The sequence below is a fragment of the Xiphophorus maculatus genome, chromosome 8 (assembly GCF_002775205.1).
Source record: "Xiphophorus maculatus strain JP 163 A chromosome 8, X_maculatus-5.0-male, whole genome shotgun sequence".
NCBI lineage: Eukaryota > Metazoa > Chordata > Actinopteri > Cyprinodontiformes > Poeciliidae > Xiphophorus > Xiphophorus maculatus.
This window is the reverse complement of record NC_036450.1, coordinates 26,822,188-26,890,679: the sequence shown is the minus strand read 5'-3', so window position 1 is coordinate 26,890,679 and position 68,492 is coordinate 26,822,188. Positions and strand designations below refer to the sequence as shown.

The 68,492-nt window shown below is 43.3% G+C and overlaps 7 protein-coding genes across 11 annotated transcripts in view; 4 read left to right on the top strand and 3 right to left on the bottom strand.

Moving 5' to 3' along the window:
* Positions 1–6,051, bottom strand: part of gpat3 (glycerol-3-phosphate acyltransferase 3) — an 11,469-nt gene extending 5,418 nt beyond the window's left edge. Inside the window, exons 1-6 of the mRNA XM_005814922.2 lie at positions 5,919–6,051; positions 4,848–5,019; positions 4,665–4,731; positions 1,545–1,833; positions 1,158–1,232; positions 297–386 (exon numbers count right to left, since the gene is read on the bottom strand). Coding sequence (XP_005814979.1) covers positions 297–386; positions 1,158–1,232; positions 1,545–1,833; positions 4,665–4,731; positions 4,848–4,991 — 665 coding nt within the window. The 5' untranslated portion in view covers positions 4,992–5,019; positions 5,919–6,051. The remainder of the gene's footprint in view (positions 1–296; positions 387–1,157; positions 1,233–1,544; positions 1,834–4,664; positions 4,732–4,847; positions 5,020–5,918) is intronic.
* Positions 6,052–6,123: 72 nt separating this feature from the next.
* On the top strand, positions 6,124–10,896 carry abraxas1 (abraxas 1, BRCA1 A complex subunit). Its single transcript, XM_023338490.1, has 9 exons — positions 6,124–6,285; positions 7,162–7,252; positions 7,442–7,478; positions 7,562–7,628; positions 8,748–8,944; positions 9,018–9,137; positions 9,213–9,297; positions 10,155–10,272; positions 10,340–10,896. The coding sequence occupies exons 1-9, from the start codon at positions 6,205–6,207 to the stop codon at positions 10,591–10,593; spliced, it is 1,050 nt and encodes a 349-aa protein (XP_023194258.1). The 5' UTR covers positions 6,124–6,204; the 3' UTR covers positions 10,594–10,896.
* Positions 10,897–11,021: 125 nt separating this feature from the next.
* mrps18c (mitochondrial ribosomal protein S18C) lies at positions 11,022–13,089 on the bottom strand. The gene is made up of 6 exons (XM_005814923.3): positions 12,927–13,089; positions 12,771–12,817; positions 12,615–12,698; positions 11,641–11,698; positions 11,509–11,568; positions 11,022–11,179 (listed from the first exon to the last, which is right to left on the bottom strand). The coding sequence occupies exons 1-6, from the start codon at positions 13,066–13,068 to the stop codon at positions 11,103–11,105; spliced, it is 468 nt and encodes a 155-aa protein (XP_005814980.2). The 5' UTR covers positions 13,069–13,089; the 3' UTR covers positions 11,022–11,102.
* A 548-nt stretch (positions 13,090–13,637) lies between these two features.
* Positions 13,638–24,614, top strand: helq (helicase, POLQ like). Of its 4 annotated transcripts, XM_023338486.1 has the most exons (20): positions 13,639–13,768; positions 13,898–14,162; positions 14,341–14,953; positions 15,056–15,234; positions 15,475–15,675; positions 15,766–15,838; positions 16,063–16,160; positions 16,739–16,837; positions 17,045–17,190; positions 17,273–17,512; positions 18,240–18,381; positions 18,572–18,676; positions 19,073–19,277; positions 19,381–19,538; positions 19,618–19,716; positions 20,757–20,930; positions 21,066–21,179; positions 21,269–21,403; positions 21,569–21,712; positions 24,546–24,614. In XM_023338486.1, the coding sequence occupies exons 2-19, from the start codon at positions 13,974–13,976 to the stop codon at positions 21,674–21,676; spliced, it is 3,078 nt and encodes a 1,025-aa protein (XP_023194254.1). In that variant the 5' UTR covers positions 13,639–13,768; positions 13,898–13,973; the 3' UTR covers positions 21,677–21,712; positions 24,546–24,614. The 4 variants fall into 4 exon arrangements, with proteins under 4 accessions (XP_023194255.1, XP_023194254.1, XP_023194253.1 ...); XM_023338485.1 differs by having other exon boundaries at positions 13,639–14,162; XM_005814925.3 differs by lacking the exon at positions 24,546–24,614 and having other exon boundaries at positions 13,639–14,162; positions 21,569–21,764.
* A 4,234-nt stretch (positions 24,615–28,848) lies between these two features.
* LOC102218641 (transcription factor 7-like 1-A) lies at positions 28,849–52,474 on the top strand. Of its 2 annotated transcripts, XM_023338488.1 has the most exons (13): positions 28,849–29,347; positions 29,446–29,692; positions 29,769–29,838; positions 33,175–33,311; positions 43,642–43,719; positions 45,474–45,591; positions 45,815–45,899; positions 46,893–46,967; positions 48,908–49,030; positions 49,798–49,963; positions 50,118–50,225; positions 50,331–50,379; positions 51,287–52,474. In XM_023338488.1, exons 2-13 carry the CDS (start codon positions 29,519–29,521, stop codon positions 51,703–51,705), a joined length of 1,602 nt encoding a protein of 533 aa, XP_023194256.1. In that variant the 5' UTR covers positions 28,849–29,347; positions 29,446–29,518; the 3' UTR covers positions 51,706–52,474. The 2 variants fall into 2 exon arrangements, with proteins under 2 accessions (XP_023194256.1, XP_023194257.1); XM_023338489.1 differs by having other exon boundaries at positions 28,850–29,692; positions 45,818–45,899.
* Positions 52,475–56,866: 4,392 nt separating this feature from the next.
* Positions 56,867–59,542, bottom strand: LOC102218392 (caspase-3-like). Its single transcript, XM_005811626.3, has 4 exons — positions 59,133–59,542; positions 57,806–57,969; positions 57,553–57,667; positions 56,867–57,416 (listed from the first exon to the last, which is right to left on the bottom strand). The coding sequence occupies exons 1-4, from the start codon at positions 59,428–59,430 to the stop codon at positions 57,103–57,105; spliced, it is 891 nt and encodes a 296-aa protein (XP_005811683.2). The 5' UTR covers positions 59,431–59,542; the 3' UTR covers positions 56,867–57,102.
* A 2,105-nt stretch (positions 59,543–61,647) lies between these two features.
* LOC102218130 (RNA/RNP complex-1-interacting phosphatase-like) lies at positions 61,648–66,419 on the top strand. The gene is made up of 9 exons (XM_005811625.2): positions 61,648–61,940; positions 63,483–63,558; positions 63,639–63,770; positions 64,030–64,153; positions 64,328–64,388; positions 64,462–64,508; positions 64,581–64,656; positions 65,162–65,266; positions 65,979–66,419. The coding sequence occupies exons 1-9, from the start codon at positions 61,888–61,890 to the stop codon at positions 66,391–66,393; spliced, it is 1,089 nt and encodes a 362-aa protein (XP_005811682.1). The 5' UTR covers positions 61,648–61,887; the 3' UTR covers positions 66,394–66,419.
* The last annotated feature ends 2,073 nt before the right edge of the window (positions 66,420–68,492 follow it).

Genomic DNA, 68,492 nt, shown 5'->3' with positions numbered 1-68,492 from the left:
CATTTCCATCACATCAACAATAAAACATGGGAAAAGAATATGAGTCTATATGCCTGAATACTATTATCTAGCATCTGATTTCATTTAATTTTAATGAGAGCATAATAATTTTTTATTATTAGGCTGTTTTTCTACCAATCATTTCATTTCACAAAATAAGAGAAGAAACTACACGGTTTGAAAATCATTTATTTAATGTCTAAGGTTAAACTTTGTTCTTTAAACTCTACATTTAGCAAACTAATAACTTTAAATGAAAAGTACAGTAAAGTGTTGGAAGTTGGAGTGTGACTGACTTGTTGTGGTAGTGGATGGTAGCGGACAGTCCTCTGGCACAGATCCTGTAGCAGGTCAGGTGGACCAGCTCACTCAGCCAGTTCTTTGCACTGATACACAGAAAAACACAGGAGAATTGGGACGGCTTCAAAATACGCTTTAAAAATAGAGCAACGCTATTTAAAGCACTCTGCCAAAATACTCATCACACTTCTGATTTATTGTACATTTTACAGCCCTAAACCTCATTGTATTTTACATGAGAGACCAACACAAAGCAGATATTTTTACAAATATAAATCTTAGATGAATTGCCAGCCGTCATTTTCAGCACACATTCCTCTGATACTAGTAAATAAAATGTGAAACCAAATGTGAGTTACGTAGTAAGTAAAAAGAGTGTATATGTTTGTGTGTGGGTGTGTACCAGGTGTTTATATCCTTGTGGGGACCTATTTCTGTCTACAATGTGGGAACTATTGCTCCTTGTGGGGACATTTTCTTGGTCCCCATGAGGGAAAATGTTGTTTTTGGGTTTTTGGCCCTCGCCCTAAATAGTGTTAGGGGTTAGGTTTAGGCTGTAGAAAATAAATCCTTAGATGCACCAACCTGATAGAGATTTGCCCCTATATTGGACCTGCAGCTCTATGACAGCAAAAGGTGTTTCTACAAAGTATTGAGTCAGTGGGACTCAATTCAAAGGAACACCACATTTTTCAAGAATTTATCTGAAAAGAATTTGCTCTTTAGAAATTTGTTTTTAATCACACTTCTATGGTACTTTGTGTTGGTCAATTGCATAAAATCCAAATAAAATATATTAAAAGTATTTTATCATTTTACAAGACACTGAACTGATGTGTTTATTTCTTGTATCTTACCTGCTCTCAGGCAGAAATCCAACCACAGATGTTCCAATCACCAGCCAGGAGAGACCGGTAGAGGCCAGAGCAATCCTGCAGAAAGTCACATAGTCTTCTAACAGATTCATGTTAAACTCCTCACAGAATGAAATTTGTGTTGAAATACTTCTTCTTTCTGATTTATAACAGAGAAACCCCTGTGAGAGGAGCTCCAGCACTACTCTGTGTTTCAGATCATTTGATCTGACATTAAGCTCCATACCAAATAATAAAACAGAATATATTCCTGTCATGACTCAGTCTTTGTGTTTGGTCACTGTCAGCCAGAGGAAGATGATCTTAGCAGCTTCTAGTCTCATGTCTGTCCCAGCCTCCGGGAGGCTGATCTGTGTCACACTGACTGACCTGAAGGGTAAGAGGATGCAGTATCGCACAAAGACTCCGAGGCCCCAGATGATGGTGAGGCGGAGACTGATGTAGTAGAAGTTTTGGTTGGTGCGGGTCAGAAGGTTCCAGGAAGCCAACTCCTCTGAGGAAAATCTCTGCGTCACCTGGTCCTCCACAATGCTCTCCAGACCCTTCTTACAGAAATACACACCATCGCTCAAACAGAAGGCCCCCGCCGCCTCGGGCCGAGAGCACCGGAGCTGCCACATCTCCTCCTCCATGGACCCCCCCGCTCGCTCTATGATCCCTGCAAGACAACCAGCAGAACCAGAGGTAGTTCTACCATCATGACACAGCAGGAAAAAGGCCATGGGCTAGAGTTTTGACTTTAAGTTATTAGATTTTTATGGGAAAGCATACTGTTGGACATTGTGGGTCATCAGATTAGACCCACAATGGGGGTTTTTGCACCTGATATGGCATCCAGTCATTTACATTAATGCAGAATCTCAACAGCACTTCAAGAGTCGACAGACCGCACGGTCCAGTTACCTTCCAGTTCATGCATGGCGACACTTGTGGTCAGTTTGTGAAGATAAGGTAGTACTTAGCATACAGTTGTAAATAACTTAAAGGGTTGGCTTAGTGACTTTATTTCCTATCACTTACTTTCCATAGTCTACCCACAGTCTATTGTAAGGAATTGTATTTATGGGAAACCAACTAATAATACTGGCATGCAGAGTGCCTTGTAGTTTACTCAGTAACTGCAAGCTGCCCAGGTTCTGTGCCTGCAACCCAAACCCAGATCATTACAGTTTGGACTGATGATGCATATCAGTCCAAACTCTGACACCAACTGGCAGCTGTTGTGATGTGAGCTTATTTTGCAAAGACAGGACCTGCTGTCAAGTTGACCAGAAGTTCCATTGTCGGTGTTTGGTGGTTAAATAAAGTTTAAATAACACTAAAAAAAGTATTTTTTATAAATTTCTTAGGCTTATTTGTTGTTTTTATGTTGACTTTTGATCACAGAGTGAACCACCAAATACAACGATCTTCACAGCATAGATGTCTGCAGCTTCAGCTCCCTGAATAGTTAAACTCAGAAAGCTCAATATGAAAACAATAGTTGGTAATTCCTCACACAGCTGTTTGTGTGCTGGGAAAATGAAGATGAAATGAGATTCAGGCAAGAGCTGAACAATGTGTGTAATGTTGACAGCATGTGGAGGATCACGGGGCTGCTGACCTCATGTTTAACCCCACAGGCACAGCCGAGTCTCCCTCAGCTTCCTGTTTTCTTTTTCATACCAGTTTTGCTGAGAACTAATTAAATGAATGGGATGGATGGACCTGAAGTTTGCAAGTTGAACTGAACAGCTCCAGTCTGGGCATTATGGTGACTTCTCCACACTTACACACCAAGTCCAGCAAAGGATTGGCTATCACAATAAGCTCTGTGTACTAATAATATGGTTTTATTCCAGAAGCCAGAAGAGTAAATACTTTTCTGTTGTTTAAGTGCAGCAATGTCGTACAGTGGATATTCTCACAAACAGATGAGTGTCCAAAGCTGCAGGTAAGATACTACCTACTCTTAATGATTCCTATAATTATCATCTCTCTGTTTGTTTGTTTTCTCAGACTTATTTCCAAAAATAAGTGATCGCCTCTGGCCAGGAGGCAAATGTGAAAATTTTTCACATTTGCTTTTTTCACATTTGCTTACTCAGAAGGAGTGCTTCACTGTGTTTCTGTGTTTCTTGGCGTGTGGGGGTGTGCATGTATGTGCACACACACACACACACACACACACACACACACACACACACAAATTCAACTTAAACAAACACATGTGTGTTTAAACTGAATTTGATCCCAGTCTGCTCTTTGGCTACCGTTACACAACCTGCTGTTGCATCATCAACATGAGACGAGCCAGGAGTTTTCCCACACAGAGCGACAACCCCAACATCAGATGGTTCAGCCGACCAATGGGCAGTCCCGATTCTCTCTCACAGCGTCACATGATCGCCATGTGTTAGAAAAACAAATCCTTCCTGCAGCAGAACATTGTGTACTAAAGCCCAAACACGAATCTGCCAAAGACCGCCTCATGTAAGATCAGCAGCAGCGTGGCAGAACTTCTCCACATGTTGCAACCAGAGTTTAAGAGTCCCACTACAAGGGGAACCTTTTAACCCAGAGCTGAGTTCCTCCTCTAGCTGAGTGATATTAGAACACAGTGAAGAACGTAACTGAGGACCTCAAACATTCTGTTTTAATAAAGTTCAATCTTATGTTATTCATTTGTGATATTCATGTAGTGTTATTGTTATTTTAGAACTTTTTATTTGCTCCCTGTATGTTTTACTTTGTTTCATTTTCAATGTCATTTATTTCATCAACAGAAATTATAGGTTATTCCTACTGCTTAGAATTGATGAAATGATTAAGTTTTAATTGTATGACCTATAATATGTAATAAACTGCTTTTTTTATCTGTTATAATTTTTATTGTATTATTGTTATTTGTGCATTTTTCCAATTAACTTGATGTGTTTGGTTATTTTTTAGTGTTTTATTGATATTAATTCTTCACTGGTTCTGTCCTCTTCCCAAAATTATTTTTCTATTGTTTTTTGTCACTAAAGTGAGGTAACTCCTGATTTCTGCACCAGTTATTTGGTTATTTCATCAAAGTCCATTATTATGTGTCACCTGCAGACAGGTGACAGATGTATTGTCAACCATACAGAGGAGAAAATAAAGGCTAACCTCAGGGAAAAGCTTTTGGAGTTTAGCTCCAGCTCCACCATCAAGACATCAGTAAACTCCCTGGACTCTGAGCTAATTTAATAGATCTGTAGAAACTCTGACATCCCCCATGGATCGTTGACCTTCATTTCAGTTTTACTTAAATTAAAGTCCAACTTTCATTTAAGTGGACTGGGATGGACTGGCCTGTCCCCAGTCTGATGTTCCTGTTCCAGCAGGAACAGGAACATTTGTGATCCATGTTAGAATCACAAATCAGTCTAACATGGATTTTTTATGACTGAGGTAGAGAATCTGAATATCTCCATAAAAACCTGGAATGCTACTATTCCAGGTTTTTATGCATACAGGACTGACCCTTATGCAGAGGGACTGAGGCGCTGGGCTGTTCCTGTCGGCCCCTCTGGATGCGTAATGTGGCCCACTGCAACACATTAAGGTTGTTTCAGATTATTTTGAACAACACACTGCTGCATGCTTAAACAAACTCACACAACTTTCTAGTGAGGACTCAAACAGAACTGAGAATAAGAATATTACCTCGAGTATTTTGACCAGAACCTGGATGTAGACTTCGGTGACCCCCAGAGAAAGGCCGAACATGGCGGGAAGCATGATGAAGAACACCACCACGAACATCCACAGCTGGAAAATGGTCCCAGCCACACACCAAAGGTTCTCCATCACCGCGGCTCTCAGGTCACCTCATCATCTGCAAACCAGTAACCATCCTTCTCAGTCAAACAAGCTAACTGCTGTGACTCACTAATAATCTTTTCTCTCCTCCAGGAGTAATTGGTGCAAACTAGAAATGGTTCTATTTGAAAAGAGCTGGCACATCTTAAATGGGAACGATAAGTTCCCATTTAAGATGGGGGAATTACGTAAGTGGGGGAATTACAAGAGGAGTGTTTTCACAATCAGGTGCTTTATAATATTAATCATGATCCAGTCCATAGCTAACAATGCTGCAGAATGCAACTAGTGAGGTTAGAGGTTAGAGTGTCTGCTGACCTGAAGCAGCTGTCCAACGCTGAGGTTACTGCCTGCCTGATAACACATGAGGACCTGAGGACTCTAACTGGTCCATTCCTTCTTAAAGCTTAACTTGATGAGCAACTGTTCCTGTAAGTGAGTGTGAAAATATCTAAACATACATACGCGCACGCATACGCATAACACACACAGAACCGCTGATGTTATTCCTGGTTACTGAGACAGAATTCTGTATTACACCCCATTTGACTTTAAACTATTAAGCGTCATTTTAAAGTCATTTTACTAATAATTTAATAAACACGACCAAAGGACGGTAGGATACAGCGCAAGTATGAACTATTATTATTTCTTGGAATTCAGAAACTTTTGAGGTCTTGACTTTTGCGTCAACTGTGCACGTGCATTTACTGCACATTAGTCAATAAACCACAAGAAATAATAAGTTATATATAGTTAGGTAAATGAAAATCTGACAGCGCAAAAAGTTTAATAAATGACCTGCAGTGACCGGAGAGGACTTCCTGTGGAAACGTTACCAGCAGTGACCGCTCTGTTTAAAACATCCGAACTAACACTGACAGAAATGTCATGGGTGGATGTAGCAGAACAGACCTGACAGTGGAGGGTCCCTCAGCGTCCAGCTGATCTCAGCAGAACCTCTGGATGTGTTTGGTCCACGGAGAGAAGAACGAGGACACGCTCCCTGTGGGCGTTATGAAATCTGCAGCACGTCAAGATCATCAAGAAACCCGGAGTGAGAAAAATCCTTGTCTTACATACTCCGGTACGGTAGGTGGCGGCAAGTACCCAGATATGGGTGGCATATCGTTATGTGCATAGAAGTAGAAGAAGAAGTAGAAGAAGGCGGCTGTTTGGATTTGGTAAATGTAGAGGCATCATGTCGGAGCCTAGTGTCCGGATTTCGGGGACAGTTTTAGCTTCTCTCATGTTCCAGCATGTTAACAGCGACTCAGACGTGGTGAGAAAGTCTTTTAGAACTTTTACAGTCGTGCTTTCCGAATCTTGCTGACGATGCGATGCTGTTTCTAGTTATGGCAGTTGGCAAAGAAGTTACAAAGTTAATTTATAGTCAGCTGCATTTAAACTGCCCTATTTGTAACTTAACGTCCTGCGGGGAATGAAATGCACGAGAGCATTCAAAGCTGCTCCAGTGACACTAAAACCAAGCTAACACACCAGACTCTGCTCAAGTATTTTTGAAGTGTTGAGGAGTAATGCATTTACAAGTAGAAAATACATAATGAGAAACTGATTAAGTGCATCAGCAGAACTACTGTGCACTGTAGATATATTCGGCATACATTTAGTTTCACAGTGAAATTCAGAGAGCCATTTTTAACTTGAATCTTAGCTCTGTTGTGATGGCAGGACTGGATACAGTAATACTCGTAGTTTGGGCTTTTAAATATTAATTGAGAGTTTTTTTTTCAGGGTGAAATTATATAACTGTAATTATTTTTTTAAAGGGCATAATGAGAGAGACACGTTATAATTTATAGTGATTTTCCTTAATCCACACAGGGTCAAATATACAGTACATTTAACTGTATGTTCCATGTTGCTGAAGGCTTTGGAACATTAACAGTATAAGACGTCTGTACACTAATTTAGTGGGCAGAAAAAGAAAGAACTCTTCCACTTCTGCGGACAACAGTGATCACATTAAGAGGAGCAGTTCACATAAACCAGTAGGAGAAATAAGTCTTCCTGCTGTTGCAGCACATCTCTCTATTATGAGTCTGACTGTTCATAACACCTTGAGGAGCTACTTCCTGCAGCAGAGAGCAATGCATGCTGGACTGCAGCCTGATGTCTGCTCTCTCCTCTCTGCCAGGAAGGCTTGGTGCTGGGAGAAAGCAGCTTCCATGAACAGGTCACCATCAGCGACTCCCAGTCTGACCACATTCACATTGAGGAAATATACAGTGAGTACCCACTAGTGCAGTACCATTATTGAGTCATGTAGGACTGTTATTAGTCTTGGTGTGTTATATTCACATTTTCTGTATACAGAAAAATTCTGAAAATGTGATTTAAACTCCAAGAAATGTTCAGCTGTATGTAGAGCTCAACAGTTGTGTGTCATCAGTGTGTGTAATGTGTTTGTCTGACAGACATCCAGAAGCACATTGCCTGCCTCAAGCTGAACACGTGAGTCCTGCAGATCAGTCATCAGCACAGTTTAGCTGTTACTGTATGTGTGTATGTGCTGTTTGACAGTGTGTGTGTGTCAGTCTGTACAGCAGCTCTGGGGAGGTGAACCTGGATGTGCTGCAGGAGATGCTTGCAGATAACAAGCAGGTAGGTGAGGGATGGGTTCAGCTCTCTGTGGAAGGTTTGGTGACATTTCTGTTTTGTTTTTTATATATATATTTTATGTAGCATGATGTGTTTAATGTGTGAGGTTTTGGGTTCAAATCTTTCTGCATGGAGTTTGAATGTTCTCCCTGTGGATGTATGGGTTCTCTCTGAGTACTTCGGTTTCCTCCCAAAGTCCAAAAACATGACTGTGAGGTTAATTTGGGTGTTTAATATATATGGGCTTATCATTTAACGTGTAGCATACATTGGGATTGTATTCTAACCTGTATGACTTACCTTATTATCACAGTCTTGCAAAAGTATTTCTACCCTTCTCTGTGTAATTGGCTCATAACGTCCACAACACAAGGCTGATCTCCCTCCTCTCTCAAAATCAATTTTGCCACATGTTCTCAGTTGAAGGTCTGACCTTTGACTAGGCCATTCTGCCATTTTATTTTTTATTTTATGTCTGTCCACATTCGCTCCACGTTCACATGAATCAGAGTTCTGTGAGGAGTCTAAAGCTTGGAATCTAGTTTGTTATCCTAACCTCCTCCCAGGTCCGTCTGCTGGGTTTCTTGGTCTTCATGATGCTGACTGAGCAGAAACAGAACAGCTGCGTTTATACTGAGATAAAACTGGACACAGCTGGAGTTAATATCTGAAGGTGATTTTATTTTATTTTAGGGCATTAAAATAAAGTGGGTGACATACACATGCATGCTGCACCTTTCAGATTTTTTCTTTACCAATCATCTAAAACCCTACGTTTGCCTTCATTGTTTTTCAATTTTGTTGGTCTTTCACATTTTGTCCAAATTCTCAGTGTTTAAGAGACAAATATGTCTTATATCATTTTAAAGCAAGAGTTGCCTGTGGGCCTAATGACATTAGTAATGGTGGATGTTTTTCATGTGTATAGACTCAGCAGGATTGATCAGGCACATTGTCACCAATACCTGATCTGAAATTTTTTCCAATATCAGGACTAGTATAGATATGAATATCACATCCGTTCATCTCTACCAGTGTAGAGTGAACACTCCTTGTGTGATGTAGTGTGATGACAAGTGAGGTGTGAGTGTGTCTCAGTGAAGTTTAGTGTTTGTGGTGCAGGACAGTGTTATCGGCTGGTACCGGCAGCGCCGGCACTCAGAGCAGCACATGACGTTCAGGGAGAAGCTGGTCCATGACAAGCTGAAGAGCGTTCTGAAGAACCCCCACATGATCTTCCTGCTGCTGACGTCCAGCAGGGTGACCCCCACAGACTCCACCCACCGCATGGAGTACTCCGCCTTCACGTCCCGCAGCAGGTGACGCCCGCTCCAGTGGGACAGGTCGGCTCGGTGTGTTTACTGAGGGAATGCTGTCCTCTGCTCTCTACAGGCGCTTCGTGAACATCCCGGTGCTGGTGACCAACCTGGGTCTCCTGGAGCAGCAGGGCTACTGGAAGGTGTCTGCTCCCTGCTCCGCTTCAGGCTACAGCCTCACCATGAACAAACACAGGTAACTTTGCTTTCATGCCGGCCCAGACGGGTAGCAGCTGGGCTCCTGCTCACAAAGCTCCGCCGTCTGTTCCAGGTCCAGGTTCTTCTCCCCCAGTGGGCTGCTGAAGGAGGTGGATGAGATGAACAAGATGAACGACTCTCTGCAGGTGGAGCTGCAGGTGAGGGAGGAGTGAAAGAGCGTCGCAATGTTCTCATCATCAGGGTTCCTGCACGGTCTGGAAGTTGATTTATTTTCCAGAGTGTGATTCCATCCACACTTCCTTCATTCATTTCTTTCTTTACCCCATTTTCTTTTTACTCTTTTTTTTTCATTCCTTACTTCCTAGCTTGTCTCTCCTCTCCATTCCATCTGTCCCATTTGTCCTTTTTCCCATCCATTTTGTACTTTTTTTCTACCCCTTTATTCTATTCAGTTTATTAATATAGCACAAAATCACAACAAATGTCATCTCAAGGTATTTCACAAAAATTCATTTCAATTAAATCCCACATACATTCCAATTGATAGTAGTTATCAAACAGTTAACAGTTGTACATTGAAGTAGCTTAAAAAGTTTCTAAAGAATCCCATCAGTTTGCATCAAATTGACTTGCAGCGTTCACTTCTCCTGGATGAACATCTAGGGGCAATCGTTTACATCAGAGGTGGGCAACTCGGGTTTATTTTAAAGAAATTCCTCATACTGAGCATGCATGTAGTGACAGTGGAGAGGAAAAACTCCCATTAACAGGAAGAAACCTCCAGCAGAACCAGATAAACCACACTTTATTCTCCTTTCTTCCCTTCCATCTCTTCCTTTCCTCCCTCTTTCTTCTCTCTACTTTTCTCCTTTCCTTCCTCTCCTCACTGTTGTATTTAGAGTTTGAGTTCCTATGCTAATCTGACTGTGGAAGTTTTATGTTTTGACATGGTGGATGTATGGGAGCCCTGTGTCTTCAGACTGTCTTGCTGTGTGTGTGTGTGTGTGTGTGTGTGTGTGTGTGTGTGTGTGTGTGTGTGTGTGTGTGTGGACAGAAAGCGTGCAGAGAGGTGGAGGAGAGCGAGCGTGCAGTAGAAGCACTGCAGCTGGAGGTTTCAGCCCTGAGGAAGAGCCTCAGAGAGAAGCAGCAAAGCTCAGCAGGAAAAGTTGCAGGTAAGATCCAGATCCACCTACAGGTGCTCCAACTCCAGTCAAGTCCTCACGCTGTCTGTTTCCATAGAAACCAGCAGCCCAGTTGAGCCCAGGAACAACCAGCTGCTGCTAAAGGCCGTTAGAGCGCTGCTGGGCTCCTGCCCTCTCTTGCTCTCTCAGAGGCTGTCCCTGCAGGCCTTCCCTGTTCCCAGCAGAGACACGATGGCAGCAGACTCAGACAGGGAGCAGGAGCAGCCTGCCCTGCAGCAGGACGACCATGGGACGAAGCAGAGGGGGGCGCTGCAGGGCAGGGGCAGGAAACGAAGGAGGAACAACTGCTGACTCAGCATCCTGCATCAGGGAAGTCCATCCCTAATGCAGGGGAAATAAATAAATGCTAAATAAATAAAGCCTGAATAAATGCTGGGCTTAAATTAACTGCAGAAATAAAATATGTAGATATGTTTTATTTGAAAAGAAATTTTTTTTTTAATGAAAAATGCTGAGTATTTTTTAAGTTCTCAGATAAACAAATCTGAGAACTGGTGACATATTGTCACCTGGAGATGGTTCAGAATAACAATTGTTCTTTAGAATTTATTGGAATAAATTCATATTTATATTGGTGCCTCACAGCCATATTTATTACTGACTGAAAGGTTTTCCATAGTTTCTAACTGCAGCTCAACGGGTGTTGAGAACCACTCAACCAGAACATGGGTCACTCTCCATCACAGGTCTGAGCAGGACAAAAATGGGAAAGGCAGGAAGAGATGGTGGACATTTTTAAGTTTAATACAAACAAAATCAGTTTTTAACTTTATACACTGGGAGCAGGAAATACTGATCCTCTAATCCAGATGTTTGATGCTGCAGATCCTGGGATCCTTCATGAACTCAGGATATTTGTGGGTCACTGGCATGAAACCTGCAGGTGAACAAAAAACCCTGACTTTCAGCAAAAATGAGGAAATAACATGAGGGAAACAAACTTTCTGGGAATATAAAATAAATCAGAAAATCCATGGAATGAGTTTTATCAGAACGCCACAGCAGACCATCACACTGCTGAGACGCAACCATCAGCTGCTCCTGCTGCCAACCACCTGATCAGATGCTGGCACCGCCCTGTGTGTGTGTTATTCCAACCCAGCAGTAGGTTGGAATAACACACACACAGTTATTCTACTGGGTTGCTTCTACAGTGCAACCCAGTAGAAGCTGGGTTGCACTGGTAAAAGCTGAAGTCTAACTCACCTAGTGAGTGAGCCTTCTTTATGGCTTTAGAGATCTCCTTCTGCTTTCTCCCACATAATCCTGGAGGACAGAGAGAAACACTGAGTGGCAGCAGCCTTCAACTCTGGACAAGGCTGAGCAGCCACAGCTCACCTGTGATGTGTCGGCCGTAGATCCTGCCAGTGTGAGGAGAGACGAACTGAGACAGAAGCTGAGGGAGGACAGGTGGAGATCAGGTTACTGCAACACAGTACAGCCACTGGATCTTCTTACTAACAGAAGATCCAAGTAGAGTTGGAAATGTGGAACTGACGGGAAACTGAGCACCAACAAGACACCTATCAGTTCAAACAGTATAGAGGAGTTTTTTTTATTCCTGGGAACCAAAGATCTTCCCATTAAGCTAGGTTTAAAACTTTGAACCCAAACAAACTGGAAGGTAATAAGAAAGGAAACATTTTAACAGGAAATAGAAAAATTAGAACAAATACAAAATGACAGAAATGGGAGTCCATGTGAGCAAACTACAAAATTAGGTGAAAGCAATCTGATCCATGTACAGACAGGACCAATCTAGAAACCATCAACACCTTACAAAGAATATGATTGGATGAAAGCAGGATTGAGTTACAAATCCTAAACTACATTGGCCAAATATATAATGGTTTTATTGATGCCATCTAAAAGAATCGGAGGAATAAAACTGCTGAAGGTCTCCATAATGACGATGCAGGGATGAGGTCAGTCCAGATTACTGAGGATCTGTCCACTGAGCAAAGAATGCTTCCTTCAGCAAATGCAGGTCAACTAAATGAAAGGGCAACATGGATGGATGGTTGGAACTTTTAGCCTCGGAATGGAAGCTGTCAGCTGAGCTGTGTTTCTCCTAAAAATCGTTATTTTTCCTAAACACTGGATGATGCTGTCATTTATCCCTCTGCAGGATATAGAAAATGAACTGTTACTAAATACTGACTATCCTCTAAAGTTGTGATTCCACGTTTTCTGGCAAGGCTAGAATTTTTAGAGATGTAGGTTTAGACAAAGGACATGTGCTCCGGAGGAGCCTGAGAGCCAGCTGTGTGCTCCTGGTTGCAGCTGGAACCATGAGGCGTTCACTGACCCACCTGTATGTTTTTAAAGTCCACAGTGACGTTGCAGAGCACGCAGCCTTTTTTGGACTCTCTGGACGGATTCCCCACTTTTAGAAGCTACACAGAAGACATCCCGTTATTACATACTCGTATTGCAGCCACATAACATTCTACCAGTGTCTTACTTACAGCGTCATCTTTCGGCAGGACTTCAGCGGATGTAAGGCTCCTGTGTGCTGCACAGAGAACACAACAGCCCGTTCACACTGACAAATGTTCCATTTCGACAAACAGAGGGTTTATAGCTTACACCGCGGAACCCCGTTCAGACTGACAGATACTCACTTGTGCTCCTAGGGAGATAGAAAGCAGCCTTTAGCCTCTGGAGTTTTCTCACACACAACATTTTGACCTGACACCGGACAGGAAGAAGCTCCGGGACGACGGTAAACACTGGCAGTGTCACTGTGGTTCCGAGCGACCGCATTTCCAGTTTTAATTAAACTTTCTAAAGGTAAACACCTTTTTTGTTAACATTAAATATAATGCATATATGTCTTTTTAGTAATATTTTTTATCAATAATTTCCATCAATCGATGAAGGAAGGAAATACATATGTAACGGTAAGTGTTTGCTGATCCAAAAAGACAAGATAGAAAACTTCCCTACAGTTGCAAAGGTTCAAACAAAAAACACCCTGTGTTAAAAAAAAATATTTGCAGACGGAAATTGCATGTGTCTATAAAACTTTTTAAATTAATATTTATAGTAAATGAGAAATATATTGAGATCGAAATATTTTTAATCAACAAAATCTAACCAGTTACAACCCAAATAAGTTTGATTTACCTTTTAATCTTTCATTAACTATGTTTACGTCACTTTGGGTTGTCTATCAACTACAGCACGATTAGATATGTTTGGTGTTAGTTTGGCAAAACACCGTCCGTTCCTCCAATAATTATTATAAGAGAAACATATTATTGTAGAACTATCACCCGGATTTTAAACATTATCCAACAGCAAGCGGACATGTGAAAACGGAAGTGACGACAGATTTTCGTCTGTTTTGCTCTGACGTCAGCAGTGATCAGTTTGAATGTGCTAAGTGGTTGTTGCATTTTATTTGTACTTTCAGTCTACAGCTGCACAGTTCCAGTTACTGTCCTTTAACCTTTTTAGAAGGGTAATTTTTAAAATGTTATTGCCGTTTAGTTTGTTGTGGGAACAAAGTGAGAAGTGTTTGCAGCTAACTGTAGCTGTCTACACCGCATGTTGTAGTGTTCTGAGTTCATGTTTACTATTTTCCCGACAGGCCGGAAGCAGACAGTTATTGTCGTGTATGCTCCAGGATGCCTCAGATGCGTTAGTGGCACCGGGCCCAGTCAGAGATGAGTTGCGGGAGGCTTCACGTCAAAATTAAGCGAGTTTGCGCGAGGAAGAGGTCGCGAGACTTTCTTGAGACTCGCCTTATCCTTGTCCGAAAGGAGGGGAGAGGAGGAGGAAGAGGAGCCGGGTCAACGAAATGCCTCCTCTCTAGGAGGAGCAGCAGCACCATGGCAGAACATGGAGCTGTGGAGGTACCGCGGGGTTCTGTGGGATGGATGTGTATTTACTCTACCAGTTATAGCATGGAAACTCGACAAAAACAAGTCAAAGATTTGTTCTGTATGCACAACAGTCACATTGGTGACTTGCTTGTTAAAAGTTGTAGATTTCTAAGGCACTTTTACTTCTCTTCTTGTCTTCTGGTGGCAGTTCTGCAGCGACAGTGAAGATCTGTTTGGTGACTATGACAGCATCCTGGAGGACACCTCCATCCTCGCAAAGTTGGAGGAAGTAGAACAGCATGAAAGACTGCGATCAGAGAACCTGCAGAGTTTCAGGACTCTGCAGCCTTCCGCAGACCCCATGTCCCAGTCCCCCAAGGGCCCACTCACTGACTCGGTGTTCCATGAGCTGGAGGACAAGGTGTTTGAGGACCTGCCATCCAGTCAGCTGCAGTTTCAGGAACAAATCCAAGATCGGGCAAAGAAAAGCAAGCTGCAGGTCCGAAACAAAACCTCTACGCCTTCTCACACTGAGGCTGCAGGAGAAACAAACTCTGAGGATGGAAGCAGGAGACACAGCAAGGCGAGGAGGAGTGTGGCAGACCTTCTGAAGAAGACCATGCTGGGGAATGCAGTGACTCCTGTCAGTGTGTCTCGGACGGCGTTGCTGAAGGAGGCGGTTGTTTCTGAGGAGATCAGTGTCGCCATGCAGGCTATGGAAACCATATCAGCTGAGACTCCAGACCTCGGGCCGTTCTTTGGACTCCCTAGCAAGGTCAAAGAGCTGATGCACAAGCTGAGAGGAATCCAGAAGTTATACGGTGAGAATAGTGTTCATCAAGAGAGTTACTAATGCCTCTGATTAGCTACAAACTTTACAGAATAACGTAGCATCTATCAGCTGATCTGCTTTTGTGCGTCAGACTGGCAGGAGGCGTGTCTGAACCTGGAGTGTGTTCAGCAGAGGAGGAACCTGATTTACTCACTTCCTACCAGCGGAGGGAAGACCCTGGTGGCAGAGATCCTCATCCTCAGAGAGCTGCTGTGCAGGAGGAAGGACTGTTTGTTCATCTTACCGTACATATCACTGGTGCAGGAGAAGGTACTTGAACACACCTGCTCATTTCTGGTAAAAATGGCACCTGCCACAGTTCCAGTCATACACAGATAAAAAAAAGTAAACGCATGAGCTTAATTTTTTCATCCTTCAGTGTGCTCACAATGTAATAAAGTCTGACAAACGCTTAAAGAATGAAAGCTCTTGACAGGAGTCAGATTCATCTCAGACTTTTCCCCTTTTTTTCCCCCAATCTGTGTTTATATCTCCATCGGGCTCTGCCAGGTGCGTGGGCTGGCTACCTTTGGCCTGGAGCTGGACTTCATGGTGGAGGAGTACGCTGGCAGCAAAGGCAAGTTTCCACCTGTGAAGAGAAGAAACAAGAGATCCCTGTACATCGCTACCATAGAGAAGGCCCACAGCCTGGTCAACTCGCTGATAGAAAGCAGCAGGCTGGACCACCTGGGGCTGCTGGTGGTTGATGAGGTGCAAACTCTTCTCAGTTCAGTGGCAGCTGAGGCAAAAGGAAGGAATCAGAGAAAGTTGACTGCAGGGTTTTTCCTGTTGGTTTTGCAGCTTCACATGCTGGGCGACGGCAGCAGAGGGGCTGTGATCGAAATGACTCTGGCCAAGGTTCGGCACATGAGCAGTGAGTGGCTTCTTCTGTCTGACATGATCAAGTTAATTAGTCCTCACTCACCATGTGTGTTTTTCTTTGTTTATATTGTTGTTTGCTTTTTTCATAACTGCAACATAATTATAATGCAGTTGATTGAGACCGAATTCAAATACTTTGCCCCCACAAGCTTGATGAATGAAGTTGATTCTGATTGTAATCAATAATTCAATCTAAAGTGCTCCTCTGTTTTTCAGAAGCAACCCAGATTATTGGAATGAGCGCCACCCTGGGGAACATCAAGGACCTGCAGACGTTTCTGGGGGCAGAAAATTACACAAATGACTTCAGGCCAGTAAGTGAACGGTGTAGAGTCTGAATAATGTCTCCATCAGATCTCAGGGTTGTCTGAGTGTGTTTGACCAAACTCAACTTGCTGTTGGTTTGTCTGTGACCAACAGCTATTGTCAACAAACCCAGATAACGTGAACCTCTAAAAGCCCTACAGCCTTTCTAATTGAGCTTTTAGAGTTTTGCGTTAAGCGTGTGGAAGCCGAGCAAGCGGTGAGGCTTTTATACTTAATGTATAGGCTGGTGCAGTACTCACAGAAAAGAGAGGGATCATATACAGGTGAAGCTGCTCTGCAGGGACATCTTCCAAATGAAGATGAAGAGCATGTGCTTTCTGGTCCAATTTACAAAAAATGGAGGTTCAGGCACGGCATAGTGTCAATGAGCAGGGTCAGGCCAGAAACCTAGCTCAATGTCAACTATAAACCTATTTTAACCTGTCTTTGCTCTCACTGTTAATGGTATAAAAAAGATAATCTTAAAATAAACAAACTTTCTGTTGCTGGCTCTAGGGACAGAAACAGTCAGTTTGGTTCTGTCAAGCAGACTCTGCATTAGCTCCACTCTGCTGTCTGTTTCCAGGTTCAGCTGAAAGAATATGTCAAACTGAACGACACCATATATGAAGTTGACCCGAAGGAGGAAAACTGCTTCAGATTCTCCAGAATGTTGAACTTTAAAGTGAGTTTGGCGTTGATCAGATTGTGTGGAATGGGTTGTCATGGAGGAGTTATTCCTGCCATGTGACTGGCTGGCAGTCAGCAGCATCATCTATGATGTAGAACAAACCATCCGTGAAGGATGTTCAGTTTTTGGATCAAAGATAGCAGGATGAGAAGAGCTGTGAGGTCGTAACGAGGTGAAATCGGATTCCCTCTCATTCTGCAGTACTCCAGCTCCATGCAGAAGATTGACCCAGACCACATCATCGCCCTGGTAACAGAAGTCATCCCTCTGCATTCATGTTTGGTCTTCTGTCCTACAAAGAAAAACTGTGAGAATGTTGCAGGAATGATCTGCAAGTACCTAAAAGAGTGAGTGCACCGCTCCACCTGTTTGTCCCCTGCAACCATGCATCCACCCGCTGCTGCTCAGACTTCCTGCTTCTCCCCTCAGAGACTTTCTGCAGCACCGTGAGGCTGAGAAGGCCGTCCTGCTCCAGGAGCTGAAGGCCGGTGGGAACGGCTCCATGTGCCCGGTGCTGAGGAGGACCGTGCCCTACGGCGTGGCCTATCACCACAGCGGCCTCACCGCCGAGGAGAGGAAGCTGGTGGAGGAGGCCTACTCCAGAGGCGTTCTCTGCCTGCTGGCCTGCACCTCCACCCTGGCAGCAGGAATCAACCTGCCAGCCCGCAGGTCAGATCAGCTTCACTTCTCTACTTAAATCCTCCACAGCCTTCTGGGGAGCAGCTGCTGCACTCTGCCTGACTCGCTTCATCTTGTTGCTCTTTGCACCTCTTCTGTTTTTATTCCATGTTCAGACAAGCACAGTTAGAAAATCTGCTTTTTCTGTTCATGTCCAGAGGTTCACAGTGTGTTTCCCAAGAATAGCCCCGTCATGGTGGCAGGTTGGAGCAGCTCTGCTACCTTTGTTCTGTCCTGTTCATCATCCCTTTGGCTGAGGTGTTGCTGGTTTGGACAATTATTCCTAGGATTTCACCAGCTGACATGTTTCTAGAGGAGCTGAAGAAGCAAAGGAGATAGATTAGCAACTGATGGAGGCAGCAACACATGTTACCGTGGCATTTTGTCCCTGCTGTCCAGAATTTGAGCTATTAGTATGTCATAACACTGATGAGACTGTCATACAGCAACAGTCTTCAGTCAGAGGCTACTGCAGATTTGTTATGAGACTGACTACTACCAGGCATCCTTCCTCCACAGCATCACCATCCACAGCAACCCCTTGAAGTTACTTAGATTATATGAACTACACTTCATTTCCCTTTGGGATGAATAAAGTATTTCAGAATGAAATGTTGGCTTTCTTGCAGAAGGATGGCTCAGTGAAGTGTGGTTTCAGTGGTGACTCAAAACTAAATGAAACAATAACAGGAATATTTCTGTGGCTGTCTTCCTGCAGGGTGATCCTGCGCTCCCCTTATGTGGCTACGGACTTCCTGAAGAGGAGCCAGTACAAACAAATGGTGGGCAGAGCGGGTCGGGCTGGGATCGACACCATCGGGGAGAGCATCCTCATCCTGCAGGAGAAGGACAGGAGCATGGTAACGTCTGACTGCTTTTTATTACACATGTTCAAACTTCTGTAAGGGAATATGGAAGAGCTGAAGCTTCGCCTGCTCTTCAAGTCTATCAACTTGCACTGGAACCTTCATATGTTTAGCATTGTTGTTTCAGTAAATTCTTTATGTTTGCAGAGCTATAAAACCCAACAAATGGTGGTTTTATTTTCAGGCCAAAGAGCTGGTGTGTGCCCCCATGGAGAGCTGCTATAGCAACCTGATGCAGGACGATGGGAAAGGCATCCTCAGTCTGATCCTATCACTGATTGGATTAAACGTAAATGTCTCTCCTTTTGTTTGCTGTCTTTTCTTTTCTCTTTTTTTTCCTAAATCTAAACACACACAGTAAAATCACCGTGGTGCAGTTCCGTCTGGTCATTTTCTTTCCAAGGTCTGTTTGTGTTTTGACAGCTCTCATCAGCTGTAGCCTTAATGTCAGGAAGATGGATGTCTGCATGTGATCCAGAACACAAAGTTTCATCTCTAACCAGATATACACCCAGAGATGTTAGCAACGCAGTTCTGATGACTGTATCTCCATTTAAGACTTTCTTGCTTGTTATTCTATATTTTGACCTGTTTTCCAGTTTGGATTTCTGTGTTCCTTAGAAAAGAGGAAGTGGTTGAGGCTGAGGTTGAAGGTGTGATTGTGTGCTGTGTGGTGTTGCTGCAGATCTCCTCATCGCTGCAGCAGGTGGAGCAGTTCCTGCGTGGGACGCTGCTGTTTGTGCAGCAGCAGCAGCTGTGTGTGGAGCGCAGCCTGTGGGACACCGTCCAGCGCTGCGTGGCCACGCTGCAGGAGAAGGAGCTCATCACCAACACAGCAACACACTCTCCATCGCTGCAGGTTACCAGACTGGGCAGGGCAACCTACAAAGGTAAACCCAGACCGGGAGTCGGTCATCAGAACACTCTGAGGGGCGTTTAGATACACACGCCAGCCAGGTGGACCATCATCTGATGTGTGTCGTTGTCCTGCAGGCTCAGTGGATCTGTCCTACTGCTCTGTTCTGTATAAAGACCTGTTGAAAGGTCTGGAGGGGCTGCAGCTCAGCAGCCACCTGCACCTGGTCTACCTGGTGACCCCCTACGATCTGGTCCCCCAGTGCAACCCTGACTGGATGGTTTACTTCAGACAGGTAGCCAGCCTCCGTCAGACGCCGCTCAGCAGCCAGCCTCAGTGCTTCCTGCTGAGCGTCTGCTGCTTCCTGTCTGCAGTTCACCCTCCTGTCTGCTTCAGAGCAGAAGATGTCTGCTGCTGTCGGAGTCCCAGAGAGCTTCGTGGCCCGGAAGGCTGCAGGACAGACAGTCAAGAAGGTAACAGGGGTCAACATGTTACCAAGCACTGAATTGAGGTCGGTGAATGCTGTGAGGCCCCTGGGGGTCCATGATGTCAGAGCAGGAGCAGATGGTTTAAGCACAGCCTGTGAGAATTGAGGGACCAAAAGAGCTGGAGAATCAGTCAAAAGGTTGTTGGGGAACAAAAAGGGAGCTGCTGCAGTCAGGTGGTACTAGAGTAGGGAGAGAGGGAGGCCTGGGGCTGAGCAGCAGCATGGGAGGGGGAGTTTAAATAATGCTCAGATAAGGTCATAGTTCAGATAAGCTTCCAGGGAAAGAGTGTTAGGAAATGATCCTGAAATAATGAGGAGATTTCAGAAGATCCAGTGGATTTGCTTGAATTCAGAATACTCATCAAACTACTCCTGGAAGAAGGTTGGTGATGAAATTCTGAAGTAGATAATCAATGGTTCACTTATTATGGATCTTAGGTTGTATAATAGAAATAGGGATGTTGTCAAAGGTACCAACAGAATAAAAACAAGCAATAATTTGACCCATTTAAAGAAAAGGAAGGTCGATCTGATCCGTGTGGTTACAGACACACTGCTTTAACTTCTCAGTGATGTAAACAGCATGGACTCAATCTGAAGTCTGCAGTCTGACTGAGAAAAGCACAGATAAATAAAGAGGTTGTAATTGTTGGATTATTTGAGTTTAATCATCTGCTTTCCTGGCAGAATATTAGGAGTAGTCATTAGGAAAAGGAGCAGGATATTCTGGTGTATACTGTAGAAAATGGGGCACTTCAGGGCAATGTCTGTAGTCCATTGATATTTGGTATAATATATTTTTTATTTTTATGAGTAATTTTGGAAAAGAAGACAGGATCTCTGTAATCAACTAGGAACAATAGAAGTAACAAACATTTTTCCAAAATATGAAGAGAGAGGTAAAGTTTGGATCACTTTACAATGTCAAAGTGAAGAGCTGAGCATCACTGTGACTCTTTATCCAGAGTGAGCGCTTTGCACAGAGGAATGGTGTGTAGCTGTGTTGGTTACCTGTCTGCGTTGCAGAGCGTGGATCTAGTAGCAGTGAAGCGGATGTACCTGTCTCTGGTCCTCTTCTCCCTGCTGAGGGACACCAACGTGTGGGCCGTGGCCGACCGCTTCCAGCTCAGCAGAGGCTTCGTTCAGACTCTGCTCAGCGCCGCCTCAACCTTCTGCTGCTGCGTGCTGCACTTCACCGAGGTACCACCGCCTCACTGCCACGACTAGCATGTTAGCACATTGCATGCGGTCGCTGTAAAGTTGCAGGGTGTGCTACATATTCTCACATTCACATACTGTACGCACTGCTAACATTTGTCTTGGTGATGTGTTCAGGAGCTGGAGGAATTGTGGCCGTTTAAAGCTCTGCTGCTGGAGCTCACCCGCCGCCTCAGTTACTGCGTGAAGGCCGAGCTCATCCCTCTGATGGAGGTGGCCGGAGTTCTGGAGGTCAGGACCGGCGGCTGTCTCTGGAGGCCCGCGCCATTCTGCCATGGCTTTACCTGGAGGCGCTTCACTGACGTTCTCCTTCTGTGCAGTTCAGAGCAAAGCAGCTGTACAACGCTGGCTACAGGACGCTGACCCACCTGGCCAACGCCGACCCTGCCGTCCTCTGTGGGACACTGGAGCACCTGTACCAGAAGCAGGCCAACCTGATGGTGGCCTCAGCCAAGGTGAGGGTCCCTGTGGAGTCTGGCTGAGGCTGCTCAGTCTGGAGCAGAGGCCCTCTGCTTCAGCATCAGCCTCAGCTCTGTAAGCTAGGACATCAACAGTGTGGTGTGTGAAGGTGTTACAGTAACCTGGCTGTGTCTGTCAGATGATGTGTCTCTGTCTTCCAGATGCTCCTGAATGAGAAGGCTGCAGCTCTCCAGGAGGAAGTGGACGAGCTGCTGACCCTGCCTGCAGACCTTCCGCAGCAGCAGCATCAGGAGCTGCTGCTACTCTGAAACACACTTGGCTCCTTCTGGCCTGTTTCTCATGGGGTTTGTTTAATCTTACGTTTTCTTATTAAAATATTGCGTCATATGGACTCTTCTCTGTGTTTTATAAACTACTGCAAGAGCTCCCTGAGTGGAGAAATATCCTCCTGTTTCAGGATCAGTCCGATGATTTTCAACTCAGGCTGTTCTCATTAAAGCTGAATATGCAAAAAAATATGAAGATATAGCGAGAGGTTTTTGCGGATGATGTGATCCTACTGGCTTCATCATGTTGTGATCTACCGCTGGAGCGGTTTGCAACGGAGTGTGAAGTGGCCAGGATGAGGCTCACTGCCTCCCAATCCGACTTAAGCCATGGTCTTAAGCCGGAAACGGGTAGAGTGCCTTCTCTGGGTCAGAGATGGTGGGGGATGTCCTGCCCCAGGTGGAGGAGATTAAGTATCTGGGGATCTTATTTATGAATGAGGGGAAAAATGGAGCGGGAGATCAACAGGTGGGTTGGTGCAGCATCTGCAGTGAAGCGGGCGCTGTACCGGTCTGTTGTGGTGAAGGGAGAGCGGAGTCAAAAAGCAAAGCTCTTGATTTACTGGTTGATCTATGTTCCTACCCTCATCTATGGTCATGAGCTTTGAAAGAACGAGGTCACTGATACAAGCGGCCGAAATGGGTTTTCTCCGTAGGGTGTCTGGGCTCTCCCTTAAAGATAGGGTGAGAAGCTCAGTCATCCAGGAGGGACTCAGAGTAGAGCCGCTGCTCCTTCACATCAAGAGGAGCCAGTTGAGGTGGCTCGGGCATCTGGTCAGGATGCCTCCTGGACGTCTCCCTGGTTAGGGGTTCCAGGCACGTCCCACCGGGAGGAGGCCCCAGGGTAGATCCAGGATACGTTGGAGGGACTATGTTTCTCTGCTGGCCTGGGAACACCCTGGGATCCAACCGGAAGAGCTGGAACAAGTGTCTGGGGAGAGGGAAGTTACGGTGCTACCCCTGCGACCTGACCCCGGATAAGTGGAAGAAAATGGATGGATGGATATAGTGAGATGAGCTTATGCTTTTTGTGCCTTTCTAGAAGTGATCACAAGACATTTTATTATGTTGCAACAAAAAATATCAAATGTATTTTGTCAGAACAACACAAAGTAGAGAATAATTGTGAAGTGGAAGGATTTATTTTTTGTGTAATCAGAATTGAGTCCAGTGTGTATGAACTCACTCAGTATAAATGCAGCTGGTCTGTTGTCAAACAGCATCATGGAGACAGTGAACCCAGCAGCTCGGGTTCTAGCTGAGTGTCTTCCAGATATCTGCTCTCTCCACCTAGTGGTGGGAACAGGGTGTGGCAGCTGGAAACCCACCAAAGCATGCTGGATGAAGGACAATGTTAATCAGAGAAGCCAGCGATGCCTACTCTGGAGGAGCTACAGAGATTCACCACTCAGGAGTTAAGAGGACCATTTATCACAAAGAATCCTTTGTCTGTTAGTCTCTATTCGTTCTTATCATTTCAAATCATTATCGAGGCTGACACTAACAGAGGTAAATGAACATTTGGACCTTTTTGTTTTGCATTTTATCGTCATTTATCTAGCAGAGGGCAGCAGCCTGTAGTGGTCAGCAGGGACAGTCTTGGGACTGGTTCTGTAACTAGAGCTGCCTTGGATAAAAAGGGTGTCAACATTAAAACTTTAATTTATGAATTAAAAAAGGGAGGGGTGCAAGGTGGAGGATTGCAATTACAATAATTCAACAGAAAGTGGACTAACAGGTCCAAGGTGTGGGGCACAATTAATTTAATTTACTTCTATACTGAAGATCTTTATAAACAATTTTTGGACAAATTGCTCAGGTGAATGTTACGTTTCCTTCAGTACTTTGTAAAGAAGCACCTTCTCTTCGGCACCACATGGTACTGATTAAATACCAACCAGTTGAACTGTGGCAACTCTTAATGCCAGAGCTGCCTTCTACTGCAATTTAAATCCTGGACATTGATTCCATCATTTGATAATTGTGTATATTTGCTTTCTTGTCCTTCGCAGCAGGATCTGAAATTTTTCTCTTTTTGAGTTTCTGAAAAGCATCAGCAAGCTGCAGTCTTCACCAGGACAAACCTCTGTTACTCTGCCTTTTAATCTGGCCATTGGGATTTTCTTCCCGTTGGTATAAAGGGATTGACAAAAATGGAGGACATTGCATGAAATTCAATGTGAGTTAAGGAAATCACAAAGCAGGAGTGAACAGCTGAGTCAACCAGGCAGAGCAGACGTGTTTGATGATTCACTGGATGAGCATCAGCATGTCTTTAATGAAAGTGTGAAACAGCTTTTAGAGTTATTTCCTTTAACGACAGCTGCAGCTGACAGTAAATTAGAAAAGCCAAACTTGTTGCCTGACAACATAACATCAAAATGAAACTCGTTGCTGTTGGTAACGAAGATCTGTTTTCCCTGGCTCTGGCATCAGCATCACCACAGTGGAAACAGTCCAGCCATTTGCAGCATCGTCTGACGTCAGCTTTCAACTGCACAGATTCTGTAGTGATCCGTAGATCTGGAAGAGAAAAATCAATCCCAGAGTTAGAGGCCATGACCGGCCGGGGGGGGTGTTGCTCAGCTCCAGGTGCTGGTCCACCAGCTGTCTTCCTCCAGCAGCAAACTTTCATTACAGCTGTCCATGATCTCACTGCTGGGTCATGTTATTTACATCCAGCCACAGTTTTCTTCACAAATGTAAAAAAAAAAAAAAGCTGCTGCTTAAACCCCCACCAGGAACCAGGAACGGCTTCAGAAGGTTTAGAGGAAATGAATGTGGCCTTGGCTGAACAGCGACACATGAAACTATCTGACCAGGTTTTATCATATCAATTTTCTCTACTCAGTAAATAGGAATCCAGAATGCAGGACCAGTGGAAGGAAGCCCGCTGCATGAGAGATCCTCAATGAACTGGCTCAGAATTCCTCTACAACACTGCAACAGGCTGCTGGCTGCAAGCTCTCACTTCTCATGCTGGTTTTCAGAAGCTATGGAATCTTGAGGTGAACATAACTTCTTTCACATTCAGCTAGAACATTCTGGCTTGATTTAATAATGTGGAGCTGAGGTTGTGCTTACAGCTAAATGAAAAGTAATAAGGAACATAGCTCGTCTCTTTTGACCTGTGCAAAACCAAAATATGCACTGATAGTAAAATGGAGAATTGCAGTAAGTATTGACCAAAGCTGGTCAAACATCCAAGCAAACGACTGAAAGCAGCAGATGGAGATTGCAAGGACCAACTCAGGCAAGACCTCTTACCAGGACTGTGGAAAGAAGACAAGCCACTGGAAAAATCTTATAATAAATCCTAACAGCCAAATTTTATAGCGTTTTTTCAGACACTCAAAGACACTTATGGAGAAGTTCTGCTGATTCTAACAGGCTGTAAGAACCCCCATCCAGAATGCTTTCTCTTTACAATATGCTTTTGTGATTTGTTTTCTGTTCCTCCATGGCTGAATGTCAGAATTCCCTCCCAGTCCTGCCTGTGTTGAATAAAAACACAGTTCCTTCACAAATAAAAAGCAGTTTTATCAGTAGTAATTTCCTCTGACTTCACTTCCAATCTAATTGTTTCCACAGACAGTAGCTTCATTCAGAGTTTCTGCTGCACCACCTCTTTACCCCAAACTCAGAAGTGCTCTTTGTTTTCCACTCAGCCAACAAGTATGAAATGCTAAGAGAGGGAGAATTAGCACATCTGGACTCATGACTACACCCTGGGTCTCCAGTTTCACTTCCACCATTAGGAGCAGGAAAAGGGGGTTATGGACCTGAGACCTGCGAACGTTCACGGTTGATTTAGAGGGTTCGGCTTGTGTAACGCCAGAATTCCATCTCATTCCTCACGGGTCTCTGCAGCCCTGTCAGACAGGCTGGAGGAAAAAAACTTTGCACACACTGAAACAACCATTGTGCTCCAGTGCTGCACACACACCAGCAGCTGTGTGTATCGGCAGGAGAGGATTATAAAAAGGCTTCAGTGTTTGGCAGAGCTCCAGTCTGTGAAGATCCGTTACCCTGGGGGAGACGGGGAAGAGGCATGGGGTGGCCAGTGCATGTCTGCTCCGTTGCAACCTCAGACAAGAGGCGACAAGAATGACCTCTTCGTTTCAGACAAAAGGGGGGAAACTCTGTTTGGTCTGTGTGTGTTCAGATGGAGAGATAAAATTTCTGAATAGAAACCAGAAGGACCAAACAAATGTATAGAATAACAAGCAGAACAACATGACTTCTCCAGAGGTTTTCAGCTCCATCATCTTCTGGTTCAAAACGCCCACTACAAGGTTTGGAGGACTTTTGATCAGAGCTTTGCTTCCCTGAATATTGGCCTGTCATCACCATCAAATGTGAGCTCATCTGTGCACCAGGTGACCCTCCACCCCCTACACCAACATCATTGCCATTTATACCCATCCTGTCGTCCTACCCTGGGTAACGGTGGCTCTGCAGGTAGAGTTCAGCCTGTAACCGGTGGGTTGCTGGTTCAAACGCCCCACTCATTGTTGTGTTTTTGCCTGGTCTGCTGGTGGTGGTCAGAGGGTCCGGTGGTGCTGCGTTGCCTCTGTCAGTGTGCCCCTGGGCAGCTGAGGCTACAGTGTGGCTCACCACCATCAGTGTGTGAATGAATGACTGAATGTAGTATGAAGCGCTTCAGAGTCATCTGGATTACATAAAGCATTCTACAAGTACATCACTTACCCACCTTGACTTACTTCAAATAAGGAACTACCAAAAGTAAAGAGTTGTAAAAGATTACATCTATTTAAAACAGTCTTTCTAAATCCCGATCCTCAGGGAACACTGCTCTAGAGGAATTCTAGTCAGAATTCTATTAAATGTAACATTTCTACTTATTTAGACATTAAAGAAAGTGACATGTTTCATTGTTGGAAAATCTGGTTTTATGGATATGGTAACATTCATAATGAAATGTGACTGTTTCACCCTTTATGTTGTCAAGGGTGGACAGCATCTAAACCATTCAGGACACCAACCAATAAGAACCCACTCTGAACACCACTTAGTTAACCAATCAACTGCTTGGGTCCTGTAGGTCCTCTGACTTTATATCAATATTTTTAAGCAAAGTATTGGACCATAAATTAAGGTTAAATCTACCCAGAACATCCTATTGTTTTCAGTTTCCAATTATGTTTTTTGTAATGAAGATGTCCTCGTTGTACGTTAGACCACTTTTAACCATATGCTTGTTATTTTTCAGGAAACTCCATTTTGTTTGTATTTAATTTTAGGGTTGTTTTTTTTATACCAGAGTAGTTTCCATTTCTAATTTCAATAGAAAAGGGGAAAATAATCATAATCATCATACTAAATCTTAAAAAGCTCAACTTTTTAAGATCTTCTCATTTTAATAATAAAATGTAAACTATAACTGGCAGAAAACTGTGACCTCATTTTGAAATGTAATCTGTGAGAAGCTGAGCTGCACAAAGAGCAAACAGGAGAATGTTCAGGAAGAGAAGGGAGCTAACAAAGAAACACAGAGGGTGGGTTACGAGGTAATGCATCCTAATTGCCGCCAGGCTGCTCTCTGCATGAGGCCCCGATTGAATTGTGAGTGGGACCAGTAAAGGCTATGTTTATGTGCTCTTTGTCCTGCAGCAGGACAAATTTGTGCGTCTTGCTGCATGTTGCACCTTCACAGTGAGACAGCTCTCAGATATGGGCAGCAGGATGGGCTGATATGTCTCATTTTGATCAAAAAATGTGGCAGCTGTGGAAAAATGTCAGTATAAACTAAGAAGTAATGTTGAAACTTTTTAAAAATCTTTCCTTTGAAGACATAGAGCCTAGCGTCCATACTACCAACCTCCCATAAGTCCTGGAGTTTGAAAATTTCTAGTTCCACATTCTTGTAGAATTTTTTCTACAGATCTTCAGTAAAAGGTCTTTGCTGACTGAGCGAGGGTTTACCCTGGGTGAGGGAGCTCCAGCCTTGTGCCTGATGATGTAAAGGAAGTTTTGATTTGAAAATATTTTGTTTCTTTTCACTTCCTGCCTTTCAGGAATTATGAGCATACACTCCCCTGCACCTCATGAATGATCTCATTTGGCCTTACTCTACAGTTAAACATAGCTCTACATTTACCTTTATTTACATTTCCTACATATTCATTCAGACATACAAAAGTTTAGCTGTAAATTACCAAACAATATAAATGTGTTAATCTGAGATCATATAGTCTTAACATTAACCAGTTTTTAAAATGTAAATCTTCTCCCATTGTCTGCAATAGATGAATTGAGTCATTTCCATGACAAAATACTTCAGCGGTATGTGCAAACATAAATTATGGAAATTTTACAAATATCAATAATATGCAAAAGAAACATCACTGGTCCCAGCACTGTACCTTGGGGAACCCCATATTTGGCCTCTATGAATACAAACGATTTTATTGAAATGTCCTGTAATTCTGTAGTAAGCTCTTTACTAATATAGTGCAAGTATAATGCTACACCTCTCCTATTATAGCCTTGTTTTTTCCTTTATCATATTTGAAAATCAACAACTTCTCTCAGATCAGATCTACCTTAAGCATATTCTGCATTATCTGTAGTAGTTGTCTTTACAAATTCCATGAGTGCAAAGTTGCCTATTCTTGTTCCTGTTCAAAATCTGCTCTGTTGTTCTCTCAGAACATTGTTTTTCTGAACTAAAATATACGTTTTTTTTTTTTTTATTTATTTTTATTTTTGCAGTATTCCTTTTAGAAAACTTAAAGAAACAAGCCTGCATTTACTGTAGCGACCTGAGTCCTGCTTGGTGTTACTTCAGGCTACTTTCTTAGTGTTATACCCCATTATATAGGTTTAAGAGGCCGTAGTGTGTGTAGTTGCACCTGCTGGCAACATGACACATTCATAGTCACGTAGGTCATAAGGTCAGAAAATGTGTAACTGCTGCTTTAAACTCGAAAGGACATTTTTTTTCCATCTAAACTCCTCCTCTCCTCCTTTCTTTGCCTCCTTCGCAAACAAACAGTACCAACCTGTTGGCCCTGATGTGGGATCAGCTTAGTGATCTGTTCCTCAGCACGTGAAGCCGTGGATCCTTCGCTGTGCTGTTCTCAGATCAGTACCCCCCACCCCTACACTTTTTCCCTCCCCACGCGCGCTCTGATCCGACAGCAGCTCCACTCCGCAGTCTTTTCCTTCCACTTCCACTCCACTTTTGAGACGCCAACCAGGCTGGCTGTTCCCACGCCTCTGCACCCTTAGATCCAGCAATCTGTACTGGAATAAACGCGGATTAAATAACTGTTTTGGGGATTATGCTTTTTCCAAATCGGACTACAGATGCGGGGATTGAATCAGAAGGAGCCTCGACTTTTTCCAGTAAAGTAACCGTGCAGCAGAAGTGGACGTAAACTTTTAGGACTGGACTCGGTCTTACAATGTCAGGGCTTCTGAGTGTGTTATGAGTGGCTTTTATGATTTTTTTTCCATTTCTTATGAGAGCTGTGTTTTATATGTACGGTTTTCCAAGTGGAAAAGACGAGAGAGAGACTTCCACATCTCAGGAATTCGACGCCAGGAACTGAAGGGTCCGTGAACGCCGCAGGTAGCTAGCTAACTTGCTCGAGACTTTTAGGATTGTTTCAATATCTCCTGATAGAGGTGAGAAACATAATAGGCCTAATTGTACTCAAACGAAGGCTCTGGGCTGTTCGGCACGCCGCTAACGTGAGCTAAATGCTCTGTGTGAGCTTTTCCAGGGTCGCATTTTGTTTAAACCAACTCGGGTCTAGTTCAGTCTCCACCATTAGCCTCCGCGGCTAACGTCCCAACATGCCGCAGCTGGGCAGAGACGGAGACGACCTGGGGGCTAACGATGAGCTGATCGCCTTCAAAGACGAGGGGGAACAGGAGGAGAAACCCAATGTGTCCTCGGAGCGGGACTTGGATGATGTCAAGTCGTCCCTAGTCAACGAGTCGGAGACCACCAGCAGCTCTGACTCGGAGGTGAGTTGAGCAGAGGTCCGTGAATGCTTCCCGCTGTGCTCCGGGTGTCTTCATGCTGCTGTGGCTCTGTGTGCAGGCAGACAGGCGCCCCAAGCCGCATCCAGATGCTGAGAGCAGGGCCAGGCACGGCCAGCTGTTCCGGGAAGGTAGGCAATAGCATGGCATTCTGGGTTATGATGCTTCTAGTAGTAAAAATTACATGGGACTTATTTATCAAAGCAGTAGTTTATACAGAGTCTTAGATCAACAGTTATGAGCTGCAGTTTGAAATTTGAACTAAAACGTTGGGGATGCTAACGATTATTTTGGCCATGAATTATTCTATTGATTATTGTGAGGATTAATAATGTAATTGGGGAAAAAATGGCCACATTCTGCAGATTTTTAATTTAATTATTTATGCCCATTTACATAAGATTAGACATACACCGAAATATGAAAATATGCAAATAATGCAATTCATTTTTAAATAATAATAAACATGTTATTGACCGAAATGTAATAACAGCATTCCTTTAGTCAACGTTTGATGGCTTGTAGCAAAGGATGCATCTGCAGCTAAAAAATCCTTCTAGCATCAACATGTGAGGAGCTCAGGCCTTTCTGCTGGACTGAACATCAATGTTCAATGCGTTGATATGGTGGTTATCTTTTATTAATAATTGGATAGCAAGAGGTGCTTAATAAGAGAACATTCTTTTTACAGAACTTGAACTAGTTCAAGCAAAAACTGTTACTTGAGGAGTTTTGGGTTGGACAGATGTATAGATGTATAGTTTTTTATCTTAAATACAAACTATTTTTGTAAAGGTTTGATTTAATTACTGCTCTTGTTCATTCAGCAAATTGCCTCTTTATGAGTCTCTATACTCAACAATTATTTAATTACTAAATTGATTGGCAATTGTTTCAATAATCAGTTATTCACAAAAAATTCAATAAAATGTTTAAGTCCTAAAAAACAAATTTCTCTGCTCACATCGTGGAACTTAGATATTTATGCAGAAGTTCCACATTTGGGCCTGTGCTTCTGACAGATTATGGGCATGGTTGGGGATGGACCGGTCAGAGCGGCAGATTGTTCCCTTATTAGCTCAGTGATCTTTGATATATTTATATATTTTTTGGTCAAATTTTTCTTTTATTTCAAGGTTATCCCATACAGATGCAGCATGTGTATGCTGGAGGACGTCCTTACAAAATCTAAAATAAACATAAACATGAGTTTAAGAACTCCTTCTTCCTTCAGTCTGTAATGGCATCAGTTCATGGATGCATTTTAAGTGCAGTAGAAATCAGATAAAACTTAGGGACATGCTTTGATAACTAACAGTTCACCATCTTGTAATTCCTGTGTTTTCTTTCTCTCTTGAGCGTTTTAGAAACAAACTGGCCTGAGCAGTCAGACTTCAGCGCAAACAGGAAATCAGCATCAGCCAGGAAAAGCCTGATTGGCGCATCTCTAGTTTACACTTTTCTACTCTTGTTAGACTTATCCCCTGACATGTGTGACCATTGTACAATACAGAGGTAATGAAAATAGATTTTGCTTTGAGGATCTTTTTGTCATTTTGTTCAGCCCTAAACCTTCTGGACCATATTGAAGGGCTTGAACCGTCAACTGCTGCTGTTGCACCTATCTAAACATTCTTCCAGAAGAAAGTGTGAATCTCCTGATTGCTCCAGATGTAGACAGTCAGAGCTCTCAGGATTGTTGATTATGAACTGATTTTAGAACGAATCAGAACTGTTGAACAGGCTGCTGCGTTTCTGAGGCAGCAAACACACAAGTCATTTAAAATGTCTTCCACCTTTCCAGAAGGTTTGAAGTGTTTCTACATAAGTGAGTGTAGTCATGGTGACTGAGTCATTACTTTTGGCTGAAACTGACAGCTTAGAAAACATTTTCAGCACAGCATCTCTGGTTAATTCTCATATATATAAAACATTAGAAGGAAGCACTAGCATTTTGCATTCATTACCTGGAATGCAAAATGATGATTAAACATTCTTTCACATCGTCATTGTCATTGAAGTTTAGTCCTAATTGACGGGGGTTTTTATGTGTTTTTTTTTCTTTCTAACATTCATTCTATAGTTAGTCAAACATGTAAATACAGTGGTTTGCAAAAGTATTCATAGCTTTTGAACTTTTCTATATTTTGTCACATTTCAACCACAAACATCAATATATTTCATTGGAATTTAATGTGAAACACCAACACAAAGTAGTGTACAACTGTGAAGTGGAAAGAAAATGATGCATGATTCAAGACTTTTTAGTTTAAAACAGGCTTAGGCTATAAAACGATTTCCCAAGCTTTCAACATCTCACTGTTCAATCCATCATCTGGAAATGGAAAGAGTCTGGAACAACTGGAACCCACCTAAACTTCCAGGCCAAACAAGCAGAGCTCTGATCAGAGATGCAGCCGAGAGGCTCATGGTAACTCTGGACCTGGTGCAGAGATCCACGGCTCAGAGGGGGAGTCTGTCCACAGGACAACTATTAGTCATCACTACACACGTGGGGTCTTTATGGAAGAGAGGCAAGAAGAAAGCCATTGTTAAAAGAAAACCATATGAAGTCCCATTTGCAGTTTGCCAGAAGTCATGTTGGACACAGCAAACATGTGGAAGACGGAGCTTTGGTCAGGCCAGACCTAAACCGAACTTTTAGGCCAAAATCCAAAACGTTATATGTGTGGAGGGGAACTAACACCGCACATCACTCTGAACACACAATGCCCACTGTCAAATAAGGTGGTGACGGCATCATGCTCTGGCGTTGCTTCTCTTCAGCAGGATCAGGGAAGATGGTCCAAGTTGATGTGCAGATGGATGGAGCCAAATACAAGAAAACCTGTTGGAGTCTTAAGGCTGGAGACTTTGGTGAAGGTTCAGCTTCCAGCACGACAAACACCATAAACTTAATGCCAAGTCTACAATGGAATGGGTTAACACAAATCATAGTCATATGTTAAAATCTGTGGTAAGAGCTCAAAGCTGCTGTTCACAAACACTCTCACAATACATCCAGTCTGACTGAGCTTGAGCTGTTTGACAAAGATGAATGGGCAAAAATTTCAGATCAAAGCTGGTGGAGACAAACCCTAAAGACTAGCAGCTGCAACAGCAGCAGAACCTGGTTCCACAGAGGATTGACTCAGTGGCCTGGATACTTCTACATACTGCACTTTTCATTTTCTTTATTTGTAAAACATATTTTGAATCATAATTTTCTTTTTATTTCACCATGGTAGACCACTTTGTGTTGGTCTTTCAACACAAAAATATTTCTTTGTGGTTGTAATATGAGAAAATATAGAAAAGTTTAAGAGGAATGAATACTTTTTGCATGTCACTGTCAGATATGGAATCAGTGTTTCTAAGTCTAGATTTAATGGGGACTCAGTTTCCCAGAAGCCCTGTTGAGTTATTGTAACAGGTTCCCCCAGCTAAATGCTGATGTTGTTCCTCAGGGCTCCGGAAGCAGCATGACACGGGCCTCTTCCAGCCGTCTCCGTATGTTGGCTATCCCTTCTTCATGATCTCGGACCTTGGGAACCTCTGCAGCCCCTACCTCACTAATGGAGCTCTGGCTCCAAGTGGCCGGACGGTAAGTCAGCACCAAACACTGATGGCCGACCATCAGCATGCCACACTGCTTCATTATGTCTCTTGCTTGGTTGTTTGTTTATTATTTGTAGACAAATTCTACAAAAAAATTTATATATATACTGTATAATAATTTTCCATCACAGTTCAGTTAAAAAACACTTTATTCATCCCAAATGGAAGTTAAAGGCTGTCATGACTCATAAAGGTTCTTCAAAGCGTCGCTGTGCAGGGACAGGATGTCTGCAGCAGGCAGTGTTACAACAAATCTGAAGAAACCTCTGATTGAAGACTGTCAGTCTGACGGCTATCGTGACCTGCTACTAGTTCAATATCTGGGCAACAGAGACAATATTCCACAGTGACATGTTCTGGATGACAGTGGAAGCTCTTATTACAGTTTTTCTTGATTGTTTACATACATTTTCTGAAAGGACGCCTCATACTCTCAGAATTCAACACACATATCAAAGCACACACACACGCACACGCACACACACACGCACACACACACACACACACGCATACACAATGGGCAAAACCCTCCAATTCTCCTGCAAGATGAAACTTTACATTCAAAACAATGTTTTAAAATTGTATTTTGTTTTCAGATTCACACACAGAGCCTCATATGATTAGACATGAGCACCAGTTGAATACTGATGTGTTCGGTGTAAAACACTTCTACATCATAATGACTCTGTGTTACACTTACTGCACATAGTACATGCAAGTGTGTTGTAAAATATTTTTAGAATATTGTTTTTATATTCGGAACACACAAATACACGGTAATAAATATATTATTTTTTCAACAAAAACAATTTACACACCGTACATCCCAACCAACACAAGGTTGCACATACAGAACAGAGGAATTTACTTTAAACTATAAAAAGCAAAGTATGCTGCCTCCTCTCTTCTGTTCAGGACTGGATGCAGCACTTCATCCATCACAATGTTTCCCTGGACAAGCAGTAAAACATCTTGGCATGAAAAGCTACTGCTGCATCTTCCATAGCTTGGAGAAGGGCTAGATGTGTGTGTGGCAGGTGTTTGGCCATGTGATGAGTCCGTGTGCATAGAAGGGCAGTAAACTTAGGATTTTGAATGACAACGTGTTTCTTGTGAAAACGAGAGATTTTCTTCATGAACTTTGTGCTATAGCAGGAAATTGTGTGTAGTGTTTTGGAAAAAAAGTGTGATTTACAACTGCAATTTCAGTATAAAGCAGGAATCATGCTTGTAGTTTAGCAGGTTGGTGCATGAGTTACATGTTGTCATTGTGTCTCAAGTACCACTATTTGTGTGTAAACAATCGAGAAAAACTGTCACAAATAACCTTAAACCATGTGTGTGAACTTTCTGTTGCTTTTTCACATTAAAACCTCATGAAACACCTGAAATTTGTGCAGGAAAAGAGCTTTAACCATAAGAAGTTTAAGCAGTTTGCGAGGCTCTGTCATGTGTGGATGTTCTGGCACGGCTGTGAACTCCTCAGGGACCTGCTGGTTAAATCTTATCAGAAACCGACGCCACTAAAGGGTCGCTCAGGAAGCTGAAACCTGCAGTTGTTGCTTCATATTGCAGGGATATTATATTTTAGCAAACTGAGGCCCAGACACCACCGCCTGCAGGTCTGGTGTGTACAGTGTGTGTGCATGGTGTGTGTGTTTCTGACCTGCCTTGTAATGGTGGCGTGTTAGACAGGCCTGGACACAGCCTGCCTGCATGCCTGCCTTCAGCAGGAATGAGCTCTGATTGCGTCTGATTCTCTGCTGCAGATTAGCTGCTGTAGCTGCCAGGTACCAGGCAGGATTTGCAGAGTGTTGCTCAATTTCCCGTCCCTACAGCGTTTTTGAGGATAAGCTTGGATTAGGGGCCGCTGTCTGATGGTTTAATACATCGCTGCTCTCAGCCATGTTTAAATGTAGCCTCTGTGGAAGTGGGAGAAGTTTCAGGATGTTTAACGTGAAGTGTTACCTCAAAGGAAAGTTTCAGTTGATGACCTCAGGGGAAAAGCTTAACTGAAGTTGTCAACTCACAGCTAAAGCCACACATGACGCTACAGCTGAAGCTTTTAGACTCGGGGCTGCAGACTGTCTTTCTTTTTCCTTTCCGTGTTTGTTTTGGAAGTCTTGCCTCTACTTATTTAAGCCACACACGCACACACACACACACACACGCAGGTTAAACACACAGCCCAGCTTCCACACACAAACACCTGCATTCCTCAGCTTTGTAGCAGCCATCCTTTCTCTTTCTGGCTCATTGTTGTCCATCACAGAGTCTGAAAGGTCGTTAAGCCCTCTGTGTTCTTTATCGGCCCAGTTTCTTTCATTCTGGGTGATCGACCATCTGTCAATACTTTCATGTGAACCAACCTTACCCACCAATATTCTCTACCACCACAAAGCTCTGAGAGGGCTGTGTATAACAATAGCATGTCTGCTGTTGCCTACTTTGCTACTTTTTTCTATATCTAGTTCAGAAACAAATCTCTAAAGGCCAATATCAGTCAGGCTTTTTAAATATTGGTGATCAGTCAGAAACCAGTTCATCCCTACTTAAATAAAAGTGATCAGTCTGCTATCAGTAGCTATTGAAGGAGTACTTGAACATGTCCTGAATATGTCTAGATATTTGACTGAATATTCCTAAAGAAAAAGTCTTGAAAATGTTTTCTATTCATCTTTATTATTATGAACTGTATTCATATATCACTTCAATAAGTTCTGTTTTTTATCTTCTGTACCTTTTTCTCTCCCTTGAGGCCGTTGTTTCCTCTGAAGGCTACATTCAGCCTTGGACCCAGAGTTGCTCTGCTGTTTATCAGACCTTCTCAGAGAGGAGTCGCTCTCTGCCTCCTCAGACTGTTGGGAGTGTTTATGGAGGATGAGGAGATGGACCAGCTATCTCAAGCAGAGTCTTTGTAAACAAACCTCTGCTGGTTGCTCGCTAGCTGAACTATAATACAGGCTGTTTATTGTGCTGATGGGTGCAGGCAGGAAGCAGGAGGCGGCGTACAGAGACGACCTGTCTGCTCACTTCGCCCTCCTCCCATAACGCCCCCCGCCTCCTCCCCACAGCGCCGCACGCTGCTGCAGCTCAGGGACTCATCCAACAGGAAGAGCCTCAACACTGAGAGACGTCTGCTCATGATTCAACCTGTAAACCTGCTCATCACTTAAAATGCTCATCACTTAAAATGCTGTCTCTTTAGAAAACATGCCGGTCACATGTGGTCATGCGTGGGAAAACAGGCGATATGAGTCTTTATTCCAGATATTGTGGCTGAAAGATAATGAACAAAATAACAATAACAATAGAATGTGACCAGCAGTAAATGGTTTTGGACTCTCAGTGAAATGATTCCTCCTAATTTTTCCACTCTAACCGATGTTTTATCTCAGGTCATTGTTGCCTGATGCACACTTCCTTGTTTATGCTGCTTCACCGTAGCGACACGCGACTCAACAGCATAACTAACAATGTTCATCGGTATGTCTGAATTATTTCACATCTGACTTGATCTATGAATCATTTTTGTTGGTAGTTTTTCAGTTTTCTACACAGAAAGTAGATGTGACCGTTACAGCAGCATGATTGGCTGAGTAATAATGCTGCACCGATTCATAGTTTTCTGGCTGATCATCAATCTTTAAAAACCTGACCTGTCCATTCCTCTAATTTTGGCCACTACTGATCACCAAATACAAGATTACCTCATCTTTTGCGGACTGTAGCACAAATTGATAAAATCTGGCATATCAAAATCTCATGGTTTTTGAGCCATAAAACTGAGATTATGCATTCATCGACTTATTTATTTATAAAATTTGTTTATTTAACCCCTCATCCATCCATCCATCCATCTTCTTCCGCTTATCCGAGGTCGGGTCGCGGGGGTAGCAGCTTCAGAAGGGAGGCCCAGACTTCCCTCTCCCCAGCCACTTCTTCTAGCTCCTCCGGGGGAATCCTGAGGCGTTCCCAGGCCAGCCGAGAGACATAGTCCCTCCAGCGTGTCCTGGGTCTTCCCCGGGGCCTCCTCCTGGTGGGACGTGCCCGGAACACCTCACCAGGGAGGCGTCCAGGAGGCATCCTGACCAGATGCCCGAGCCACCTCAACTGGCTCCTCTCGATGTGAAGGAGCAGCGGCTCTACTCTGAGTCCCTCCCGGATGACTGAGCTTCTCACCCTATCTCTAAGGGAGAGCCCAGCCACCCTACGGAGAAAACCCATTTCGGCCGCTTGTATCCGCGATCTCGTTCTTTCGGTCATGACCCAAAGCTCATGACCATAGATGAGGGTGGGAACGTAGATCGACCGGTAAATCGAGAGCTTCGCTTTTTGGCTCAGCTCTCTCTTCACCACGACGGACCGGTACAGCACCCGCTTGACAGCAGACGCTGCGCCAATCCGCCTGTCGATCTCCCGCTCCCTTCTTCCCCCATTCGTGAACAAGATCCCGAGATACTTCAACTCCTCCACTTGGGGCAGGACACCCCCCCTGACCCGGAGAAGGCACTCTACCCTTTTCCGGCTCAAGACCATGGCCTCGGATTTGGAGGCACTGATCCCCACCCGGCCGCTTCACACTCGGCTGCGAACCGCTCCAGCGAGAGCTGCAGGTCACGATCTGATGAAGCCAAAAGGACCACATCGTCTGCGAAAAGCAAAGATGAGATCCTAAGGCCACCAAATCGGATCCCCTCAACACCTTGGCTGCGCCTAGAAATTCTGTCCATGAAAGTGATGAACAGAATCGGTGACAAAGGGCAGCCCTGGCGGAGTCCAACTCTCACCGGAAACGAGCCCGACTTACTGCCGGCAATGCGGACCAGACTCTGACACCGGTCATACAGGGACCTGACAGCCCGTATCAAAGGGCCCGGTACCCCATACTCCCGGAGAACCCCCCACAGGGCTCCCCGAGGGACACGGTCGAACGCCTTCTCCAAGTCCACAAAACACATGTAGACTGGTTGGGCGAACTCCCATGCACCCTCCAGGACCCTGCCGAGGGTGTAGAGCTGGTCCAGTGTTCCACGACCAGGACGAAAACCACACTGCTCTTCCTGAATCCGAGGTTCGACTATCCGACGGACCCTCCTCTCCAGGACCCCTGAATAGACCTTGCCAGGGAGGCTTAAGAGTGTGACCCCTCTATAATTGGAGCACACCCTCCGGTCCCCCTTTTTGAACAGGGGGACCACCACCCCAGTCTGCCAATCCAGGGGAACTGCCCCCGATGTCCATGCGACATTGCAGAGTCGCGTCAACCAACACAACCCCACAACATCCAGAGCCTTAAGGAACTCCGGGCGGATCTCATCCACCCCCGGGGCCCTGCCACCGAGGAGCTTTTTAACCACCTCGGTGACCTCGTCCCCAGAGATTGGAGAGCCCAACCCAGAGTCCCCAGGCTCCGCTTCCTCAGTGGAAGGCATGTTGGTGGGATTGAGGAGATCTTCGAAGTACTCTGCCCACCGGCCCACAACGTCCCGAGTAGAGGTCAGCAGCACACCATCCCCACTATAAACAGTGTTGGTGCTGCACCGCTTCCCCCCCCCCTGAGACGCCGGATGGTGGACCAGAATCGCCTCGAAGCCGTACGGAAGTCTTTCTCCATGGCCTCTCCAAACTCCTCCCACGCCCGAGTTTTTGCCTCAGCAACCGCCCGAGCCGCATGCCGCTTCGCCCGCCGGTACCCATCAGCTGCTTCCGGAGTCCCACAGGCCAAAAAGGCCCGATAGGACTCCTTCTTCAGCCTGACGGCATCCCTCACCGAAGGTGTCCACCAGCGGGTTCGAGGGTTGCCGCCGCGACAGGCACCGACAACCTTGCGGCCACAGCTCCGATCGGCCGCCTCGACAATGGAGGCACGGAACACGGTCCACTCAGACTCCATGTCCCCCACCTCCCCCGGGACGTGTTCGAAGTTTTGCCGGAGATGGGAGTTAAAGCTCCGTCTCACAGGGGATTCCGCCAGACGTTCCCAGCAGACCCTCACAACACGTTTGGGCCTGCCAGGTCTGACCGGCTTTCGCCCCCACCACCGGAGCCAACTCACCACCAGGTAGTGGTCAGTGGACAGCTCCGCACCTCTCTTCACCCGAGTGTCCAAGACATACCGCAGATCCGATGAAACGATGACAAAGTTGATCATCGAACTGCGGCCTAGGGTGTCCTGGTGCCAAGTGCACATATGGACACCCTTATGCTTGAACATGGTGTTCGTTATGGACAATCCATGGCGAGCACAGAAGTCCAGCAACAGAACACCGCTCGAGTTCAGGTCGGGCGGGCTGTTCCTCCCAACCACGCCCCTCCAGGTCTCACTGTCATTGCCCACGTGAGCGTTGAAGTCCCCCAGCAGAACAAGGGAGTCCCCAGGAGGAGCACTCTCCAGTACCCCCTCTAAGGACTCCAAAAAGGGTGGGTAATCTGAACTGTCGTTCGGCCCGTAAGCACAAACGACAGTCAGAACCCGTCCCCCCACCCGTAGGCGGAGGGATGCTACCCTCTCGTTCACCGGGGTAAACCCCAACGTACAGGCGCCGAGATGGGGAGCAACAAGTATGCCCACTCCTGCCCGACGCCTCTCACCTTGGGCAACTCCAGAGTGGAAGCTCTGACCCCTCACACCCGGTAAAAATATTTTAGATTAACAGACATTGTTGAGGGTGAGGGCATTGCAAATCCAAAACATAACACAAACCTACAAAACCATTTTTATTATAATAAATGCAGTTTTTATTTGGGGGGGCTGAGGCTGGGGGTAATGGGAGAATTGACTAAATTTTTATTTTTTATTTTTATTTTGACAGGGGCAAACATTAAACATTTACTTTTTAGCCAAATTAAATAAATCAGTCCTACCGACTTGGGGGCCCCGGGTCAGGATACACTATGCGCTACTCTTGGAATGGAGAGCAAACACAACTGATCCAGGGGCCACACTTTGGACACTCCTCATTTAGGGGCACTTGGTGGTAATCCCAGCCAGAGCTGACTCTCTTCTCCAGCCAGCTCCTGTCATGTTAGTGGTCGAACATACTCTCTAAATTTTTTCAATAGTGACACCTTCCCAGAGTTTTACAGTTATAGATTAGATATAATTTTTTGCTAAAAATGAGAGATTTGAAATCTGCAAGCATCTGTCCCACTCTGAGCCATGGTAAATTGTCTGTGGTCATGTGCATGTTTAGTTTGGTTGTATTTACCCAGAATGCCTACTCTATAGTCTGCCTCCTGTCTTTGGAGTGACCACTAAATACTTTATTATTATTATTATTATTATTATTATTATTATTATTATTATTATTATTATTAGGTCTTGTAGTCAGGTTCGGGTTCAGGTTCCAGAAGAGGTTGCTGCTTCCTGCTGATAAATCTGTCACTTTTTCTGTTTCTGACTCCAGAGACGTTTCAGCCACTTTCTGCTCCTGTGTGTGTTTAGATGCTTCCTCTCTGGCTTTGGTCTCTGATATCATGGGTCAATCCATCTTCAGGAAACATTCCATCATTAATGTCTGATAGACTTGGTCGAGGAAATCATTCTGACACTTGAGTCAAAAATTCACCACCCAAGGCAGATCATCAGGATTTTCAGGATTTTCCCCTGAACTCCTGTAGCCGTTCTCCGCTGGCCTCTCATTGGTCCATTGTGTAGAACCTGAGCTGTTTGCTGCTCGTAAGCAGCAATAATCCTAACAAGTTTCCCCTGAGCTCCGATCTGTACCCGAGGCTCAGTAATGTCTCGTATTGTGTGTGTGTGTGTGTTTGAGTAGAGCAGTGTTGTGGTGTTTCCAGCAGCTGGATCCATTTAGAGCTGATCCTCAGCTTCCTCTAAGCGCTGAAACAGGGGCCGAGCCACAGACCAGCTGTGTGCAGGGGCCGGTCTTGTTGCTCTGGTGTGGGGGCAGTGGGGGCCTCGCTCATTCATGCCTAAATGTTTGTCTGACGTAGTTCCATGACTGATGAGACTAACAAGGTTTGGTGTTCTTGTTTCGAGTCCTGCCTCCTAGTCATTAGTCCAGAGATTTGAATTTGATGCTGCTGCCTCAACAGATGACTCAGAAAAGATGACGCTCTCAACAACAGACTTATCCTTGAAAGATTTTAGCTTCTTCAACAAGTCCAGTCTGTTGTTCAGATGAACACAGAGGTATTTCTATTCCTCCACTTCTTCACCCAAGATGGAAAATAGGGTTTGATGTAACCCTCCATGTCTCCATGTGAGATGCATGGAGTACTGTGCATCTCAGGTCAGAGATGATACTCTGATGGAAATCCTTACTTTTTATTGATTAATTCCATTATCTCTGCGATGTATTCTCTGTGTAAAGTGCAAAACGTTTGCACCTAATGGTCGCCTAGTGTTGAGGCGACCCCGAGTGATGATCCATACTTGTGGGCCATCCTGTTCAGTGTTTTAATTGTAGTAATTTAACCAAAACATAACAGCACAGCACAGCCATGCGCTCTTCCTCTTTTTTTGCTCTTGTTATTTGAGCTGATGACTCAAGCAGCTAAAACCTTCCTCTGTTACTTTCCAGCCAAAGCTGTTAAAGCATTTTCAAATCATAAATCAATATTCCAAAATGTATAAACAGCTGAAAGTGTCAGGTTAGAAGCAGAAGGCCTCCCTGCCTTGCTTTGGTTTATCTTCTGTCAGTCAGGGTCAAAGGTCACAGTTGAGAGCCTGTAGGCGTCACTCACAGCTGAAGGAGCACTAAAGGGTCTTTCAGCAGACCCATGTCCACCCTGCAGCCTGTTCATCAGGACCATCAGCTCTGAGCTCTTATCTGCAGGCAGCTTCCTGCTGTGGAGGCTCAGCATCGATGAGGGGGGCTGGGAGGGCAGTGGGGAATGTAAACAAGTGACAAATGAAGAGGAGAGGAGGACACTTAACCACCTTATCTCGTGTTAGAATCCCAGAGCCAATATTTGCTCCTCTTGAGGCTGGTCATTTAAAGTTCCCATCATGCCTTCTGCCAGTTGTCACCTTCCTAAAGTCTGCTTACCTCTGTTACTGAGAAGCCTGACAGACCCTTCCCTTTATTAAGTGAAAGAGTAATATTCACATGGTTTAGCAGATCATGTTAAGCCATAATCTGTTAACAGATCATGGCTTGTTAACAGACCGGTACATGATCGGTACATGCACACCACACTTTTCAGTGTACCGATATCTGAGTCATAGTATCGGCCAAAGATTGTGATTAATTGACTTAAAATGTTTTTTTAAACAAATTCACAAATGTACTGATTAACAAATTAATTTGATAACTTTGCACTAGTGCAGCTCACTTCAATACATAAACATGTAAAAACAACTTTCATTTGTTCATTCAGTGCAGTTAGGAGTAGAACAGCCAATGTAAAATAAATAATAAAGAAACTGTAACTGTTACAAAAACAACAGGTTGACATCTTTGGCCAACCATGTGAAAATAAACTAACAAATATTTCAAATGGTTCATGAAGTATAGTTAGGAATTCTAAATATAATGTAAAATAAATAATAAAGTCGCTCAGATCACAAAGCATAGAATTAGACTGAATAGATCTGACCTTATGTATTGGACACATTGTCACTGATTCCCAATCTAGTATTGATTTAGATGGAATCAGTGCATTTATGACCACCTGCATGTTTTGATTTGTTGCTTCAGCTGTACTGATATAGAGACTGAAGGTTTTTCTATTTTTTCTTTGTAAAAGGAAAAATGGAGCTCAGTCAAAGTTAATGGAGAGCTACTGTGAGCATCAGTGGTTCAAGCCCTGCCTTCTCCACTGGATTTAGGTCTAGACTTTGACAGAGCCGTTCTAACACGAGTTATTTTTTTTAATCTAAACCATTGCTTTGTAGTAGGGCTTCACCAACAGCAGTTTTCTAGGTGATATTTAAAAAGCCAGACCTGCTGATTCTGATTTTGACTTCCAGTAATGACTTTGTATTTTTTTTTTTGTTTGAATGTTGCTAAATATTGCAAGAAAGTTGCTGAGTTAGCAAAAGTGGAGCGACTGCAAACATGCAGACATGGTCTTGTGGGCCGGTCTGTCACCCAAACTTCTCTGTCAGCAGCAGCTGATTTATAGACCTGAGATCGGTAGATAAGACCAGCTTCACATGCAAGTATCGGCTGATCACTCATCTACCAACATTAAGGACATCGGTTCCAATTTATCGGCTGGCTAATTTATATTGGTGCACCCCAACTTTGTAGCTCTGTCTGTTAGCCAACAATGGCTAAAATGGTCTGAATACAAAAGTGCACCACACATTGACAATAAAACAGCTGATAGCCTCTGTCTCCCCACAGTACCTGCCGTTTCAGTGGCCTCTCCTCGACATCCCAGGAAGAGCAGCTCTCAGAGATTCTGCTGCTCCCACACACCTGGTAAGACTCTCCCTCTCTGCTGCGCGCGCACACACACACACACCCACACACACACACACACACACAGCATGTTGTGTTTCCCACATTTTTATGCTGCTGTAACAGCAGAGAGGATGTGGAATGTTCAACAAACATGCAAAATGAGTTCACTTTATCATTTACTTTAATCTAACATTGTAGTACTTCCTCTCTGCCTGAAGAGGGCAATGAATCTACTAACATGATATGTTTATTTACCAATGAAGAGAAACGACTGAACTGTCGGCAAAACAACTTGTGTGTTCAGTGTAATGATTCAACGGGGTTTCACATGTTGCAAATATTCAACTATTTTTCATTTTGCCAATCATTTGAATTTCTCTGTCAGACCGCAACCCAACTTCCTTTATTATTATTATTATTATTATTATTATTATTATTATTATTATTATTATTATTATTATTATAGTCACAGTTCTGATTAAGAGATTTTTTTCCCCATCCAGATGTGTTTTTCTCTATTCCTCTCAGCTCATGTTGGTTCTGATCTCTGCAGTTCACCACAAACGTCCCACATCCAGCAGTGGCTCTTAAACCTCGTCCACATGCAAAACAATATTTCCCAATCAAGTTTAATTAAGAAAAAAAAAATTGAATTGATACTACTTTTTATGTCCTCTATAAAAATCTAGTTTTTCTACCATTTGGTTGTTCAGATTGTTTGACAAAGATGAAAAGATCAGCCCAGAAATTTGTCTTGTTTTACAGTTTCACCTGTTTGATTGTAAACCAAGGCAGAGTGCAGTTAGTTGACAGAACGATCCACAGTCTTCATCAGTGAGCCACTTTAGTTCCTCGCTGCTTCATCCTTTTTTTTTTTAATCCCTCCAGGGGGTCTTTTTGTGGGCTCTAGTGTCCCTTATATGACAGTAGACTGACAGGAAACGGGGAAGGAGAGAGGGGAAGACATGCGGCAAACGTCGTCGGGTCCGGGAGTCGAACCTGCGACGGCCGCGTCGAGGACTCAAGGCCTCCAAATACGGGTCGCGCCAACCCCTATGCCACCACGGCACGCCCCTGCTTCATCCTTTTTGATGAGGCTTTAGAAAAGTTTCTTCTGTGAAAAAAGTTCACACAACATTTAATGTTTCACTGTAGAGAAGTCTGGGTGTGTAGACAGAGCCAGGAGTGGTGGGATTGGGATGTGATGAGCTTCACTGACACAAACTGCTTTCATAAGTTCATAATTCATAATCATTTTAATCTTCTACCATTGTTTACATCCAGATTTACTCTCTATGGACGCGTGTGTCATGTCAATGACATAAGTTAAAATCTGACTTGACCATTCAGACAGTTAGCACTTTGAAACCTATCTGATGTGCATCCAATTTAGTTACACATGTGGAAGTGGCACAGGTCAGATGTTTTTGGGGTGAAAAGATCAGAATTGGACCATTCAGACTGCGGTGAAAAAACAGATTTGGGTCACATTCACCTGATGTGTGAATGTAATAACTAGATTAATTCCACACAGATGGATGTTTGACATAAAAAATTTGTTTTGTTGTCACTTCTACTGTGTCTCTCAGATGAAATCCGTTTGTGTTTAGTGAAAGGAAATGGATGTGAAGCAGGTTTTCTGGACTGCAGCTCTTTTACACTAGCAGCACTAACCTGGTCAGTTCCAGATGATGCTTATGGATTGCTGTTGGTGTTTCAGCAGCAACTTGCTGAAACACCAACATGCTGAGCTTCCTCTGTCTCATCTCCAGTCCAACAGCGTACCTGTGGTGCAGCATCCCCACATGACCCACCTCCGCCCCCTGCTGTCCTACAGTCCAGAGGCCTTCTCCCCTCAGAGGGCGTCTCCTGGGTTCTCTCCTGAGCCTGGTAAGCAGCTGCTTCTTCTCGCTTCCTGCTGCCTACTTCCTGTGGCCTGCTTTCTGCTTGCTGCTGGCTTCTTCCGGTTTCCCGCTTCCCGCTTCCTACTTCCTGCTTTCTCCTTCCTACTTCCTACTTTCTGCAGCCTGCTTCCTGCTGCCAGCTGTCAGACACATCTGCACCAGGTTGTCTCTCCTCTGTGACTCTAATCTGTTCTTCTAATTTTTTGAAGCAGGAATGTCGAGGAGCCCTCACACTACCTGTTATCCTGTGTCTCCTGGAGGAATTACTCCCATCCCACACCCACTGGGCTGGCTGTGAGTAACACACACACACACACACACACACACACACACACACACACACACACACACACACACACACACACACACACACACACACACACACACACACACACACACACACACACACACACAGGCCTTGTGATCCTGTCAGTGTTAACAATAAAGCATGCAACAAAGCATAGAATTGGACTGAATAGATCTGCCCTTATGGATTGAAGACATCGTCACTGATACACAATGTAGAATTATTTTTTTAATATTAGAATTAATATGGATATTAGTATTGTATTGGTGCGTCTCTATAAACACCATAAAATGTTGTACTGAGTTTCTCTGTGCATGTGGCCCGTCCCTCACTGTCCTGCTGGGTGGAACAGAACAGAACCTGTGTGTGTTCAGCCTGGCTCTCTCTGCCTGAATGAACGCATCACTGAAACTGGACGTAGTGCAGCTGGAGTCTGGCAACAGCATGGACACTGAAGAGCAGTGATCACATGGATACGATGTGTTCGCTGATCAGAAACGCATAGAATTTTTCGCTTTCTGTTGCCTTTTGCATTCACCTCCAGTTTTTCTACAGTACCCCTGTTTCAGCTGTAGGGGGCTCCATCCCAACACATCCATCTTTATCTGCATTACTGAGAATGTTGAGCACCAACCCACTTTGCTAATTATAGAGGGTTTTTCAAAGGTTCCTAGATACATTCAGTTCCTCCATTTAACTACTGTTATGCTGCCATGTCTTTATCATCACATGCTATCCATATTACCTTCCACATCCTGCTTCTCCACACCGTGGAGTTCTGTTTCCACTGAACTTGTTAAACCTGTCAGACATGCAGAGATTCCTAAGCAGAGTGTGTTCGTGCAAGCCAACACATCAACCTGCTGCTACCTTGATGTGTGACTCAGAAGTCTGAAGCTAGTTGAACTGTGTGTGTGTGTGTGTATGTGTGCGCTTGTGTGTGTGTGTGCGCTTGTGTGTGTGTGTGTTTCTGTCTGCAGGCCGGGGCAGCCCATGTATCCCATTGCGGGGGGGTTCTCCCCTGCGGCTCTAGCCATGAATGCCTCCATGTCCAGGTATGAACTGTAAGCTTCTGAATGATCCTGGATTAATCTGTCCTCCTTCTCTTGGTTTGTTTCAGGTTTGTCTCTCTAAATCATGTCTGACTGAGACTAGAGTCGGGTTTCCAGCAGCTTTTACACAAAACCTGGACTTCTATCTCTGCCATTTATCTAGTTGTTTACAATTCCACTAGATCCTATCCAGCAGATTAACTGGATCTGCTGTAGTGTTAAATGTCTGCCACTAGAGGCCAGTCACCATACATGTTGACAGTACAACACCCACATTGCTGCACAAAGGTCAAGTAATATTTATTCTTTTTTAGAAATCATTTTCTGAGAAATAACTTCATATTTGATGCATATCTACTTAGAACAGAGGCTGATTATTGATCTCCAAATATCTCTTTGCCATAAGCACACAGTCTGCACTGTATTTTTATTTTTATACTTATGTAGAGGGTAAAACAAAAAAGTTTATATTTAAAATAACTGCCCCCTGGACTGAATTTTATAAGATAATTTTGTGTAAAAATGATTTAAAACTGTCCGGGTTTTAAAAACATCTAGAGAATCTAGATCTTTAGATGTTTCAGAGAGATCTAGATTCAAACTCTCTCAGATGTCCACCTGCAGCAATTAATAAAGTTCCATTAAAAATAATAAAATAATTATAGGTATGCTGTTAATATTAGTTATGAAGCCTTTATTTAATGCTACCTTTTAAGATAAAAAGTAGTAGTCCAGGTTTGATAACTGATCCGCCACCATCCTCTGGGCAGTTGCCACCACCCGGGTCAGGTCGTTTTTGTCCTGGACTGTGCTTGTTGCACCCGGTCATACTGAGGCAGGAGTATGAGATGATGTGGGATTCTAGTCAGGAGCCTGGCAGCAGCATTTTGAACAGACTGCTGCCGGTCCAGGAACGTTCTGTTGAACATGTGTAGAGTGCATTACAGTAATCCAGATGAAAACAAACAGATCCCAGTTTAACAATATTTCTCAATTAACAGCAATAGAACTAAACCAGAGATCTGACATGATTTCCAAGCTTCAAATCGGAGTCAAAGGACATCCTAAGATTTTGTCAAAACACCAGGAGGTCCAATGATCTGCTTTGTCTCTACAAATATAATTATCAGTAGGAGATATCTTTAAAAGATGACTGCATGGGACCAGAAAGAAGCAGAAACAACAATGGTGCCAAAACAGGACCCTGTGTTCAGTCTGCAAGTCTGAGGACAGCTGGTCAGCTGTATCCCTAACATAATCAGTACAGAACATTTCAATAATATTGCTACAATATTAAACTAAATTCATGAATTTGCCAGATTATTTTCATGTCCAACTTCCTTCTTACCTCTGAACTGTGATTGTTCCTTCCTCTTTCACATGGTTGCACACATTTTGGGGTCAGTAAACTGACACCCACCTCTTAGTGTCAGTTAAGTGCACTCTGCAGCAGGTAGTCTAATGAAACATGACCAGCAAACTGTGGGTAGGTTGAGCCTGCTCTATAGTAGAAGGTTCTGTCAGCCTGTGTTGATGGACTCTACATTCACAATGTTTCTGAGTGGAAGAATTTCCTGATGGATGAGTCATCATAACTCCTCAGTGACGGCTGGTTTGTTTTGCTGTTAGGACACCATGATGACAACTGTATCCATCAGGTTTTATGAGGCAGTTTGCCGTAGCTCTGGGCCGGTTCGGTCATCAGGCTGAGTCACAGCTACTAAAAAGTTCTTGGTGTTCCGGGTCTGGTTTATTACAGAACTGAACCATGAAGTTCTGCCGGTCCTACTGGGTTCTAGTTGTGCTCATGTTTATCTACTAATTAGTGAACAACCTTCTCAAATAACAAAATGCATTATTTAATGCTGTTATGATGTAGTTTTACCACTCGTGCATTGATGAGGTCAGCAGGGTTTGATGGAACGCTGAATGTTTCCTTGCAGTCTGGTGTCGAGCGGCTTCTCACCACGTTTGGTTCCGCCCCCCCAGACGTCGGTTCCCCACCCGGCCATCGTTCCTGCAGCGGTGAAGCAGGAGCCTGGAGCCAGTCACAGCCAGCAGCCTGGGTAACAACAACCACACTCTGTGCAATGTTGGGCTGGGCAGCAAATCCGTTTTATCCATCTGATGAACTTTCCGTTTTTTAATATTTCATTTTGTTTAGAAAATCTGGATGTTGTTTCCACCAGTGCATTCATTAAATTTCATCATTAAGAGTAATGTCAGCTCACCCAAAGTTGCCATCTTGTTTGACATCTTGTTTGGTGTGTTTTACACTTTCTGTTTATCTCGACTCTGAATTCAGGTCAATCCACAGAAGGAAAGTTTAAAATTAAAACCAGTTTTAAAAATATTTTTAATGTCCTTCGTAGTTTCTTTTCAAACAGGCAGTCTTATGTAAAATTTGCTTTTTAACATGTTATAATGTTATTCCCTCATCAAAACACACCTGGAGTGTTGCCTTGATTCTTTCATTCATGTTGGAGAAATTCTCTAATCTCCATGGCAACCATTCAGCTCTGCTAAACACCTGAATGGACCTAGCTCTGCCTTTGAGGCTCAGCTCCTCGTCAGAGCTGTAGCTTCTAAGATTCCACCTCAAGGGAGGGAGTTGAGGTGGCAGTTCTCCACCTCAACTCCCTCACTCAGCTCCTTAAGACTAGCCACCATCAATTAGCAATCACCTGGTGGAACTGCCCATCTAGTGAGCTCATATGAGCTACTTCTCAGTGCAATGCTGTTAAGAAGTTTTAAGAGGAGCCATGTTGTGATGACTTCCTGAAGGCGGAGTTTCAGAAAGAGGCACTCTGACTTCTCCTCTGCTCCCCTGCAGGAAGCCCCCCTCCAGCTCCGAGCATGACCAGGAAGAGGAGCGGAAGCCCCACATCAAGAAGCCGCTCAACGCCTTCATGCTCTACATGAGGGAGGAGAGGCCCAAAGTTGTGGCTCAGTGCAAAGTGAAGGAGAGCGCCACCATCAACCAGATCCTGGGCCAGCGGGTCAGTCGCTTTGTTACTAGACATTAACCATAGCAAAAAAATGCCGTCAGGTAACCTGTACCGAATGTGATGGTCAGCTGGTGGGCTCCATTCAGCTGTGTGTGTGTGTGTGTGTGTGCTGTATTAATTACCCTCTGCTACCATGTGTTTACAGTGGCATTCTCTGTCAAAAGAGGAACAAGCCAAATATTATGATCTGGCTCGCAAAGAGAGACTGCTGCACTCAAAGCTGTACCCCAACTGGTCAGCCAGAGACAACTATGTGAGTAGATTGACTGACTGCTGAACACACACCATCACTGTTGAACACACACCATCACTGTTGAACACACACCATCACATCCTCACCTGACTCATGTCTATGCAGGGGAAGAAGAAGAAGAGGAAGAGGGTGAAGAGTGAAACTCAGCTGGAAGGTGAGATGACATGTTGCTAGGTTACTCAGTTATTGTATGTTGTAGAACATGGCTGTAGTGATCAGATGTCTGTTTTGGGGTTTGTAAGTTGTGGAACTGTGTTCCACTGCAGACACAGGGAGGTTAATTGGGACGTTTTGGTTCAAATATGAACCACCTTAGTTTTTTGTTCCTATGAAATGGTACAAAGCTAGTTTATTTTCTTCCCAACTGGTTAAACTCAAGTCTGGCTGTTTTTAAATCGGCATCAAGCAACAATCAAACAAAATGATGAGATGTTTTAAACCTGAGTCAGGGAGACTCCTCATCCAGCACAGCTTCTGTTCTGCCTGTAAGCACCAAACCAGTGCAGCAGCTGCAGACCTCTCACTTTCCCCAGACATTTATGGGTTTTGTGTTCATGTTAGTGACAGGATCTTTGGCACCTCCATCACACAGAAACGCATCTACCAGCTATGTACCACCATGATGCACTTGTTGTGGCCAAGATGATTTCCTATCATCTATCATCTATCAAGTGTAGGTTCGTCCATAAACCTACACTTGTGCTAAGCTACGGCAGCCCGATGTGTTCAATCTATCTGCGTCAGTCTCCACTCCACCTGTATGCATACACCCACCGAAAAATCTGTCGTACTCCATTCATCACGTCAGTCATTATAAGGATGCTTATTGGTCCCCAGAAAAAGGATAAAAACCTAAACATTATCATTATCAGCAGACTGGAGTTCTGAACAGGGCTGGTATGAATGATGCAGCCTCAGCTCAATTTAAAGCAAGCTACTTCCTAAATCAGTCATCTAGTTATAAATGAGTTGCATAGGAGCTTCTGTAACCTGGATCTGACCTGAGGATCCAGCTTCACCTCTCTCTCTCACTCTTGTATGTGTGTGTTTATGTTCTGCAGTTGCTGCAGCAGCAGGCGACTTCCCTCCACAACTAAAGAAACCTCGAGAGGAGCCGCCACACACACACACTCCGCTCACACAAGCTTCACACACACTCCCTCACCTGACGCATGCACACACAGTGTCTCATCTGACACACACCCAGCTGTCCCAGGCCAGCCCCGCCTCCTCCCTGGACTCCCCGGCGACCCCCACCACGGCGCTGGCCTCGCCTGCCGGCCCGGCTGCCACACACACCGAGCACACACACTCCTCCTACAGCCACAGCGGACACGGCTCCCCTTATGGCGAGCAGCTGCAGCCACTGTCCCTCACCACCAAGCCTCCCCGCACCACCCACTTTGTGGGCCGCAACGCCGTCACCCCAGGGCCCCCCACCCCCTCCTCCACAGAAACACCCTCTTCCTCCCACCGATGAGTCGTCTCCTCTGAACAGCCAATCAGCTCTGAGGATCTAAAACATGAAACGTGCCTCTTTCTACATGCTGTAAATAAGCTCTTTTTTTTTCTTTTTTTTAACTTTTTATAGACTTGTCATATTTTATACCAGTATGAAAAGGACATATTTGGTCAATATTTGACTGCATCTAAAATCTGTATTTTTGACTATTTCACTTTTTCTACTTTCTTACTAGGAGGAAACAGTTTTTATGTGAAGGTGAGGTTTGGCACAAGAGTTTGTTTCAGAAAAGCTTTTTTTCGTTTTGTAGTTCTTCATGTTAAGCTAGTTGATGGTTCTTTATGCAGCTACAAATAAATTCACACAGAATACAAACAGGCTCTCATTATTTTGGCATTTAGCCAATAAAAAATCACTTCATTTTGGTAATCCTGACTGACTAAAAGAGGAACGATGACTTTGTGAGAGGGGAGTCTGTCAGAGCAAAACAGACTGGATGAACAACCATTGAGATATTAAAGCAACGATGAACCTAACACTTTTTGGATTGAGGAGGAAACTGGAGTACCCAGAGAGAACCTAAGAGTCCACTGGTAGAGCATGCTAACTATGAACCTGAATCTTAAGTGTTATACCCAAACTTCTGCTTCTTCTGCCACCAGCTTCAACTGCAGGCCTCTATATAGCATCTGTAAAGATCTAGTTTCCATGGAGACAAACTGTTGTCTATTTCCAGTCTGTTAATTAAATCAGGACGTGGTTAATCCTGTCACAATAAATATATAAATAAATCAGTCATATGATTCTTTAAAATGGGCTTAACAATTTTCATGTGCATGTTTCTTTGTTTTCTTTGTCTCTGCCAAAGAGACTGGATGACGAAGGTTTTCACTCCGGAGCATCGGTCTCAACTCAACCCTACCCTATACGTTTCCGTAGCGCAAGGGGGAGTGAACTTTGACCTCCATTACTAGCCAGGTGCATGACCTCATACCAGACTGTAGCCCAGTAAGGAGGAGCAGGCCAGACAAAAGCTGTTGTGTTTTTGTTGCTAGCTTGCACTTTTTGTTTACAAAAGTCCTAGCATTCAGTTTTCCCCATCGGAGACACTCTGACTCCAAAGAGAAAAATCTGAGTGGCCTAGTAAAAGTTTAGACTTAAATTCAATACATGTATTTTAGTATGACATTTAACACACACACACACACATTGAAAAACCTTAAAACGTTGCTATAAAACGGAGTGGGCCAAAATCTCTGGCTTAGGGTGATGTTAAAGATAAATGGGCAATTATCAAATTTGATGTCCAGAGTGGGACAACTAGTTTAGGAGGAAATTAATTTTTCCCACAGAACCTGGTGGCTTTGGGTGTTTTTATTTATTTGTTCATGTTAGCTTTATCCCAAAGTTAACATTTGTTTAGCCTAACTTTAAGTGAGACAAATTAAGGAAAATCACAAGAGATCTGTAAGCAGTAAACACCTTACAGCACCGACCCATTTCCTGACAGACCATAAATAAATTCTTGTTTACAGGTTAAGGAGCGACTCATGCTGTTGTGTAAAATGTCTGGTGTTTCTTGTTTGTCTGAGCACACTGAAGGAAAGAGACACTTACGTAATTCAAACAACTCAGCAGCAGAGTCCATACAAGGAAGTAGGCGGAAATAAATGCGTGTTCACAGCGTACCATGACTGATTTGGTTTGGCTCCAGACGAGAGGAGAGCCAGTTCAGATGGATGATGCCATGGTTGGGTGGAATGAGGCCAGGGACGTGCTTGATGAGCAGGTGAAGCTTGAAATGAATGAAATGCTGGCACTCAGAATGGTAATCAGAAGATCACTTCTTCCTCAGGAACCTAAAATCAAGACTTTCCCTCAATATTTCCTGGAATCCTCCCAAAAAGTAAAAAAATAAAGAATTCTTATGTGGTAGAATCAATCGGAGCTACAAAACAACATTAGTCATATATTTAGGAGAGTTTTAGAAACCTGGCTCAAAATTGTTTCTTTTCCTACTGAACATCTATACAAGTTGTATTATCTATATAGATAATGCTACTAAATATCTTGAAATAGGTTGAGTAGCTAATGTGGATGTGGAAAAAACTTAATATTCAAATATTCAGTTTTAGAATTCTTCAATTTCTTTCCAGTTGTTGGACTTTGCATAGAGCCAGATAGGGCCTTCTATAAAGCCTGTGTGGTTCTTCATGAAAGAACGACAGAATCTCTGAAAGATGTTTGGCTGCTGCATTTCTCCAACATGGTTCAGAGGCAAAATTCGTCATCATCATCTTGGACCACGTGCTGCGTCATCTTCCCATTCAACAGACGATCAGTGTGATAGATTCCTGGACTCTTGGAGATAAAATCAACTCTTCTTCTGCTCAGCTAACATCTGGGCTGAGCCAGTCTGGAATCTCACAGCCACTTCCTTCCTTCCCCTCCATCATCCAGAGATCCTGGAGATCATTAGGAGAATGAAGTCCACCAGGTGTGAACTCGACCCCTTTTCCACTGCCCTGGTTAAGGCACACGTTCCAGTATCGCTCCACTGATCACCTCTACAACCAACCAGTCCCTCCAGTCTGGATGTGTTCCGTCCCTACTCAAAAATGTCAGTGAAGTCATGACTAAAAAACAATCCACAAGAAACCCAGGAATCCTCACTGACTTCAGAGCTGTGGCTCTAGACGTTTCTTTTTGAAGTTTCAGGTTGTTGCCACATAAATACATCACCATCTGAAACCACAGCAGCTGTCTCTATCTGGGTTCAGGTCTGCACATTCAGGAGAAACACCTTTGACCAGAGTAAACCTAAATTGCTCTGGGTATTAAGTTTTTTTTCTATCACTTTCACTTATAAGGTTAAGGATTTCATATCTAATGGACTTTGAGCACTCCATTTCCCAGAAGTCAGCAGACATTCAGTAATTAATTAATATATTTTCCCCACATTACAGTTCTTGTTCTACAATCATAAAAAGTAAGTACACCCATTTAATATATTTTTACTCATTAAACCTATTATTTTAAGCTTGTACTGTTTTAGTGTTTAGACCTCCATTAAGCAGTGTCACTTTTCCTGTTTTTAACTGATGTGCTGCACCTGTTATAGACTAATGATCATCTTCACCTCTTTTTGTTCCACTCCTCAACATGCAACCTGCTCCTCTATTTAGACAAACGGAACTTTATCATGCATTTTGGATTGCTCTTTGTATGTATTGCAGGAATATTAAATGCGCCACAGAAGTCCAATCCTGACCGAAACATCAAGAGAGAAATTTTGACACAGCCTGAATTTTGGGTCGGACTTTTGCTGCAGATCTAAATTCTAGCAAAACATGTATCTTTAAATGAGTAATGTGATAAAACATTTAAAGATTAAACTCTCTTTATTACATGCTGCATTTATGATTTGTTAAAACAATCAGAGGGATTAAGGGCTGAAAAAGAAGACAAGCCACCCTGTTCTAAATGAAATAAATTAGTTTTCTAAAGCTGTTGCGTGAGGTAAGTGCCAGTTAGCTGACTACTTTGTATAATTACTCTGATTGGGAAAGTACCTAAATGAAGTAAGTGTACTTGGTCTGGAAAGAAACTGGTATTGGGACTTTATACATAACGTGTGTGTGCCAAATTTTTCTAATGTCAATCTATTCTGTCAAATAGAGATGTGAAAAAAACTTTGAATGTTGGATAGTCTTAAAAAGAGAGACTTATTTTTAAAGAGAAGGTGACTCCTCAGGGGAAAATCCACCAGGTCTTTTCCTTCTTTTAAGAATAATGGCGATTTGCAGTTCCACCTCTGTGACTGTAACATTTCTTCTGACTTCCTTCTGATTTTCTGATGAACATAGGCACTGTTAACAGAATTTTAGAAAATACCATCTCTCTAACACTTTGGATAACGTTAAAAATGGATTCCCTCTTCCTGTTGCAGCTGCAGTCAGATTTCTCTGAGCTGATTGTATTTTTACTCTGTTGGACCTTAGGAAGGACTGGGAGATGCCAGGAGGCACCACACACAGACGGGCATCCTGTTCTCCTCTAGGTTCTAGGTTTATCATTATCAACATTCTGAAGAGCAACAATGCAGCTCACTCATGATTTTACCTGAAATGGACGGAAGTTTCCCAGACCTCTGCTGACAAATTGTGCTGTGAAGCCTCTTTTATGTAACCTTGGTAAAAAATAAATAACAGACACTAAACGCTGCTGGTCATTTGAAATCTCTGCCAGCAGGCTGAACTGCTCTTAAATAACAAAACTCTTTCAATTTGGGGCTTTTCTGAGATAAATCAGACTCTGATGGAGGTTTGTCAGTCTTCAGCCCCCCAATATCATATAGTTCAGTGTGGAGAGGGTTTGGACGAGACAGTAGAGAAAAGATTGGAGAAAAAAAGAGTTTGATCCATAGACTCGTCCAATAAGAATAAATTCTACAAGTTAATGACCCACGGAAAGAATCCTGCAGGGTTTTGTACACTTTAATTCTCTGGTTAATGGAATATGACATTGATTTAGGATGACCACACCTTAACTGTATGAGCTCCAAGAAGAATAGAAAACTTGGCCAGACCAACTGCTCTTTAGCTTTAGATGTTGCAAATCATTTTGATGAGTTTCCAATAGTAAAACGTTTTAGGATTTTTGCTTTTTCAAGAATTAACTTTTTATCTTTTTACAACATTATTGAACCCTTTGACATTTCGGGAGATTATTTTAAAATCATATCAACAAAGAGACTTTTTTTGTAATGTGCTGTGTAACAAATCATTTCCAGGGGCAGAAAAACAAATGTTTACTTCTTCATAATTTTATGTTTACTGAATAATGACATCATCACACCAACAGGTGAAACTCATTATCCTAATCAAGACAGTGAGGCCTTTTCATGGTGTTGCATTTGCTGCTATAGGACATTTGAGCACCAGACAGGACCGCTACACTCACTGTTACTCAGACAAAATCAGGCTAAGATTTTTTGGTTGAATGTCCAGTAATGTTAACGTGCATCTTTGTGTCCAGCCTGGATTATCAACCTGGCAGAGACCGGACCATTTTACTGTTAGCATTCTTTCACAGATTCCATGCAATGTGTCTTTGTAGTTGTTCTTGTTTTCATTTAGAAAAGGCAGTGAGTAAGAAAAGAAACTGAAAAATAGAAGTTTTTACATTTTACTTTAATGACCAATAAGTATATTACAACTAAATAACTTTCTCATGATTAAATATATAATATGTATGTACATGAGCAAAAAAACCTCAATGTTTTCTTTACCAATATATATTTCTACAGAAATAACAGTTACACGGTTCCCACTTTATCTGTCGTCATTAGTTTGTGATGTTCCTGATCATGCCAGTCTTCATATGTGCCGAGTCAGCAGGCGGGGGAACTGCTTCCTAACTTAGTGAAACAATCCGTTGTCTAACATTCTGTGAAACAACCAATGATGTGGCAGACATCCTTTCCCCATTCCTGTCTTTCTCCGTTTCTGCAAACGGGAACACATCTCTGGTCAGTCGTGTCAGCAAGCATGGCATCTCTTTCTTCCCATCATACTTCCTCCCTTTGGCCTCGAAGGTGTAGGCAACCCTGTGAGAGAGTCGGGTCATCAGCCGAGTCAGCTCCAGGTTAGAGTGACCCTCCTCTTCCAATAATGAGCAGAACGACTGCAGGAAGACTGATCCAGTGAGGTTCATGAACGCACCATAACCTGATGGAAAAGACAAAAGATTTATAAACTGATTTATTTATGTTTATGTACAATTTATGTCAGATTTCACTTTTAATAGACATCACTGGTGTTTCTAAGTTGCTTCTTTAAGTTGCCAGTCTAACTGGTTATTCACCTGGTGATGTCGCAAACATCACAGCCGTATCCATGGGAACAGAAAGGTAGGGTGGGAATCTGCTGACTGATGAATCAACCTCCACTCCATCATCTAGAGCGCCTCCTCGGCACGCCTGCAAGGGTGGAATGGAGATGCATCAAACCAACCGAGAAAACATCAGTGTGAGAAAAGTTGAAGTCTTCTGTAATTTGTTTTCAAATGAAATCGTCACTGTTGTGCTGTTTGTGTGTCACTAAGAATAAAGGCATACCTGTATGAGGAACAGTTTGGTCTTTTTCTCCATGCATTCATTATCAAAGTACGTGAAGACACGAGACAGTCGGACAGGTTTCCCATCTGATCCGAACACGCAGCCCTCCTCCCCGTGAGACGACAGGACAGCCAGGAAGCAGTCCTTCACAGGCCGCCTGCTTTCTGAGGCGACGCAAACACCCAACATTACAGACATTACTGTCAGTGACTAAGGGAGTAGGTTAAGCAACAAGCATCATGTGATTGTACACAATGTTAAAAATATTAGGAATGTGTGCAGTCAATGCACCTTTCAGTATAACAGTAATTGAACTGTGTTTAATCATGGGAGTGTTGACAGAGAAACAGGCACCAGGTGTTCCTACACTCCTCTTTCATTTATCTCAATCAGTCATTTTAGCATAAACTTTTATCTATTAGTGATAAAAAAGCAATAAATGCAGCATGAACACTGAGGCTTTCCTCTGTCTAGATGATATGTGTCTAATGATACTTAATTTTCTGATTCAGTGTTACATAATCCCAACTGGAAAACTTGCTTTTCAATAATGTATTATTATTGTTTATTTGTTTTTTAATCGCTCATCAAAATCAAATATTCTCTGATTCAGCTGTGATAGGTGACATGTTATACATTAGTCCTGAAGTTTTTGTCTGGTTTGATTTTTTTCAATAAGTTGCAAAAAAGAAGACTTTGATTAAAACATTCTAAATAATCTGTGGAAACCTCCTTTTTACTGCTGAGGCTATTAGATATGACGTTAAGAAGGTTTAATGGAAAACCGACAGATCAACACATTTCACAGACCTGATGGTTCAGTTATTTTAGACTGGAGCTCACTAATGCAAAGCTTTTTCCAGAATATGTGGAGCTTTGAGCTTCGGAACCTTTAAGTTCAGCTCTAGCTGACCTTTGAAGGGATGGAACCAAGCAGAGTGGTCGTTCTCCATGGCTCAGACAGCTTCATCAATACATTTCATTTTCTATATAAGCAGCTTAGAAAAAATTAGAATTCCACTTGCTAACACAATACAAGACATTTTTAGCTCATTTTGGAGATCCTGTCATGGGAATCATCAGTCAATGGATAATTGAAACTGAAACGGTTTGTAAGGTCCTTCAGGATAACTGTCTGTGAGTTTTGGTATTGGTCTAATAAAATCTGATGACATCCTTTTTCTTGTTACAGTAAAAAATTAACATGGATCCAAATAAGAAGAAAAACAAAGAGCGCCCATTTGCTCTCTCCAGAGTTAAAAGAATCCTTCTGGAGATGAATGAATGAATGAATCTGACAGCTCAGAAGTTGACATTGATCTGTTACCTTCAGAGAACAGGTTGTAGATTTCCTTGCTGCTCGGGTCCATGTGAAGTTCCACCTTGAAGCCCAGTTTAGTGAGGATGCGGTGAAGCTTCTTAGCATCATGGTTGGCCCCAGACCTCTTTTCTAAGGGAACCCCAGGGTCAAAGGTTGCTACAGACACCAACACGGCTCTGTTGCACTCCTCTGGTCCGTCCATGACTCCTTTCACACTGACATGTAGTTCATGTGAACGTCTGTCTATCAGCTTTGATGTGTGCAGTATCTCTGTTAGACTTTGAGTCTGTGCCTCATTCTCCATTCAAACTAGAGCTAAGCTATAAATCCATAACCACGCCTGTTTGATAATACACCTGGTTACCTTGTAGGCTGAGTTGTGAAGTCACATGATTTGAAATTCCATTGTTGCAACATTTACTCTTCCGGAAAGCGATTTTCTTCTTCCCACAGTTGTAATAAATGCTGGGAAGCAGATTACTGCTTGTTGCATCTGATTAACATTCATTTAGTCCCAATCTGTGATCAAAATTGTCGCTTTTAGAGCAACAGTTTTGAGAACGACCATTCAGGTGTTTACGCCTGAAGCTTCATTCAGGCGTAAAGGTTCTGATCTGTCAGAACGTCAGCAATCAGTTTTGAGTGGAATACTGATGTTGACAGCAAAATGAAACAGAGGAATCTCATTGTTCCAGAACCTCGGTGTCTTTTCTCACACAGTGAGGCTGAAAAAATAACACATCAAATTTCTTTTCCATTGTATCCTAAAGGACTCACAGTTCTGAAAGGGTTTCCTTCCTGATAAAGTTCATAGTTATTGTTCTGGTGGTTGTACTGCTCCTGGATGAATCTGGGGGCCTCCCGTGGCCCCGAGACTGTGGTCCTGGTCAATATGTCCCAGGGTTCTGGTTCAGTGTGTGTGCTGGCCTCTGCCTGGACCTGGCTCAGGGGCCTTTGATGCATTTGTGGACCTTGGGGCATCTTAAGCTGGTGGAGAGGTTTCTACCATCCCACTGCAGATGCTCTCTGCTTTAAGGAGTACATTATGTTTCTGTAGGTTCATTTATGAATACATTGGAATATGCATAGAAGCTGGCTATTTCACTCTTTTTTTTTTACCAGTATTTCTTTGGTTTTCTTTTTGGCAGAACCAAACATTTAGCTGGATGTGATGGCTGCTGTTACAGCCACACAATTGTGGTAACATTCAATCACACCACACACAATAGTTCTATCAGTCTCACCACACTTATGTTTGGGTTTCTTTAAAATCTAGGATTTAATTTACAGAATAAGTGTTTTTTGTTTAGAATGCAACACATCATAACACTGTATACTAGAATAATTTTAGTTTACACTGTTATATGTTTTGCTTGATTTAACCTTTGTTTGTTTTGAGTTACCTGAGTGCTCCAGTCCTTCAGGGGAACAAAGAGGTGGAGAAAGCCTATAGACTGCAAATTGGTCCATATCACAACTCAGCATTAAGGGGGAGAGGGGAATGGGATTCTCTAATGTTAGTTTCAGTTAGGTTTTTGTGTGTTCTCCCCTTTGTGTCTTCTGTGTGGCCTGATCAGCCAGTACTTAAGTTTCCCCTTTGTCTCATTTAGAGAGGTCTGTTTGTTTGAGTTGGTCTGAGTTGAAGTTTGTTACTTTGTCCTCTTTTATGGGCCCAACTTTGTCTTTTTTTAAAAAAAAATATTTACCCAAGTTTCTGTTTTGGGTTAAGTAAAAGCCAATTCTTTTTGATTTTAAACTTGCGCCTGGCTCAACTTTGACTGCTCGGTCCATCACACTGGGTATGATGGCCAGAAAGAATTATGGTTTGGATGGCTTTAGGAGACTGAAACCCACCTTGAAGGGATTTTGCTTAGGTCCATCCTCTAACAATGTGGCAAATGAATGAACTGTTGATAAAAAAAATTATTATAATGAAGTTATTTAAATATAGAACATTTACTTGAACTTGTTGGAGCTGGAATACAAGATACTGTCTCTTGAAACTACTGGAGATTCACTCTCCAGATTGTAGGCTTGATGTTGATGAAAATCAAGCAAGTGTTATCACTAGACAACAAAATACTAAAATATGAATGTTTTAATGGACTTTTAACACCTGATGAAACGGACTTTTAAAAACTTTAAGTATGTTTTGTTAAGTGCATTAAGTAACCTGCCTGACCGAAATTACTGATTTACTTTGTGAATTTTACACGGTATTATTGCATTTAATGCTTTAGTACCTATTAATAATCTTGTTCTTTCACATAAATGTCATTTTTGTTCAGTAAAAGATTATTTTCCATTATTTTATGCATTGTTTTATAATATAGGATTTGTTTATAATTCTCAGTGAAACTTTGGATTCTTTTGGAGAATGTTTCACAAAACAGTTTATTTCTGTATTTTCATATCACAAAAAGAATAATAAAGGAGAATTGGTCGCATGCAGTCCGTCAAGGAAGCAATACTTCATGTTTTCCACCAGGGGGCGATGAGGCATCTGCGGTTTCCTGTGACGTAAGTTAGATGCGCCCGCAGTTGTTCCCCGGCGGCTGAGCTCAGTTTTATTTTAGACAAGCAGGAAGCTGGACATCTTAACCGTCCTTTTTGCTGGACAGCCAGAACAGAGGATAGACAGGACATGTCTGTTAGAGTTTTCAGAAGAATGTGCTCTTGTTAGGAGTTAGGTCTGTCTTCTCCACGTGCTTCCAGAGTTTTACGTGGTTTCATAGTTTTTTTTTACAATTATAGTGTTTTAATGGGACGAGAAGACATTTCCCGACCGCGCAGGAAGGAGGACATCCCGGACAGGTGAGAGACACTTGTCCGGCAGCTTGTAGATCTGTCTCGTTGTTCTCAGTAGGTTTTGGTTAAGTTTTTATGGATGTACGAGGAAGAAAATCTAATCAAAACTGAAAAAAAACCCAACAAGCTTTCCTCTGGTCCTGCATGAGAAATCCATATCAACTCACCAAGTTATTAAAAGAAAGAAAGGCATAAATCAGGCAGCAGGTCAAATACTGAAACATCTGATTATTTCAAATTTAGCAAACTTATAAAACTAAGCCCTCCCGCCATTTTGCGTCGAGTAAAATCATCAAACTATATTTGTGTTATTTTATTGACCACTTTAGTTCTTGACCGCTTGGCGAGCAACTGGAAAAGGTTTTGTGTAGCAACATGTTGAAGACCCCTGAGCTAACAGGTCAATATCTAGGAACCAGAGATGGTATTCCACAGTAACATGTCCTGGGTGACACCATCAGTTGTTGCTTATCCACCTTATTTGCTTTGCTGCTGCTCTTTAAATTTCTGCTGGGTTGTTTGGTTTGAATGCCAGGCAGATGGAGTTGGGTTATGATGGATGGAAGAGATGGTTTACACTTCTTCCTTCTCTCTCTGCTCCATGGAACCTCCTGATCAACTCCTCTGAGTTCTGGGCTCATAGTTCAGGTGTTGTCTGAACGGTGGAGATGCTAATCAGCTGCTATATAGTATCCAGAACCAGACTGAATTATAGTCCAAACATGCAACGCCTCAACCCAGGCAAATGATGCACTAAAGTCTAGAAAAAGAACTAACCAGAAGTAATGTAACAAAGCTGCTCCAACAGGCTGCCACCGTGAGTGGTGCCATTCTATACATTGACATTGAAGAAGAATGAAGCTGGCAGCTAGCTGTTAAATGAAAACGGCAGAAAACACAAGATGATTCATCTTTCTGCAGGTATGCTTGACTCCTGCTTTATTGCTGTTGCTGGTTTTCCTGAACACAAAAGAAAATGAAAATGTTTTTGAGTACTTGATTGATTTATCTCCGATCAGATAAGTTCACGGGAAAATTGACCAGTGGTGCATGATTTATTTATTTTTTAACAAGGTTCACAATTGGTCTGAAAAGCTTTGTAAATGTCTGAAGGAAAAAATGAGAATGGATAATTGTTAGTGATTGTAGACTGTAGCTGATAAATGCATGCTCTGCCAGAAACAGTAAAAGTCGTTCTTCCAACCTCTTTGGTCTTTAGACAACTTTACATCAGGTTTAAGTCAGACCTGTGGCTCTTTATCTCTGTTTCATTTAATCTATATAAACAGTTTAAATACATCAAAAAGTCGCTTTGAGGGACGCAGCAGTAATCAGCGACGGACACCATGGGCCTTGTTTAACAGATCTGAATGTTAGATCTGGTAGTGGAGCCCATCGAAATAAATCTATGAAATAACCGCTTGCTACAGACCTGAAGCAGAAGCTGTCCAAACATTGTGTGTTTTGTGATTTGAAGCACAGTAAGAGACAGTCACAGAGAGACAATCATGGAGACAGACAGGGTGACTGTGGGTTTGTGTCCAACAGGTGGCAGGACTACACAGCGGTGGGGAAGAGACTGAAAGGAACTCGCTTCATCGCCTTCAAAGTCCCTCTGAAACAGGTCAGCAGCGTGTCACAGTGGACTCTGGGAAAAGAAGTGTGTCTGTTTTTACCAGTGACACTCTGTCTGCTTCTGCTCAGGCTTTGATTAGGACGCTCCCCCCCTCCGAGGTGTTTGGTCCCTGGGAGCTGCTGGATGCTCTGAAGGAGGACAACTATGAGCTGGGGCTGATCATTGACCTGACTTTCACCACACGTTATTACAATCTGCAGGTCAACACACACACACACGCACACACAGTTGTGTTTTCATGACTTGTGGGGACTTTACATTGACTTCCATTCACTTTTTACAGCCTAAACCCTTAACCTTAACCATCACTAATACCGACTTGAAAAGTTTAAAGTCAATTAGTCCCTTACTTCAACGGCCCCTGGGGGAAGACATGTTGTGAAGCTGCTGAACTTGAGGCGGTGTGTGTGTGTGTGTGTGTGTGTGTGTCTGGGGGTGTGCGTGTGTATGTTTCTGCAGGACCTTCCTCAGTCACTGCTGTGTGTTAAGATCTTCACAGCTGGCCATGAGGTTCCCAGTGATCAAACCATCCTGAGCTTCAAGCGCACCGTCCACAGGTTCCTCCGAGACAACCAGGACAACGGTGAGGAAGAGCTGAGCCACAAATAGACAATAAAATCAATGACTAAAGAGTTAGTCTTAATGAGATAACTTTCTAAAAAAAAGTTGACCTATATGAACATCAGGTATATATCAGCTTATTTCTGTCCTTGTTCATCTCTTTTTCTATTTGTTTAAACACCAATTTCTTTTGCAGACAAGCTGATCGGGGTCCATTGTACCCATGGACTGAACCGCACCGGCTACCTGATCTGCAGGTAGGTTCATCCAGACCACTTGCAGCGTGAGCAGGGGCCACAGGCCACTCTAACCACTGTGTGTGACCTGCAGGTATCTGATCGACGTGGACGGGATGGCCCCTGCCCAGGCGGTGCAGCGTAAGTCTCGTGCTTTCAGACCCCAGCAGGAGGATTCTGTGACCGATCTCACTCTGCTGCTGTTCTCTGCAGTGTTCAACTCGTCCCGGGGCTACGCTATCGAGAGGCAGAACTACCTGGATGACCTTCAGCACGGTCCAAAACGAAGGTGACACATCATGTCCTTTTCCACCAACCCAACAGTCCGCTTTCACTTTCTGATCAGCATATTAAGCCTATTACCATCCAGGCAGTGACGCTGTCATACCACCAGGCAGCTAGAACAGCTCTGACCGCAGTAGACTAGTAGTTTAGGAAGTGACTGCACACATCAACAGGTTTTAGCTGTACAGAAAGATGAGTCCTGGTGGACTGAGTGTCCATTTCCTGTATTATCTCCGTCAATTAAAAAAAACTGATTTATTGACATCTGGAGGAGAAACTGTTGCTCTATATAGGGAGCAGCTCCTGGCCCCTGTGGCCCCTCTGGCCCCTGGATCATTAGGGACAGTAGTTGGGAAAGTGGAAACAGAGTTTACTCATCTAAATGTTGGAAACTTGTTCTTTGTTTGTTAAATTGTGCAGAAAAATTTTACCTAAAATCTTCTTCATGCTTTTGAGAGATTTTTATTGGATGATTGCCGGGTGACCATCTGCTCTGATTGTTACCACAGTAACGCGGGCATGGAGGAGTGTGAGCAGGAGCCACAGAGAGGCCAGGCCGTCCAGCGGCCGCCTGTCGCAGCTTCCCCCAGGAGAGTCCACTGCAACTACTACAGGTACATCCCATCTCCCTTTATGGACATGTCACTGTCTCAGTTTCCTTGAAGCAGGTTGCCGTAGGAACATCTGAAAGCTTTCTCAGGAGCAGCAACACATTCCTTCCCACTGGCTCAACTCAGCTCTGAACCACTGACATTTTACTGTAATTGTGAAAATAAATATTATAATGTAAAATGTGAAAACATTAAAATTACATAAAGTTTTTTTAACCCATAATTTTTGCTAAAATGTAAATAATAATTAGCTATTCTGTATTTTCTAAATTAAGACATGAGGTGTCAGAAGAAATCCAGAACAGTTTTAAAAACTAAATAAAATTCTTTAGTTTCAAATGAACTGTTCCAATAATTCTAAATCATTAATGAAAGATTCATAAATGTTAGAGTACTTGTGACATAAAACATATTTAAAGCATAAAACTGTCTTTATAGATTTAAACATATTTTAATAATCCAAACACAGATGTTTTAAAAAAGCTATGAAAAAAGTCAAAACTAAATGTCATAAAAATATTTTAAAAATGCCTCGTAACATTGTTCTTAAAATGTAAATATTAATTGTTGTTTTAATTATTATTGTATGTGATAATATAAAAAAGAAATTCAATAAATGTTTCATTTAACTGAGTAAGAAGGAAATCCTGAAGAACAAAACAAATATGTTTATAAAAGTGAAGCAATGTTCATTCTTGTTTTGTGAATCCTGCAGGTCACATCGGCGTGGAGGACCGAGCCACCGCTCTCACCCGTACGCCCCTCAACCCGCCCACACACCCCGCCCTCCATTACTCGCTCGCCCTCCATTACTCGCTCATCCTCCTCTGGCTCCTCCACCAGCCTTGTTCCATCCCTACAGATGGGCCCCTCAGCCCCCAGCTCAATGGAGAGCCCCTCATTCAGGCACCAACAGGTCCAGGTACCCCCCTCGACCTGTTCCACAGTGGAACTCCTCCTTTGCCTTGCTAGACAGAGGTGGAGCTCTTCCCAACCTTCCTCGTTACTGCCCCAACTGGACATCTGTTGCTAATGGAGACGGATCAGCTGAGGGCAGGAGTGGGCCAAATTTAAGCAACCAGGTCAGAACCTCCCAGAGACCCAGCGCTAACGGATACGATGGCTGTTAGTTACCAAGACAAAGCAGGTTAAAGGGGACATAACGTACAAAACCCTTTTTTTTTTGCCCTTAACTCAGTTTTTTGTGTAATTTGAGCCTCTAGCAGTGCCATGTGTCCTTTTTGCAGTCCAGGCTTTCAGACTGTCCTCACTGTTTGAGCTAAGCCTAAAATTTAACTCAGTCTGTTCGTTCAGATGGATCCCATCCACAACAGGTCATCTCACCAAAAACTCCCCAAAAAAAGTCAATTCAACTGAATCAAAAACGCACATTCAAGGTCAAGTTCACTTTATTTTTTAACCTGGTTGAACAGTTTTCTAAGGAAACTCAGCAGATTGATTCCTCCTGGACCAACATGTAGTGACAGCACAAACAGAAATGCCTTTTTTTAAAGAATTTTTTTGACTCTAGTTGGATTTATTATATTTTTTTGACTCCAGTGGGTTTTTTTTACTCTAATGGGCTTTATTTTAAAGTGCTCAGACAGAAAAGTAGATGAGAGTTAGAGCGCCCACTTTAAACACTGCGCCACACGGCGCCCTGGGAAATGCCTTTTTAACAGGAAGAAAGTTCCAACAGAACCAGAACGGAGCTCAGTGTGAGTGGCCATCTGCTGCGACCGAGTGGAGCAGGGCTGGCCCAAGCCTCCATGGGGCCCTAAGCGAAATTTGGTTTTGGGGCCCTCTAGTTCTGCTAACAATGTGGACTGGCTACCATCAGCAGTCTGATCATTAGACCATTCACACACCTGCTATAAACTTATTACATCTCTGGCAGTGCTGTTTACATTATATACATGTATAATATAGAATACATTTATTGGCCAACTGATTTCTGGGTGCCGATTTCCTTCATTTTGGGGGACTGTGATCTGCTGATACTTACACATGAAGCCCATCTTATCCCTTAATCTTATCTTCGTCAGCAAAGGTTTAAAAATCAGCCTCTGTCCTCTTCTGCTCTACAGTGAGAGATTTGACTGAGATCGGCCCAACAGGTCAGGTAATCTGAATGATTACAGTTAACAATATTCACCCCACTGTTACCAACTCAATGACTTTCATGCTATAATTAGCGACATTTCAGACAAAACAAAAATTCATATCAGCGTTACTCCAAAAGCTAAAAATGTAATTTATACCAGATGAGTCTTTCTCCCCTGAGAATGTGGACCGGTACTGGACTGATTCTGAGCCTTCAAATGATTTTAACAGAAGTTTCACATAACTTAGAAGTTGATGTAAAAATAATGTTTGTTTTAGCTACAAAATGTTTATGATCAGCAGTAAACAACAAATCCCCAACTACAGCATAGAGCAGCTCATCGATGTAGCAGCTATGTAGCCTGACGTAGAAACATTTTGCTGGACAATGTCAAACACTGAGAAGTTTTAATTATTCTTATCAAACGTTATCAAACACGGCATTTTGAAGTCAAAAATACCTCAGAAATATACAGAGCCACCATGAGAATCAACTCATGTAAAGTTTAAACTCAGTTTCACACAAACACAAAGACCCTAGCATTATGTTTGGCTGTTGAACTGGACCGTTCCAGGTCGCTATCAAGCTAGCAGCTTTACAAATCTTTAACATTACATTACATTACCAAGACACATTAAAACAAACCTTTATCTTGTCTTTTTTTCTATTCTAACTTTTTCTTTTCTCCCTCCCTGAAGGATAAGTCCTTTTTTGAGACCGGAACTTTGGACTTTTGGATGTGCTCTGCACTTTGCATGGCAGCTCATGTTACCGGTGAAGCATGCGGTACCTACCACGGCCACCAGGGGCCCCCAAGAGCCCCTTTTCTTTTTTATCAATAAAATAATTTCTACATATATTATCATAATATATTATTGTAAAAACAAATCACTTTATAGTAAAATTGGGTGTTTTTGATATTACAATGACATAGAAATTATTACAAAAAAAAAAAAAAAGCTAAACTGAGGGGGGCCCCTTAGTGGCCTTGGGGCCCTAAGCGGCTGCTTAGTTTGCTTATGCCTAGGGCCGGCCCTGGAGTGGAGGTTTGAGGAGACAGCAGAGACGACGTTAGCTGTGTTAAGAGCAGCACAGTTCTGGTACCAGCAGCTGCTGTCTTCACTT

Bases quoted from the DNA above. Each gene is read 5' to 3' on its own strand.
- LOC102218392 (XM_005811626.3), bottom strand. From the start codon at position 59,430: ATGGAGAATGAGGCACAGACTCAAAGTCTAACAGAGATACTGCACACA. The intron at 57,970-59,132 runs GTAACAGATCAA...GCGTCGCCTCAG, and splicing joins CTACAACCTGTTCTCTGAAG to AAAGCAGGCGGCCTGTGAAG. The intron at 57,417-57,552 runs GTGAATAACCAG...CTTTTCCATCAG, and splicing joins GATGTTTGCGACATCACCAG to GTTATGGTGCGTTCATGAAC.
- LOC102218130 (XM_005811625.2), top strand. From the start codon at position 61,888: ATGGGACGAGAAGACATTTCCCGACCGCGCAGGAAGGAGGACATCCCG. The intron at 64,154-64,327 runs GTGAGGAAGAGC...TTTCTTTTGCAG, and splicing joins CCGAGACAACCAGGACAACG to ACAAGCTGATCGGGGTCCAT. The intron at 64,657-65,161 runs GTGACACATCAT...TTGTTACCACAG, and splicing joins CAGCACGGTCCAAAACGAAG to TAACGCGGGCATGGAGGAGT.
- mrps18c (XM_005814923.3), bottom strand. From the start codon at position 13,068: ATGCGGTCGCTCGGAACCACAGTGACACTGCCAGTGTTTACCGTCGTC. The intron at 12,818-12,926 runs GTGAGTATCTGT...TTCTCTGTGCAG, and splicing joins CTATCTCCCTAGGAGCACAA to CACACAGGAGCCTTACATCC. The intron at 11,180-11,508 runs GTGAGTTAGACT...GTTCACCTGCAG, and splicing joins AAAGAAGGCTCACTCACTAG to GTTTCATGCCAGTGACCCAC.
- helq (XM_023338486.1), top strand. From the start codon at position 13,974: ATGAGTTGCGGGAGGCTTCACGTCAAAATTAAGCGAGTTTGCGCGAGG. The intron at 14,163-14,340 runs GTACCGCGGGGT...TTCTGGTGGCAG, and splicing joins CAGAACATGGAGCTGTGGAG to TTCTGCAGCGACAGTGAAGA. The intron at 14,954-15,055 runs GTGAGAATAGTG...TTTGTGCGTCAG, and splicing joins AGGAATCCAGAAGTTATACG to ACTGGCAGGAGGCGTGTCTG.
- LOC102218641 (XM_023338488.1), top strand. From the start codon at position 29,519: ATGCCGCAGCTGGGCAGAGACGGAGACGACCTGGGGGCTAACGATGAG. The intron at 29,693-29,768 runs GTGAGTTGAGCA...CTCTGTGTGCAG, and splicing joins CCAGCAGCTCTGACTCGGAG to GCAGACAGGCGCCCCAAGCC. The intron at 50,226-50,330 runs GTGAGTAGATTG...ATGTCTATGCAG, and splicing joins GGTCAGCCAGAGACAACTAT to GGGAAGAAGAAGAAGAGGAA.
- abraxas1 (XM_023338490.1), top strand. From the start codon at position 6,205: ATGTCGGAGCCTAGTGTCCGGATTTCGGGGACAGTTTTAGCTTCTCTC. The intron at 8,945-9,017 runs GTGACGCCCGCT...TGCTCTCTACAG, and splicing joins GCCTTCACGTCCCGCAGCAG to GCGCTTCGTGAACATCCCGG. The intron at 10,273-10,339 runs GTAAGATCCAGA...CTGTTTCCATAG, and splicing joins CTCAGCAGGAAAAGTTGCAG to AAACCAGCAGCCCAGTTGAG.